Source organism: Lactuca virosa, chromosome 4 (genome assembly GCF_052849685.1).
Source record: "Lactuca virosa cultivar CGN04683 chromosome 4, Lactuca_virosa_CGN04683_v6, whole genome shotgun sequence".
NCBI lineage: Eukaryota > Viridiplantae > Streptophyta > Magnoliopsida > Asterales > Asteraceae > Lactuca > Lactuca virosa.
This window is the reverse complement of record NC_136429.1, coordinates 495,487,321-495,559,409: the sequence shown is the minus strand read 5'-3', so window position 1 is coordinate 495,559,409 and position 72,089 is coordinate 495,487,321. Positions and strand designations below refer to the sequence as shown.

Sequence of the window (72,089 nt, the reverse complement as noted above, 5' to 3'; positions counted from 1 at the left end):
TAGCAATTTCGACTAAAAAAGCATTAACTAGTCTATCAATATGCAAAGCTAGTTTTCTACCAAATTCATGCGAAATAAAGGAGTAATTGGCTCCAGAATCAAACAAAATTTGGGCAGGCAATTCGTTTACGAGAAAGGTACCTGAGGCGACATCGACTTCTTCTTTTGCAGCTTCAAGTGTCATCTGAAAGGCTCTCGCCTTCGGCTTTGGTGGAAGATTGGGTTTTGCTGCATCCTTCTTCTTCGGACAGTCTTTCGAAAGGTGCCCTTCTTCGTTACATGTAAAGCATACCCTCTTGTCGGACGGACACTCGTTGGCATAATGTCCAGTCTTTCCACATTTGCAGCAAGTCACCCCCTTACTACATTTCCCAGAGTGCTTTTTCTTTCACTTTTCACACCATTTCACTTCACCTCCTCCAAACTTCTTAAACTTTGAAAATTTTCTTTTCTTGTTGGAACCTGAAGTTCCTTCAATCTTTCTCTTTTCGCCAACTTCTGCCCTCTCCAGACCTTTCTCTCTGATCTGAATCTCAACATTCTTAGCATCCCAGATGGCTGCTTTCAAAGTGGTTGCTTGCTTGACCATCGGACCAAAATCCGCTGGTAATCCGAGGGCAAACTTTTTGACCTTAGAGAGTTCACTTAGAACCAGATGAGGAACAAGCTTCATCTTTTCCGTAAAACTAGCAGCGTATTCAGTAACGCTCATCTTTCCCTTCTTCAAATTCTGGAACTCATTATTAATTTCCAGAAGATCCTGCTCAGAGCAGTATTGCAATTTCAGTTGTACCACAAAGTCTTCCCAAGATATCTTGCTAGCTTCTCCCTTGGGCATGAAATTAGCTAGTAACTTCCACCAACTCAATACACCAGATTTTAACAGAGGAATTGCAAGTGCGGTCTTTTGTTTGTTGCTGCACTCACAGCTTTCAAACAACGTCTCCACTTCGGAGATCTAATTCATGACTTCCACTGGTGTCGGACTTCCAGATAGACACGGTGGTTTAGATGCCATGAAATCTTTGTATTTGCATATGCGTCCATCAACTCCTCCATCCTGGTTGTTCTGTCTAACTATCGGTGGGTTGGCTTGACCAAGAGTCCTACTGTAGTTCCCTCCTACTGATTGCCCTTCATTCAATTCGGGCTGTTCAACAGGTATCGTAGTTTCTTCCCTATTCCGTTGTAGTAATCGCCTGGTCTCCTCCATTTGGTGATCTAACATCATCTGCATCATTGCTTGTACCCCAGCCATCATCATTGGCTCAGGTGCAGCTCCTACAACAGGTACTTGCTCAACTACTTGAGGTTGAGGTTATTGATCCCTGTTTCCGTTTGGATTTGCAACTCCACTGCGAGTTCTTGCCATTATAATCTATATACCGAATAAGGCGAATTTAGGTCTTTATCCTTGATAGGTATTTAAATTCCATTATCACTCCGAAACGTTTACATATTAGTTCTAATCTCGTAATCATACAACTACTGGCCTATAATCCAAAAATCTCTCATCATCCTCCGACTATGCTCGGGGTCCACTACCTGTAACATAAAAAGCTGAGTGAGTCAGGCTTGGAAGCCTGGTGAGCATATAGGGTTTTCAACCCACAATAATAATAAACTTATTAAGTTCATCAATCAACAATAACCCTGATTACCCATTCCCGTTATCCTCACTTTACGTCCCTAAACACTTATCACAAGGGACCTAGCCTAAAGAATATCATCGGGATGGACACTACTGCTAAGGGGACTCCTCAGCCATACATGTCCTAAAGGCAACCATGAGGGGGATGGAGTACAACAAATGAACGCCCAAGTTCATTAACACCTACAGGTTGCGGGCCTGCCAGCGTTCCGCTGGACTATCTAGAAAAGTCTGTGGTCGTCATCCAAACTCCGCTAGATGACTCGATCACAATCACATCGAGGCCTCTCATCATTTTATTTCAGCACACATCGACTATCTACCCATGTTTCACCCAACATATTTGTAGATAAAAATATTTATACAGTTTAAAACTTGTATAAAACATCTATTCAACAGCCACCTCAAATAAACAACTAATATATTTACACATAGCACGTATTTTAAGGTAAATACTTCATATCTATGTGTAAAGTCAAAGTAACTACACACTCACATGATTTGATGATAATCAGGCAGCAATTCGTTTCCTAAAACGCTCGTTTCTAATAAAACCGGGAGTTTTATTCAGAAACCGGGCTTTGCGAGGGTCGGGCTTCGAAACCGAAAAGATAAATTTTTCGGGCTTCTCGGGCACTTCGGGGCGTATTTCGGGTGTTATAATCGATACCGTGGCTTTGGGGGAAGTGGAAATAGTGAAAATATGATTTTAGAGGTAAAAAGTGGCAAAAACCGAAAAGTATCCGAGAAGGCTCGTAAGCCTTCTATTTATAAGGATGTCCGAAGTCTGCTTAGAAGCATGAGTCAGCAGCGAGGGTACGTGGTAGCAGGGGAGTGAAGGTGCGCACGTGGCTCGCACGTGGATTGCCCATGCGAGGGGCTCGGTGTCGCCTCCTGATTGGACCGAGGTCTAGTCCGAGGCTTCGGTCGTGACACCTGGTGCGAGGCTCGGACACGTGAAGAAAGGACACGCGTCGGATTTTCAGTGGACCACTTCGGACGACTCAGTAGGTTTCGGACACGTGGCAGAATTTGAGCGAGGGTGAGGTGGCCGAAGTCCACCTATGTGAGATTTCTCGGTTTTGGCAATATTTCTCGATTTTCGCGCCAAAACTTCTAAAATCCATAACTTTCGCATACGAGCTCCGGTTTTGACGTTCTTTATATGCACGCGTAGGTAAAATTACGCTCTACAACTTTCGTTTAGACTTCGTCGGCTAATTTTGACTTTAATTTTTATATTATTATTTTTAACAGATCGGGACAGGAAATCCGTTAAAATATCATAACTTCTTCATCCGACGTCCGTTTTCGTCTATCTTTTTACCGTTGTGCTACTATTGACGAGACCTTCGATTCTCGTTTAGGTCGTGTCGGCTAAAAATCACTCGATCTAAAATTCGAGTTTTTAGCTGTCTACTGCTAAGCTGAAACTTCGAAAAATCATAACTTCCTCATACGAAGTCAGATTTGGGCGTTCTTTTTATACATACTCTTGGTTTAACGAACACTACGACTTTCATTTAGATCACTAAGGCTAAAAAGTAGTTTATCAAAAACTCACTTTTTACGACATTCGGCCCCGTGCCGGTTTTGTCGCGAAACTTCGACAGGTCATAACTTCTTCGTTATAACTCGGATTTTGGTATTCTTTATATATCTGTAATCCTTGTCACACCCACTACAAGTTTCTTAATAGATATCGGCTTTATCTAATATTTATTTTCGACGCTCATTTTTATTCTTAATTAATTAAACCCTAATAATTAAGCATAAAACACATAATTCACATAATATTCACATAATTCCTTTTCATTTCTTCAAAATGAGTTACAAAGGTTAACCTAGACTATCACATCAATATTAGTGCCTAGGCTAGAAACACAGGCATTACAATGTGGTGCACCAAACTTCCACGGGGTGAAGGATCCCATCATGGCCAGGATGTGGATTGCAGACATGGAGTCTGCTCAGTTGACGAGCTTTTGCCCTGAGGGGTCGAAGCTTCGGTATGCTGCAGGATGTTTGAGGGACCGAGCTCGAGATTGGTGGGAGGCGGTCAGTGACACAATGGGAGCCCCACCCATTGAGGCTATGACCTGGTCGGACTTTGTGATCAGGTTTAAGGCTGAGTTTGCGCCGGCTGTGGAGCTTCAGCAGCTGGCCAGGTAGTTTATGGATATGAGGCAGACGACTGATTCAGTGGCGGAGATTACCACCAAGTTCAGGGAGAGGGCCTTATTGGTACCTCAGTACGCGGGGGATGAGGAGATGCGGAAGACCCGCTACCACGACATGTTGAGGGTTGACATTCGGAAACATGTCAGCTACTCGGCATGCACGAAATTGGATGACATGATTGTGAGGGCGAGGGAGAGGGAGATTGATATAGAGCACATCCGGAAGAGGAAGTCAGATACTGAGCAGGTTACTGGGGTTTCAGGGAAGAAACCTAAGGGATTCTACTCTAGGTCGAAGGGCCAACAGGGTTGGAGCCACTGTGGGAAATACGGCAGGTCACCTGAGGGAGTTTGCCGAACTAGGGGATCGGGTCGCTATAAGTGTGGCAAGACTGGGCACTTTGGCAGGGATTGTACTGCCCCTACCCCCACCCTCCAGACATCAGACCTGATTTGCTTCGATTGCAATCAGAAGGGCCATAAAAAGGCCAATTGCCCGAGATTGACAGCAGTAGCGCCAGTGGTGGCGCCAGCTCCATCGACCCTGTGGATCAGAGATGGCCGACAGAGCAAGACGGATGCTCCAGTGGCGAGGAGCCGAGACTTCCAGCTGACCGACGAGGAGGCGCGTGTCGCACTGGATGTGGTGACGGGTATGTTTTCTTCTCCCTAACTCTTATTACATGTTGGTTTTGATATTTATGTTTTACGTTTATGTATTTTGCTTAGGATCGTTCCATGTGAACAGTATTCCAGTTCAGGTGTTGTTTGACTCGGGTGCTACCCGATCATTCGTCTCTCTTTATCTTAGCAAGAGGTTTTCTGAGTCTTCGGGGATGTTGGATTATCCTTTACAGATCGAGATTGCTGACGACCAACCTGTCCGGGCATCAGAGGTTTTCAGAGATTGCGTTTTGAGGTTATACGACGAGCGTTACCTAGTGGATTTGGTTCCCACTCCGCTGCGTGGGAACAAGGTTATCATCGGCATGGATTGGCTGAGCCCTAATGGGGCGGTGATCGACTGTGCACAGCAGTTGGTGCGTATCAGGACCCCAAGTGTGGGAGAGTTGGTGGTTCGGGGCGAGAGGCTGCAGCAAGGACCAGCCTTGTGCTTAGCAACGAGGGCTAGGTGCTACCTTCAGCAGGGTTGCGGAGGGTACGTCGCCTATGTTATGGATACCCGGGAAGCGGGTAAGGCGACTGTGAGTGATGTGCCAGTGGTGCGAGAGTACCCGGACGTATTTCCATAGGAGTTGCCTGGGATACCTCTAGAGAGGCAGGTGGAGTTCCAGATCGACCTAGTCCCCGGTGCGGCTCCGATAGCCAAGGTACCATATCGGTTGGCTCCTCCCGAGATGCAAGAGTAGTCTACACAGCTGCAAAAGTTGTTAGACAAGAGATTTATCAAGCTGAACAGTTCTCCTTGGGGAGCCCCGATCCTGTTTGTGAAGAAGAAGGGCAGGTCACATCGGATGTGTATAGACTACCGGGAGCTGAACAAGGTAACGGTGAAGAACCGTTACCCACTCCCAAGGATTGATGATCTCTTCGACTAGCTACAGGGGGCATCTTGGTTTTCCAAGATAGATTTGCGTTCAGGCTACCACCAGATGCGATTCAGAGATGAGGATGTTCAGATGACTACTTTCCGAACTCGCTATGGCCACTACGAGTTCGTGGTGATGCCCTTCGGGGTCACCAATCCTCCTGCCACATTCATGGATCTCATGAACCGTGTATGGAGACCGATGTTGGATCGGTCTGTAATAGTTTTTTATAGATGACATCTTGGTTTACTCCATGACGTAAGAGCAGCATGAGGAGCACTTGCGGGAGGTGTTGGATACCCTGAGGAGGGAGAGCTTGTATGCTAAGTTCTCTAAGTGTGAGTTTTGGTTGCGCGAGGTGTAGTTTCTGGGGCACCTTGTCAACCAGAACGGGATTTTGGTCGACCCAGCCAAAGTGGAGGCCATGATGAGATGGGAGGTTCCGAAGTCTCCATCTGAGATTCGGAGTTTCCTCGGGTTACCAGGCAATTACCGGAGATTCATTTAGAACTTCTCCAAGATATCAATACCATTGACCCGGCTGACGAAAAAGGCCATTGTATTTCATTGGGGGCTTGAGCAGCAGGTAGCGTTCGAGACGTTGAGGCAGAGGTTGTATGAGGCGCCGATCTTAGCCCTGCCATAGGGCGTGGAGGATTTTGCAGTATACTGTGATGCCTCCATTTCGGCTTTGGGCGCGGTCTCGATGCAGAGGGGGCACATCATCGCCTACGCCTCGAGGCAGCTGAAGCCTCACGAGGCGAACTACCCGACGCACGATCTAGAGTTGGGGGTGTTGAATTAGGTATCTAAGCCCATAACTATAATTGGTATGTACTTGACCCGATAGTAGCATGGTCCTTTTGGGTTGCCCTCACCATAGCAATTTGATAGGATAGATATTTGAGAAAGATGTTTTTTTTGGTTTATTAATATATTACATGAATAATATATTAATTGAGAAATCATATTCTTTAATTGGTATTGATCAAGAATTAATTTGGAATTAATTTGGTGATCAAAAGACACTGATTAAATTTACAAGGACTTATTAGGTAAATCAATAATATTTATAGTTTGAGCTAATGATCCATGTTGATTAGGGATGGACTAAATATATGTGAGAGTCCATGAAGATTTAGTCCAAAGGGTGTATCATATGGATTATTGGATTACTTAAAGGCTTAAGTAAATTAGGGTTTTATGTAAGAAACCCTAAGGATTCCACACTATAAATTGAACCCCTAGCCTTCCCAAAATTGGCCAATCATTTCCAAGGTGAAACCCTAGCCAATTTTGGTGCTTCCTAACCTCTCTCTCATAAACCTCCATTTGCTTTTGGTGTTTGTGACTTATTAGAGGTATCACATTTGAGGTACTAAGCCTTTGAAAGTCCAAGAACTATAAGCTACAACAAAGTGATATTCATCGAACTAGTTTTTATGTTTTAAATCTCCAATTGTATGCTAGCTAGGGTTTATGCTTTGGATAAAATGAAATTGCATGTATAACTTGAGAAAACTTAGATCCAAAGCATTTAGGATTGTATGTGCACCATAGGATTGTTATAGTGCTCAAAAGACATCAGTGGTATCAGAGCCTAGGGTGTTTTCTGTTATATTGATGCAATTGTATTGTTTTCAAAGATGAAAATTTTCAATTTTGGCCTTTGACTACAAGACTCGACGAGTCCCATGAGGGAACTCGACAAGTTGGTCCAACTCGACGAGTCCATGCCATGAACTCGACGAGTTGGATCATCTATTGGCAGATTTTTCGATTTTTTGGCCAAATTTGGATTAGGATCATCACCACAAACTGTTTTGACTGATAAAATTTGATTTTTCTGATAAGTTAATGATTATCCTCATCCAATTGAATGATGATCGTCAAATTTTAAGATAATTACTTGATTTTGTGAAAAAATAATTATTTGTAGAATTTGATTTGAATCATCTTGCTATATGAAATTAGAATAGGTCAATTTTGTGATATAGTTAATTATATGATTAATTTAATTGTTTTCAAATGATCCAATAGGTTTTGAAAAGTTTCAAATTTTTCCCTCAAGTTTTGGAATTTAAAAATTGATTAAAAGGTTTTACTTTTGAAATATTTAAATTCTAAACCCTAGAGTTTTAAAAGTGTAAAATTCAACCCTTATACTATTATAATATTAAAAACTTAATACTTATATATATGTATAAGATAGTCAGTCTTACCATTAGTAGGCCTCATTCACGAAGCTAGTCTATAAGGGGGTATAAGGAAATTACCAATAAAATGGCGATTGAATGAGTGTCCACTCACCCACCGCTCATTTGACTAGTGGAGGGTCGTTAGCCGAACGGGTAGGATAGGACATTAATTCTCATTAAAAAGTATAATGATAATTATAAAAGTAACTAAATGTTTTTCATAAATTCCCAATCTTAGTTACTTTAGGAAAAATGTGAAAATGGTGCTATTCTATGAAATTGTACTTTGCACCTTGCTAAGTCGTTAGTGGAGCGTGTGTGGTTTACCGGCACACTAATTTGGACTAACAAGGGTGGAAAAGGGTAGCTCGATGTTTGTCATAGATTAATGGAGCGTGTATGGTTAACCGGCACATTGATTAGGTGATAAATTGCATCGAGAATACCAAGCACATTTGAATGGTTATCCACACCTTGTTTTTGATCCTCGGTATCCCAGTCACAAACTTGAAGGGCATAATCGAGATTAAACATGCCATTGAAAAGTTCAATGAATCTCAAGGAACTAAGAATTTCATAAAACTTAATTCTTTTAAATTTTGGTTTTTGGTGGTGAAATTGGTAAATCGTCATTTACATCCCTTCAAATAATTTTGAATTAGATTACAGAATCCCTTTTCTAAGTTATGAATTATTGTGTTTGGGTTTGGGTCCTAGCCTTAATATTTCATTTGGGTGTTATATTAAGGAATCTCTATCTAATGAAACTTGTTTTTCTTTTCAGATGTCTACCTCAAACAATGCTTAAAACTCAAACTCTTCCGGCTCTTTCTCCCTCATAAACATATGTGAGAGGGTCATTTTTGATGGGTCGAATTTCAATGACTGGATTCGAAACATTCACATGGCCATTCGATATGAGGAAAATGAATATGTCCTTGACAAAGAGCTAAAGGAGATTGATGAAGAAACTGTTACTCCTGAGCAACTCGCTGAGTATAGGGCTCATGAGATGGACGCGATAAAGGTGTCATGCATCATGCTAGCCACTATGACTTCTGAGCTTCAGAAGTCCTACGAGGACTTCTGGCCTTTCAAGATGCACCAAGACTTGATGGAAAGGTACCATTAGAGTGCTCAACAAGAAATGTATGAAATCATTGCCTCCATGATAACAACTAAAATGAAGGATGGAGAGTCCATCACCGCCCACTTGCAAAAGATGCAAAGATATGTGGATCGCTTGTTAAAGTTGAATGTCAATTTTGACGAAGAGTTGGCTATCGACATTATCCTACACTCTTTACCTTCTTGTTATGATCAGTTCCGAATGAATTATCATGTGAATAAGGAGGAAGTCACTCTAAGCAAGCTTTAAGGCCTTCTAAGAACTGCTGAAAGTATTTTAAAAGGTAAGTCTTTTGTACCCACTACTACTGCTGCTGCCCCAGTCCTGGAAATCGGACATGGTAAAGGGAAGAAAAAGAAAGCTCCTTCAAAGAATCACAAGGGAAAATCTCGTGATAGATCCTCTTCTAGTAGGTCCAAAGGTGGTTCTTCTACTCCCTCATCCAATCCAAAGGAAGCAGAGTGCTTCCATTGTCATGAAAAAGGGCATTGGAAACGAAGTTGCCCTAAATACTTGCAGGACATTAACGATGGGAAGATAAAGCCCACCTTTGCAGGTATTTACACTATTCAATCTACCAACTCATCACATGCTAGTTCTTGGGTCCTTGATACAGGATGTGGTTTTCACATTTGTTCTGATTTGTAGGGTCTAAGAAGAAGTAGGGATATGGAGCACGGGAAGATGAACTTGATCATGGGGAATAGGAAAGTGTCGTCTGTCACCAACATTCGAGTTTATTCTTTATTACTTAGTAATGGGTTAGTTTTAGATTTGAACGATTGTTGCTACTCGTCAGAGATGGCAAGAAACATTATTTCTTTTCATGGTTTGTATAAACAAGGTTTTAGATTTTCATTTAACAATGAAATTGGTTCTATTAATGCTTTTTATAATGGTAAATTTTATTTTGAAGCATTGCCTTGTAATGGTATATATGAAATTGTGATGGTTGTAGACAACTTAGGAAATAATGTATTACATATTGATTCATCCAATGGTTTGGACAAGGCATGCTTGTGGCATTATCGTCTTGGACATATCAACAAGAAGTGCATAGCCTAACTCCAAAAGGATGGAGTGTTGGAGTCATTTGAATTAAAGTAGAATGACACGTGCGAATCTTGTTCGCTTGGAAAGATAACCAAGTCACCTTTCACTGTTACTTGTGAAAGAGGTGAGGGTTTGTTGGATCTCATACACACCGATGTGTGTGGGCCCTTCAGATCCGTCACAAGGGATGCTAACCACTTATAGGTAACCTTTACCGATGATTACAGCAGATATGGATATATCTAATTAATCAAGCACAAGTCGGAAACCTTTGAAAAGTTCAAAGAGTTTAAGCAAGAAGTGGAGAATCAATTGGGCAGGAAGATAAAGATGCTCTGATCTGATCGAGGTGGTGAGTATCTTAATATTGAGTTCCACGACTATCTTAAGGAATGTGGAATTGTTTCACAATTAATGCCACCTAGGACACTGCAACTAAATGGTGTGGCTGAGAGGCGCAATCAAACCTTGTTGGATATGGTTCGTTCCATGATAAGTCGAGCTTTGTTACCTATCTCATTCTGGGGGTATGCCTTACAGATTCCCGCCCATATCCTTAATCTAGTCCCAAATAATAAGGTTGCCAAAACACCTCACGAAATGTGGACAATTAAGGTTCCCCGGTTAGCGCATATCAAGGTTTGGGGTTGCAAGGCGTTCGTAAGACGAGAGACTCACGACAAGCTCGAACCTCATAGTGAGTGTTGTATTTTCATCGGCTACCCACACAAATCCTTTGGATATTTGTTCTATAGACGTAGTGAGAACGTGGTCTTCGTAGCACGAAGGGAGGTCTTTCGTGAAAGAGAACTCATTTGCCAAGAGGATAGTGGGAGGAAAATTGACCTTGATTAGCTTCAAGAGTTAAGCGATGAAGTAACCTCTAACACTAGTGCTCAACCTGAGGATGAGACTCCTGTTGAACCACTTGACCAGTCCTTACCTCTGAGACGTTCCAGTAGAGTTAGTGTTCCACATGTGTTGTATGGTTTTCATATAACAAGTGAAGGTGATACGTTTATCAGTGATAGCACACTGGTAAATTTGGCTGAACCTAACAACTACAAGGAAGCCATGGCGGGCCAAGAGTCTGCAAAGTGGAAAGAGGCGATGGACAGCGAGATTCAGTCTATGTATGACAATCAAGTTTGGAACTTGGTTGACAATGTACCAGGTCTTAAGACGGTCGGATGCAAGTAGATATTCAAGAAGAAGACCGACATGGATGGGAAAGTACACACATATAAGGCGCGATTGGTTGCAAAGGGCTTTACTCAAACTCCTGGAGTTGACTATGACGAGACCTTCTCACCAGTAACGAAGATAAAGTCTATAAGGGTCATGCTTGCTATAGTTGCGTTTCTTGATTATGAAATATGGCAGATGGATGTCAAAACCGCTTTCCTTAATGGGAAGTTGGCTGAAGATGTTTACATGTGTCACCCATAGAGTTTTGTAGATGCGAAGTACCCTAATAGAGTGTGTAAGCTTGAGAAATCCATTTATGGATTAAAGCATTCATCTCGCAGATGGAATCTTTGTTTCGATAAGAAAGTCAAAGAGTTTGGTTTTTCAAGAAGCGAGGATGAGCCCTGCGTATATGTCAAGGCTAGTGGGAATATAGTTAGCTTTCTGATATTGTATGTGGATGACATACTACTCATAGGAAATGACGTTCCAACCTTGCAGGAAGTTAAGTCATGGCTTGGGAAGTGTTTTGCTATGAAGAACCTCGGGGAAGCTACTTACATTCTGGGGATAAGGATATTGAGAACTAAGAGTAAAAGACTAATAGGACTTAGTCAAAGTACCTACTTGGACAAGGTGTTGAAACATTTCAACGTGGAGAATTCCTAGAAAGGAGAATTGCCTATCCAGAGCAATAACAAACTGAGTAAGACTCGGAGTCCGAGTACCGAGGCCGAAATGGCATAAATGAGTCGAGTACCATATGCTTCCGCCGTTAACTCGATCATGTAAGCTATGACATGTACTCGCCCTGATGTGGCTTTTGCTTTGAGCATGGTTAGTCGATATCAAGGGAATCGTAGTAGATCTCACTGGATAGCAGTAAAGAATATTCATAAGTACCTGCAAAGACTAAGGATTGGGTCCTTACACTCGGTGGGAGTGATGACTTGAGAATGACAGGGTATAGTGACACCAACTTTCAGACTGACAGAGATAATTTCCGCTCTCAGTCGGGTTGGGTATTTACCCTAAATGGAGTAGCAATAACATGGAAAAGTTCCAAACAAGAGACTGTAGCTGATTCAACGTGCGAATTAGAGTACATAGCAGCAAGTGAAGCATCGAAGGAGAAAATATGGCTAAAGAACTTCATCGGAGACCTTGGAGTTATACCAGCTGTAAAGGAGCCTATGGAGATTTTCTATGACAACGAGGGTGCGGTCGCCTTAACCAAGGAACCAAGGGATCATAGTAGATCCAGACACATCGACAGAAAATATCACTTCATAAGACTCCGAGTAGAAGAGGGACTCCTCGTAGTAAAGAGGGTATCATCAGAGGATAACCCAGCAGATCCCCTTACGAAGGGACTGAGTAGGGTTAAGCATTTGCAGCATGCTAAGAGCATTGGCCTAAGGTACGATGTTAGTTTTAGTGATTAGATAGGCAGTTAGAAACTTGTAATAAATAAATGCAATTGACATTTGATGATTAAATAATAAGGGTTTTATTTATAAGTAAACTTTACTGTCTTTTATCAATTGTTTATTATATGTTTCACTTTTTGCATGTTTTGACTTCCAGAATAATATGATTATTCGAACTATCCATAGTCAATCATACTTTGGAAGTAGGTTATGAAGTAAGATTGTCATGAACTGGCTTGTAGATTGTCTAAAGTGTTTATACATAGCAAAATTTTGCTACAACGTTCATGAGTGCTCATGAAATAAGATTTGAGTATTGGATTAAACCCACGCTCACATGAATCACTTTATGGAATTTACCGCGAGTGATTGTGAGATGATAATATCGTATAGTCTTCAAACCAAGATATATGAGTTGTTGATTATGATTTGGTTGTGCATTGATAGTACGAAAACGCATCAGTAACTTGATGTTATAAAATGTGTTGTTGTGTATAAATTAACAAGTAATTAGTACAATCATATATGTCGAAGTTTATCTGTTCCTTTTATCCTAAGAGGATTAAAAGCGATATCTTGGGCCCCTCGATGATTTTGTTTTGACTTATGTGTCGGGCCCGGTCAGGACTCAATTGAGGTGTTCAATTAAGTTATATGTCAAACAAATCAGAAATCGGGAAACAAACGGTTGGACAATGAGTATGACTTTATTCCATGTCTTTGTCCACACAATATCTTGAAGAACAGAGGATTATATTATCCCTTATCTAAAGGACGCGTCATTGACTAGGTCAGAGTTTGACAACGGCTTTTGAGAGCTACGATTGCTAATCGGATTTTGAAGTTGCATTGGTAGTTATAGTTATTAGACTTAGCCAAGTGGGAGACTGTTGGATTAGGTGTCTAAGCCCATAACTATAATTGGTATGTACTTAACCCGATAGTAGCATGGTCCTTTTGGGTTGCCTTCACCATAGCAATTTGATAGGATGGATATTTGAGAAAGAGGTTATTTGTGGTTTATTAATATATTATATGAATAATATATTAATTGAGAAATCATATTCTTTAATTGGTATTGATCAAGAATTAATTTGGAATTAATTTAGTGATCAAAAGAGACTTATTAAATTTACAGGGACTGATTAGGTAAATCAGTAATACTTATAGTTTGGGCTAATGATCAATGTTGATTAGGGATGGACTAAATCTGTGTGAGAGTCCATGATTATTTAGTCCAAAGGGCCTATCATATGGATTATTGGAATACTTAAAGGCTTAAGTAAATTAGGGTTTTATGTAAGAAACCCTAAGGATTCCACACTATAAATTGAACCCCTAGCCTTCCCAAAATCGGCCAATCATTTCCAAGGTGAAACCTTAGCCGATTTTGGAGCTACCTAACCTCTCTCTTATAAGCCCCCATTTTCTTTTGGTGTTTGTGACTTATTAGAGGTATCACATTTGAGGTACTAAGCATTTGAAAGTCCAAGAACTACAAGCTACAACAAAGAGGTATTCATCTAACTAGTTTTTATGTTGTAAATCTCCAATTGTATGTTAGCTAGGGTTTATACTTTGGATAAAATGAAATTGCATGTATAACTTGAGAAAATTTAGATCCAAAGCATTTAAGGTTGTATGTGCACCATAGGATTGTTATAGTGCTCAAAACCCATCAAGGGGCGGTTGTCTTCGCCCTCAAGATTTGGCGACATTACCTCTATGGGGTCCGTTGTACCATTTACACGGATCACAAGAGTTTGAGGTACCTCATGGATCAGCCAAATCTGAACATGAGGCAACGTCGGTGGCTAGATGTGGTGAAGGATGACGACTGTGAGATCCTCTACCATCTGGGGAAGGCCAATGTTGTGGCCGATGCGTTTAGCCGTAAGGCCGCCCCGATCAGAGATATTTTCTTGAGGATGACAGTAGTGACTCCGCTTCTGGAGCATATCCGGGAGGCCCAGCAGGAGGTTATGAAGGAGGAACATCGGAAGAGTGAGCGTATTGTGGGTCAGGTTTCCTCATTCGACTATGATAGTCATGGGTTGTTGAAACTACACCGTAGGTTTTGGGTCCCATATCATGGAGGTGTGCGCCAGGTTTTGATGGAGGAGGCACACAAATCCAGTTTTTCTATCCATCCCGGGGCGACGAAGATGTACAGAGATCTTCGTCCTGATTACTGGTGGCCCTGTATGAAGCGGTATGTAGCCAGGTACGTCAAGAAATGCCTGACTTGCAGGAAGTTCAAGGCTGAGCACCAGAGGCCTCACGGCAAGACACATCCATTGGATATCCCTATGTGGAAATGGGAAGATATCAGTATGGATTTCATCACGAAGCTTCCCAGGACCGGACGGGGAGTGGATTCGATCTGGGTCATCGTGGATCGGTTGACCAAGATTGCCCATTTCATACCGATCCAGGAGAGCATCTCGGCCGAGAAGCTGGCCGACATCTACATCAGAGAGGTAGTAGCTCGACACGGAGTGCTAGTTTTCATGATTTCTGACCGTGACGTGCGATTTACTTCCAGATTCTGGAAGAAATTTCATGATGAGTTGGGTACTCGTCTGCACTTTAGCATGGCCTTTCACCCATAGTCGAAAATTCAGAGTGAGCGGACCATCCATACTTTGGAGGATATATTGCGGGCATGCGTCCTAGACTTCGGTGGTAGCTGGGATACCTACCTTCCCTTGGCAGAGTTTTCCTACAATAATAGCTATCACGCGAGTATCGATTATCCTCCCTTCGAGATGTTGTACGGGAGGAAGTGCAGAACCCTGATATGTTGGGGTGAGGTTGGACAGAGGGTCATGGGGAGTACCGAAGTGGTACTTAAGACGACAGAGAGGATCCAGCAGGCCCGGAGCAGGTTTCAGACTGCTCAGATTCAGCAAAGAGCTACACCGACAGACGCCGATCGGACCTAGAGTTCCCGGTCTGCGATATGGTTCTCCTGTAGGTGTCACCTTGGAAAGGTGTCATCCGGTTCAGGAAGCGGGGCAAGTTGGACCCCAGGTACATTGGTCATTTTAGGGTTGTGGTCAGGGTGGGCAAGGTGGTGTATAGGTTGGATCTGCCAGCCGAGCTTAGTCAGATCCACAGCACCTTTCATGTCTCCCAACTGCGGAAATGCTTAGCGGATGTCTCTGCAGTGGTGCCTTTAGAGGATATTCAAGTGGACGACAGCCTGAACTACATCGAGCGACCGGTAGCCATCCTCGACAGGAAGACAAAGGATCTGAGGAACAAGAAGTTCGAGTTGGTGAAAGTGCAATGGCAGCACCTCAAGGGCTCAGAATGAACTTGGGAGCCGGAGGACAAGATGAAGGAGCAATACCCCGAGCTATTTCCAGATGCAGCAGACTTCGAGGACGATTTCTAAAATAAGTGGGGGAGATTTGGAACGCCAGGATCCTGGTATATATTTTAAAATTAAAACATTCATTTTTGCAAAGGGACTCGACGAGTCGGGGGCCCCAGACTCGTCGAGTAGGAACGAATGATAGGATGCGGGAATTGAAGCCTACCCGACGATTCAAGAGCCTCGAATCGACGAGTAGGGCTGCCAGGGTGAAACACTAATTTTCAGGGCTTGCACCCTATTTAAACATTGTAAATGGCCTCAACTTTAACCTCCATCACCTCCAAACCTTAGTCACGAAACCCTAGCCCATTTTGAGTGTTTTTGAGCCATTGTGTGTGTTCTTGGTGATTTTGAAGCTTGAGAAGGAAGAGGAAGCTTGGGGTTCTAGAGGAAGCAAGGAGATCCAGAGTTTGTGCTACATTTCTGACTCATTTGAGGTATAAAGTCTATACCTTGACTATCCATTTACTGGATATCTTCATGGGGCAATTTATGGCCTTTTGGAGCATATTACGGAACCATTCATGGGTGCAAGCATGTTTTGGGGTAATAACTTCATATCCAGAGTCTTTGAGGGACTCCATGGCATAAAGGTGCCAACTTTATGGCCATGGGAGTCCCCTGCATAATATGAACCACTTTTTAGGGCCTTTTGAGCTAGATGACCCATGCATGAACGTAAATTTTGTAACTTTACGTTGTATATCGACCCTAGGAGGCCAGATCTACATGTTGGATGCATTAAGCCCGATTAAAATCGACTGGATAGATTTAGACTTTGGGGGACTCGATGAGTCGTTCATACGACTTGGTGAGTTGGGTCGTGGTCCCTCGACCTTTTCTGTTACTTGGCAAACCCATTGAGTCTAGAAGATGACTCAGTGAGTTGGACGTGTTTACGGACTTGAAGATCGAGGAAATCGACGAGTTTGAGGATAAACTCGATGAGTTAAAAGCAAATGTCCCGACTGATATGAAGAGGAACTCGACGAGTTCAAGGATGAACTCGGCGAGTTGAGAGCAAAATGTCCCAACTGATATGAAGAAGAACTCTACGAGTTCAAAGATGAACTCGGTGAGTTGTGGGTAAAATGCCCTGACTTGTATTAAGGGGAACTCGACGAGTTCATGGAAGAACTCGACGAGTAGGATCGAGACTCCAGAGTTTATGGACCCAGGGAACTCGACGAGTTGATGGATCAACTTGGCGAGTTGAGTCAACCAGAATGTTGACTTGGACCAGAAGGTTGAATTTGACCAGAGTGTTGACCTTTGACTTAACCATTGACCAGAGTTGACCCTTAAAGGGGGATTATGAGTATGAAAGAGCAATTAAAGGATATTGTTATGTGTAGGAGTTTGAGAGGAGTTGATCCCAGAGCCGAGGGCAGTACAGCTACTTCACGACATCGAGGTGAGTTACCTCCCAGAAGAAGTGGGTCTAATGTCACAATGTCGGCCCACTAGTAGGAATTGTTAGTTAGATAATTGTCTTTGTGATAACTGTTTGGTATGCCACTATGTGTTATGCTATATGTGCTAGTATGTTATGTTACTATATGGTAGTGGTAGGGGTGAAATAGTACCCAGTTACTGGTTGAAAGATATCGAAGGGGAGACCAGCACCCAGCTATGCTAGGCAGTTCCGGTTGAAAGATATCGAATGGGAGGCAAGCACCCAGTTATGTTAGGCAGTTACCGGTTGAAAGATACCAAAGTGGAGTCGAGCTCCCAGCTATGCTAGACAGTTACCGATTGAAAGATACCGAAGGGGAGTCTAGCTCCCAGTTATTCCACACTGATACCGGTTGAAATATACTGAAGGATAGGCATTATGTGTTTGTATGGTATGTGGTATGATGGTGGAACTCACTAATCTTTGTGCTTACGGTTTTCAGTTTTGGTTTTAGGTACTTCCTCTTCGAAGGGAAAGAAGCTGGCACTGTAGCAGCGCATCACACACACGTTTCCGCATATGAGATTTCTAGGATTTGTACTTTGACATTGTTTTATCATGATATGATTTGACTATTGATACTCTGATTTTGATATGAATTGATACTATGGTTGTTTTCAGACAAGTTGTTTTATAATTATTATGTTTAAAATGAAAATTTTTGGTCATGACTTTTGGGATGTTACAGTATCCATTTTGAAAAATAGTATTGCGGAATTTGTTCCCAGAAAACACGATAAAGATGTAATCAAAGCATTTCCGAAGAAATGTATTTAATTTATATCAAAACGTTGGGATGTCATCGTCAATATAGAAACATAATCATAAGGAAATATTACAAGCCTTATAGTAATTAAACTAGTGGTCTAATACACCTTGAATCTCTCAGCAGAATGTATCTTTCATATAGCCACCAGTGATACAATAAACTGAGTGGGTCATGTTGGGAAACCTGGTGAGTACATAGGGTTTTCAACCCACAATAATATAATTATTATGTTTAATCATCTAACAATTAACCCAATTTCCCATCCCCGTTATCTTCCTTATTCTTAAGATTCCTCCCTAAGAATCATCTATTCTTCATTCATTCATTCCTAAGGATTGTTCTAAGGAATATGCACGAAGTCCATCGCGGCCAAGGTTTATCTAACAGGCACTAAGTACGTAGTTGTCGATGTTATCTATTAGGCACATCTGCCAATATTCATTTGTAAGGCACTAAATCCATAGTTGCCAGGGTTTTTTAGAGTACATCTGGTGAACACATAGTTCAAAGGTTATCTATTAGGCACAGATTCCAATATTATCCATTAGGCGCACTGCCAAGATTTTTAGAGTACATCTGGTGAACACCTAGTTCAAAGGTTATCTATTAGGCACAGCTGCCAATATTATCCATTAGGCACAGCTGCTAGGATTTTTAGAGTACATCTGGTGAACACGTAGTTCAAAAACACCTACAGGTTGCGAGCCTTCTAGCATTCCGCCGGAATGTCTAGAATAGTCTGTGGTTGTCATCTATACTCTGCTAGATGACTGGATCAACTTTAAAGTCAAGGCTTCTCATACTCTTTCACCTCTCATCATCTATATCATCTTCCATCTCTCATCATTCATATCATCTTTCATCTACCCATCTTTACCCAATATATTTATAGGTATAAAAATACATATATACAGTTTAAATCAAGTAAAACATGTATAAATCGTTCATCTAGCATAGATATCAGGAACACTTATACTAAGCACATATAGCATGTATTAATATTAAATACTTCATATATATGTGTAAGATGAAAGTAATTATGCACTCACTTGTTAAAGTGATGACTCGAAATTCGGACAGCGCTTCGCTCTTAGCAATTGTCTTTTCCTTCAACGTAACCTATTATTATTATCACTAAGGGCATGTTTGGGTTAGCTTTTGTGACATCCCCATTTTCACGGCCAGAAAAGACCGATTTTGTTTATGCTTTATAAAAATCAGAGTACCTCTCTTAATAAAAATGTTGCGGAATTTGTTCCCAGTAAAACATGATAAATACGTTATCAAAGCATTTCCGAAGAAAAGTATTTTTATTCATTTTAAAACATTTGGGATGTCATCGTCAATACAGAAACATAAGCATAAACAGAACTTACATTCATTATCACTTGTGATTTATATCTCCTTAATCTCTCAGTGTAATGTGACTTCATATCAACACATGTGATATAAATAAACTGAGTGGGTCAAGTTGGGAAACCTGGTGAGTACATAGGGTTTTTAACCCACAATAAATAAGTTTATTAACTTTATCAAACCAAACAAACCCAATTACCCGTTCCCGTTATCCTCACTTTACATCCCTAAAACATCTAACACAAGGGACCTAGTCTAAGGACTTTCATCGGGGTGACAACACATGCTTCGGGGGTTCCTCAGCAATTCATGTCAAATAAGGCAACCATGTGGGGGATGGAGTACTGCTGGTGAGCACACAGTTCAAATAAACACCTACAGGTTGCGAGCCTGCTAGCATTCCACTTGACTGTCTAGAATAGTTCGTGGTCATCATCTATACTCCGCTAGATGACTGGATCATCAATAACATCTATATCGAGGCCTCTCATTATTTTATTTTGTCACAGAGCAACTATTCATCTACCCATGTTTTACCAAACAGATTTTGTAGATATAAAATACATATACAGTTTAAATCATTTAAAACATGTATAAAATCGTTCATCCAGCATAGATAGCAAGTATACAGATAATATGCACACAAAGCACGTAATTTATATAAAATACTTCATATCTATGTGTAAGCTGAAAGGGAACATGCACTCACTTGAAAAGGTGGTGATTCCGAACTCAGACAGCGCTTCGCTTCTTAAAATTAATTTCCTTCGACGAAACCTAGTATTATTACCACTAGAGTTTAGTATATTATTCGCCGAGACTAATTAATAGTCTAGCTATTATTACTATTATATAAGAGTTAAACAATACTTATATAACCCATAATAATAGCCCAAGTACTTATTATAAGTTCCTAATAATGTTACTATAATTAAATAAAAACTATATTAAAAATAGCATAGGCGTAGCTCACTTACAGCGGGTTTTATAGAAAACCGGGCTTTGCTTGGAGAAGCATTCCCGAGCCGAAAAGCTCTTTTTCTCGGAGCCGTCGAGCACTCCGGGGCTTCCGCCTCGTGCTAGGGAGGTTCCCTAGGCTTTTCGTGGGGTTTCGGGGCTAGAGAGAGGTTCTAGAGAGAGAGTAAAGAGAAGAAAGAATGGGAAATGTGTGAAGAAATTGAGGGTGGGAGAGGTTCTATTTATAGGATGAAAAATGACTGAACTTGGTGCCACATGTCACCATCTAGTGGCAAGACTTGTGGAGAAAGCAATGGCCAAGATTGTGCCACATCACCCATTTTCGCACAGCACACTTCCGACTTCTAAAATCCGTAACTTTCACATACGACCTCTGTTTTTGACGTTATTTATATCCACGCATAGGTAAAAATAAGATCTGCAACTTTCATTTTAACTCCGTCGGCTAATTCTTGACCGATTCTAAATTTAACAGTACGAGGAGACTATACTGTTAAATGTTCGCGTAAAATTCATAACTTCTACATACGGACTCTGTTTTCGTCTGTCTTTTTACCGTTGAGTTCCTATTAATGAGATCTTCAATTCTCATTTAGGTCGCGTAGGCCAAAAACCGCTCAATCTAAAATTCGAGTTTCGGGTTGTGCACTGTTAAGCCAAGTCTTAGAAAATTCATAACTTCCTCATACGAAGTCAGATTTGGGCGTTCGTTTTTTGTATGTTCTCGTTTTAAATTATACTACAACTTTTGTTTAGATTTCTAAGGCTAAAAAGTCCTCCATTGTAAATTCACTATTTACGTCTCCCGGTGTCGTGCTGGTTTTGCCGTAAAACTTCGACGGACCATAACTTCTTCGTTATAACTCAGATTTCAACGTTCTTTATGTTGGATAAGGTGTCTAAGTCCATAACTTATTTGGTATATACTTGACCCGACCCGGCATGGTCCATTTGGGTTGCACTTCACCCAAACTGTTTATGGATAATTTTATGAGAATTGTATACTTACGATTTATTAATATATTATAAGTTATAATATATTAATATAAAGTCATGTTATTTAATTAGTTTTAATCTTGAATTAATTATGAATTGATTTAGTGATTAAAAAGAAGACTAATTAAATCATGGGCTATTGTATTTATATGGTGTGGGCTAATGCTCATTTGTTAATGGGCTAAGCTTATATGGAAGTCCATGGATGATCCATGGAGCTTTTAACCCATGGATCCTTGGAAGAGGAAAAGACATGGGTTATTAGGGTTTCACCCTAACCATGTACACTATATAAACAAGCTTATGTTGCATGAAAAAGACACTAATGTGTGTGTAAGTGTGGTGGCCAAAATCAAGAGTTAGTATACTCTCTCATACATTTTCCAAGTTTGTGGTGATTTGTGATTTCCATTTGAGGCATTCACATTATTGGTGCTTGGCTCTCAAACTCCAAGGAATCAACAATCAACAAAAGGTATGTAACTCATCTAGTTCTTTTATGTTTAAAAGTACCCCATGCCATGCTAGATAGGTTATAAATCTTGGAAAATAATATTTTGCATGTATCTTAGACAAACATAGATCCAAGGTTTAATAGGGTTGCATGTACACTTAGGAAGTGTTAGAATGCTCAAAACCCAACAGTGGTATCAGAGCCAGGTTTGTTTGTTTGATACTTGATGCAAAATAGTGAAAAAAGTCGAATTTTTTGCTGTCTGCCTGATGAACTCGCCGAGTCCATGGGGGGACTCGCCGAGTTCATGTGTAAACTCATCCTACTCGCCGAGTAGGTTCGTGCACTCGGCGAGTAGGAGCCTCAGAATGCAGATTTTCGACTTTTGCTGCTGGAAATGGACTAGAAACATTACCCTAAACTGTTTTGGTGTTTTAAAACTTGTTTTAGTTGGTGTAATGGTTGTTCTAATCCATTTACAATAGCTTATATCAAAATTTCATGCTTTGTATGTGTTCATATAATTCTTGAAACTTTGATGATCATGTTCATGTTCTTATGAATTTAGAAGATGATAGGAATTATTTGCTGAATTGTTTAGGATTAATTCTTGATCATTTATGTGTTTTAATGGAGTCCATAATTTGTCGTCAAGTTATGGATATCCAAAGGTCACTTCTTTTAAACACACACTTAAAACACATAAGTTACATAAAATGAAGAGTCTTCATTTTTATGAACCTTTAATTCATAAGTTATGAAATGAAAAGTTTTGGAGAGTTACAAAACTTGCCCTCAAGTTTTGGAATTTGTAAAGTTTCACACACTTTAATAAACTTTAATTCCAACCCTTAGAGTTTTAATAGTTAAAATTCAACACTTATACTATTTATAACATTAATGGTTAATTATTATATATATGTATAAGAATAAGTCGTTCTACCGTTAGTAGGCCTCATTCACGAAGCCAGTCTATAAGGTGGGTATAAGGTTGTTGCCTATAAAATGGAAACTTAATGGGTGTCCACTCTCACCCACCGCTTGCTTGACTGGTGGAGGGTCGTTAGCCGAACGGGTAGGACAAGGACTTATAAATTCTCATTAAAAGTATGATGAATATTATAAAGTAACTAAACCTTTTATAAATTCCCAATCTTAGTTACTTTAGGAAAATATGAGTATGGTGCTAACCCATGAAATTCACACTTTGTACCTTACCAAGTCGTTGGTGGAGCGTGTGTGGTTAACCGGCACACTAACTTGGACTAGTAAGGATCACGAAGGGTGACTTAATGTTTATCATAGATCGGTGGAGCGTGTGTGGTTAACCGGCACATCGATTAGGTGATAATATTAAGGGTACCAAGTGAGTTTGCATGGTTATTCACACCTTGTTTTGTGATCCTCGGCATCCCAGTCACAAAACCTGAAGGGCACAATCGAGATTGAAACATGCCATTGAAAAGTTCAATGAATCTCAAAAGATCTAGGAGTTTCAAATCCAATTAAAACCTAATAAATTATTTCGTTTTTCATGGTGGAAATTGGTGAATCGTCATTCACCTACCTTCAAATATTTTATAGCTTGGATTACGGCATCCCTCTTCCAAGTTATAAAATATTGTGTTGGGTCCTAGCCTTAATATTTCATATTGGGTGTTATATTAAGGACTTGAATCAACTAACTTGATTTTCTCCCATTGTAGATGTCTGGTTCAGACAACTATGATCTTCCCAAATCGCTTGAAACAAGCTTTCCTCCTGAAGATGATGTCCCTCAACATCATGCTTCACTCCTCCCACCTCCTCCATTTATTCTCCCTGACCCACAAGCCCAAAGACTTGAAAGGTTCAAGATCACTCAAGCTCTACTAGAAATGAAACATAAAGATGGAAGACCTGTGTGCTCTCATGTCTTAGGAATGAAGTTACATATAGACAGGTTGAGAATGTTGGGTGCTGTTATTTCAAGGAAGTTTGCTGTTGACTGGGTTCTTCAGTCGCTTCTTGAGTCGTATGGTGAGTTTATTAAAGAATACCATATGACAGATCCTGACATAACCCTAATAGATCTTTCTTATTTGCTTGTTGCTGCTGAATCAGCAATGATTTGGCGCAATGGTCAAGCAAATATTGATGGAAGGTCTAATTCTCAAACTTCCATGGACATGGACAATGGTAACATTGGAAGTCCAGAAAAGCTTTCTCGTCCCAATAGAAGGGGATCGGCCTTGGTCAACCCGGTTGACCAAAAGGTAAAGGGAAAGGCTAAGTCTGTGATTGTCTCATGTACCATTCCCAAAGAGTCTATATGTTTTTATTGTCATGAGAAGGGACATTGGAAGCGAAGCTGCCCTGAATACCTGAAACATTTGAAAGCAAGTAGAGACAAAATGTTTGACTCGGCTTCAGGTAAGTCCACTATCTAACTTTGTTAAAGTTCCTAATTGTTGATTCTTATTACATGATGTGACTAGGTTGCATCTTGATGTTTAGTAGGATCGAGCAAAAGGAAGGTTAAAATAAGAGTGTGCTGAATCTGATCACGAAGATGGATTTCTATCGCATGGTTCGAGGATCGGATTTTTGAGCTACTACTTAAAAGTTATGATAGATTGCTAGAAAATATGTAATATCATAGTTTTCATTTGAAGATGCATTGTAAGGAATATTTTTCCGCATTTTAATAAAGAAATAAAAGTTTTGTTTAGTTTATATTATATCTCCTTACAATGGCATTTATGGAAAATTGATGTTTGTATGTTTCTAGCAATATTGGAAATATGAGTTTGATTCTCTCATATGTGGTAGTGTCTGAATTTACCAAATGAGGAAAGGTTCTCATCACCCAAGCTTTAGTTAGACAGAAACTTGGAATCATACAAGTTGTATTGTATGATGAATGAGAATTTTTATCTTTGTAAAATTGAGACTAATTCATTGATCACATGTATATGTGAGTCAATTGAAGGACTAAGGAATTAGGTACACTGGGTGTGTGCTGGTCAAGGTCCACCACAAAGATCAATTCGTCATGATTTACTAGAGATTAGTAAATATGGTTATACTTATAAGGTTAAGTATAATTCTGTAACATTGGAAAAGTTTCAATGTATGGCAGAACGGATGAGATGAATCAAATTTGGCAGAAAGATAAAAGTTTCTCAAATCTGAAAAGATGGGAGAGTACTTTAGTATCATGTTTTTATGATCATCTTAATGATTATGAAACCATATCACAAATTCATACTCTAAGGACATCTTAGTGCATTGTTATGACTAAGATGAGGGGTCATGAATTGTTGGAATGGTTAAAATCAAAAAGATGGATCATACATGTTTTTATGATCATCTTAATGATTATGAAACCATATCACAAATTCATACTCTAAGGACATCTTAGTGCATTGTTATGACTAAGATGAGGGGTCATGAATTGTTGGAATGGTTAAAATCAAGAAGATGGATCATACTTCGTTCCAAAACAACTCTTAGAGTCATAATCCAAGATTGTAACATTGAGTGACATAAAGTAAGGTTTAAAACACTTATCAAATGTAGTGTAAAATGTTTTCTACTCTTGTACATTTGAAATTGGTAAGTTGTGATGTCTTGGATAAGACAAAGACCAACTAAGACCAATTGTGTGAAGTGTTTATCTTGATAAGAATCTGCACTATCCCTTGAATATTTGTTTTGTCAAGGAATGGTTCTTGACTAGGGAAACTTATTGTCAAGAGGACAGTGGGAGTCTTTAAGATCCTGAAAGGATTTCAAGATATCAAGAGTAAAACCTGAGTTTTATCACTAGCACACGACTTAAGGTTTGCAACCTATTAAGTTGACATAATTCTTGTTTCTGTGTCTGTTCCTGTTAAGTTGACTATGCATATGAGTTCTATTAGTTCTAAACTGTGTGCATAACAGCTTGGAAGCATTGGTGGGCCTTGTGCTACCAGATGACAAGAAATTAAGATTGAACAAGTTCAATCCATGTAAGGCTGAATTTGTTACTAACCTTGTCTTGTGATTATGGTTTTGACAAATTCACATGGATAGGAACTCATACACCATAAAATCTAAGTGTCATAAGGTTTCTCTCTGATTCATGAAAATGATGGTGAGGAAATGCTTTCACTAAGAAGATTTTAAGTAGATAGCAATTGTGATGTTTTCATTCTCAAAGTCGTTAGTGGAGCGTGTGTGGTTAACCGGCACACTAACTTGGACTTGTGAGAAATGGCAAAGGTCTAAACAATTAAGACTATGATTACGGCATCCCTTTTCATAGTTCTGGAAATTGTTTAGACACACGTGTGAGCTATCTAAGAAAGGGTGTACGAATCTAAATTTCAGAAGTCTAGCTGATTTCTGGAAATATGTCAGAGCTAGTGGGAGCATAAGTGTTATGCTGATAATCATCATGTTAGTGGGAGCATGATTATTATGTTTAGTGTTGCAAGTTAGCAATGTTAATTATAGAAAAACAAAAGTTTCAATTCGTAAAGTTGTAGGGGTTGGAAAAGTTGTTTTGCTATGATTAAGGGAGAGGAAATTATACTTCATTTCAATTCTAAAAGCTTAGATTGAGTTTTTAATCATCTTTAGTCAAGGATATATATATGAATTTTATGTTGGAATGGTTCAACATAAGGAAATTCTATATATATTGCGTTCTCAAATTCGATTATGATTACGGCATCCCTCTTCATAGTCGATTTTTGAAAACATGGCAAATAAAAAATATTGTAGCAAAAGACTGATCTAGTATCAGGTCTTTATGTGAGACATCATGAATCGTGTCCCATATGCTTCGGATATAGGATCGGTCACATGTGCTATAATATTTATCCGTTCTAAATTTTTCAAAATGCTTAGAGCATTTAGAGGGAAAAAGGAATAGAACCGGATATGACTAAAATGATTAAGCAATTGTCGAGGACTATCTAAGGCTCTCCAAAGATTGGTTGCTCAGGGACAGTTGGAAGTATAGTGTTAAATTTTGGGAGGACCATATGGATATATTCTGAAAAGAGGTAGCTCTTGTTCAGATATGATAATCAAAATAGGAATATGGAAATTTTCCATATTGGGAGTTGGATATTAAGAATCTATGAGAAAGTTAGAAACTTTTATGCAAGAAGGATGTTCAAAGCAATGTACTTTGAATATGAGAGTTCGTTTCCATAGAGTTGATCTCCTTTGGAATCCTCTGTAATGACTGATGACAAGGTTTTGGTGACCTTGTGCATAATCATTACGAGAGGATCAGTGCATATAAGTTTAAAATCTAACAGTTTTTTTGGTAAATGGTAGGAATTAGGAATTCTTACATGTACAATAAGGATTTGGGATTGTGAAATGAGCATCATTGGAATCATGTTCAATTGATCTATTTCACAAAGTAAAGATCATAGACAAACATAGTGTGCATACTTGGAGTATGGCATAACTATTGTTTAGAAAAACAAAGTGTACGTGCTAGGAGCATGGGACGACTGTTGTTTTTGTTCAAGTATTAAGTTGATTATTTGAAACATTATACAATGAATAATGTGTAATATATATGGTGATAAATAAAAGGTGGTTTTATTTATATTCAAAAGGGTTCTGAGACCATATTGGATTCGATTATTATTGTGTTTCACTTTGCATGTTTTGACTTCCATAATAACTAGGTTATTCTTTCCGAATGATTAAGTTATTCAAACCATCCATAGTCGGTCATATGTTGGAAGTAGATATGAATCAAGACTGTCATGAGTTGGTTGTAGAGGTCTAAGATGTTGGACATGGCTACAACACTCATGAGTGCTCATAAGTTATGAGTATTGGATTCAACCCACGCTCACTTGTATCACTTCATGGAATTTATCTCGAGTGATCGTGAGACGGTAATATCATATAAGTCTTCAAACCTAGAGATATGAGTTGTTACCTATGAGTTGGTTGTGCATTGATTGCACGTAAACGCATCAGTAACTTGATGTTATAAAACGTGCCTTTGTGTATAATTCAACAAGTTGTAGAAACAAGTATATGAGTCGAAGTTTATCTGTTCCTTCTAGTCCTTGGAGGATTAGAAGCGATATCTGGGCCCCTCGATGATTTTGTTTTGACCTAGGTACCGGGCCCGGTCAGAACCTAATTGATGTGTTCAATTTAGTTCTTTGTCAAACAAATCAAAAATCGGGAAACAAACTGCTGGACAATAAGTACGACGTTGTTCCATGTATTTGTCCGGCTGATATCATGAGAACAGAGGATTATATGATCACTTATCTAAAATGGCGCTTCATAGTTCAACAGAGTTTTCGAGAGCTACGATTGCTGGTTGGTTCCTGAAGTAACATACGCAAATACAGTTATTAGACTTATCCAAGTGGGAGACTGTTGGATAAGGTGTCTAAGTCCATAACTTATTTGGTATATACTTGACCCGACCCGGCATGGTCCATTTGGGTTGCACTTCACCCAAACTGTTTATGGATAATTTTATGAGAATTGTATACTTACGATTTATTAATATATTATAAGTTATAATATATTAATATAAAGTCATGTTATTTAATTAGTTTTAATCTTGAATTAATTATGAATTGATTTAGTGATTAAAAAGAAGACTAATTAAATCATGGGCTATTGTATTTATATGGTGTGGGCTAATGCTCATTTGTTAATGGGCTAAGCTTATATGGAAGTACATGGATGATCCATGGAGCTTTTAACCCATGGATCCTTGGAAGAGGAAAAGACATGGGTTATTAGGGTTTCACCCTAACCATGTACACTATATAAACAAGCTTATGTTGCATGAAAAAGACACTAATGTGTGTGTAAGTGTGGTGGCCAAAATCAAGAGTTAGTATACTCTCTCATACATTTTCCAAGTTTGTGGTGATTTGTGATTTCCATTTGAGGCATTCACATTATTGGTGCTTGGCTCTCAAACTCCAAGGAATCAACAATCAACAAAAGGTATGTAACTCATCTAGTTCTTTTATGTTTAAAAGTACCCCATGCCATGCTAGATAGGTTATAAACCTTGGAAAATAATATTTTGCATGTATCTTAGACAAACATAGATCCAAGGTTTAATAGGGTTGCATGTACACTTAGGAAGTGTTAGAATGCTCAAAACCCAACACTTTATATGTACGAAACCCTTGAGACGTATTCTACAACTTGGTTAAGATTATTTATTCTAAATAATCTTTTGTCAAAAGGTCTTTTCGACCCCTATTATCTCTAAATTGACTAGCCCGGATCTACGGGCGTTACAATTATCTCCCCCTTAGGATGATTAAGTCCCAGAATCATCAATTAAATAGGGCTCACATGATGACTCCATACGTTATCTCTTCATCCTAAGTAATAATTGTAACTTTGATGTTTCTTCGAACAAATATCTAACTCTAAGACTTCCTGATTGCAGGCGGTGCTCGATCTTGCACTTGCTCCCTATCTCACATTAGACTCTAAATTATGACCTTCAAGTCACAATCTCGATCCTTACTGGAGACTGCTTCTTCTTCTTAACAAACTTAAGATAAGTTATTTTATTACTAAAGTGGACCGATGTGTCATAATCTAATGACTTATCATCGTATGTTCCCACGCTTAGACTCATGTCTCTTAGAGTCTTCCAGAACAGACTATACATTTCTTCATGTTCTAATCACATCTTAAAAGGTAGCATTTCTAGCTACAAGAAACTATCGTGATACCTCCACCGATCGCTTTGATTATCTTTTATTTCAATCTTCCGACTTAAGTCAGATGCTACATCAAACTTGGTTCTCTAAACCACGTAACATACTTATCGTAGTCGGACTCAATTCGATATGACCACTAGGGTCGGAATAACAATAATCCTCTTAGTCAGTACCGAAACGATGGTAACGACATATTTGAATAAAACGGTGTCAATTACTAGCTTCTTGGTAACCTTGTGACTTTCCCTGATCCAAGCATGAGTCTTGTGCTTCCGGTAGTATAGGCCTCTACTACCTTTCACACCTACTCATATTCGTCCCAAGTATTGTCTTGCAGTTCACCCAAGTCACCATACAAGAAAATAACATAACAACTTGACACATTAGATAACAAAACGAAGGCTTTATATTATTCCTTGAAACGGTTACATAGGTGTTTAAGTTCAACCTATACTATGCCTCTAACAGGCTACACCACGTGGTACTATTTACACGACTACTTCATAGATCCTCATTCCTGATCCCTTTCATTTCCATCTTCTTCGTCAAGGATCATATGGAACGCTCTTGCCTTCGGTTTCGGTGGAATGTTTGGTCTTGCCGCCTCTTTCTTCTTCGGGCAATCCTTAGCAACGTGCCCTTCTTCACGGCATTCATAACACACCCTTTTGCTGGCAGTGCACTCGTTGGCGTAATGTTCGGTCTTCCCACACTTGTAGTAAGTCACTTCCTCGCTACATTTCCCGAAGTGCTTCTTCTTGCACTTCTCGCACCATTTCACTTTGTTTCCTCCTCCGCTAAACTCCTTTGAACCAGACTTGATCTTCTTATTGGGCCTCGTAGACCCCTCAAACTTCCTCTTTTCGCCAACCTCAATCTTGTTGGAAGCTCTTCCCTTAATCATATCCTCCACAGACTTGGCAGCCCAGATAGCTGCCTCCAGAGTAGGTGCCTGGCGCACTAGCACCGCGTACTCCCATGGAAGTCCCTTTGCATACTTGTCGATTTTCGTCAGTTCATCCGGAACAAGTCGCAAGGCGAACTCCATCTTCTCTGTGAAGTTGTTGGTGTATTCATCAATTGACATGCTTCCTTTCTTCAAGGTCAGGAACTGGTTCTCTAGCTCGAGCAGGTTTTGGGCCGAGCAGTACTTGCGTTTGAACTGCACCAAAAACTCTGCCCATGTCAGTTGCAGGGGCTCATTGGGGATCAGAGTCTTCCCCAGGGTATTCCACCAGCGCACAGCACCTCCTCGGAATTGACGTACTGCAAAGGTGGTCTGTAACTTGCCTCTGCAACCAGAAGTCATGAAAGCTAACTCCATCTCCGAGATCCAATCCATGACTCCGATCGGATCTTCCTTTCTAGTGAAATTCGATGGCTTGCAAGTCAGAAAATCCTTGTACTTGCATCCATTCCTCTCGACTCTGTCATATTGGTTGTTTTGTCGAACTATTGGTGGGTTGGCTTGACCAACGGTCCTACTATAGTTCCCTCCTTCTGACTGCCCATCGTTCAATTCGGGCTGTTCAACTGGCATTGTAGGTTCGTCCCTATTTTCATGCAACATTTGCCTTAACTCTTCCCGTTGTTCAGCCAACATAGCTCGTATCATGGCTTGTACTCCGGCCATTGTAATTGGCTCATGAGCATCTGCTACAACAGGTATTTGTTCAATCACTGGTGGTTGATTCCTGTTCCCATCTGCATTCACGGCTCCACTACGGGTTCTTTCCATTTCGATCTATATACCAAATCAGACGTTCGGTGTGAAATGACGAGAATTAAGATAGGAAAGATTTTATTTACGATCGACGTGTAATTCTCCCTATTTGTCCGAAAAGTTATATGCCAGTTCTAATACCGTAATTAAAAGTTTAGAAATCTGAACACATAAAGTTTCTAGATCCGGTCGGCAACAGACCATAGATCCGATCATACAATGCATATCATAAATCATTTACCACATAAAAGCATGTTAGGCATTTTCCCTAAATTAGTTAGTGCTTGTGTCTATTCAGGTGCTTTACCTAAATTTTATTAGACACACTCCTCACAATCCTTGCTTAGCATTCTAAATTTAAGTCTAGAAATAAATCTATATTCCTAGTTCGCTTAAACTAATGCTCTGATACCAACTGTGACATCCCCATTTTCACGGCCAGAAAAGACCGATTATGTTTATGCTTTATAAAACTCATAGTACCTCTTTTAATAAAAATATTGCGGAATTTGTTCCCAATAAAACATGATAAATACGTTATCAAAGAATTTCCGAAGAAAAGTATTTTTATTCATTTTAAAACATTTGGGATGTCATCGTCAATACAGAAACATAAGCATAAACAGAACTTACATTCATTATCACTTGTGATTTATATCTCCTTAATCTCTCAGTGTAATGTGACTTCATATCAACACGTGTGATATAAATAAACTGAGTGGGTCAGGTTGGGAAACCTGATGAGTACATAGGGTTTTTAACCCACAATAAATAAGTTTATTAACTTTATCAAACCAAACAAACCCGATTACCCGTTCCCGTTATCCTCACTTTACGTCCCAAAAACATCTAACACAAGGGACCTAGTCTAAGGACTTTCATCGGGGTGAAAACACATGCTTCGGGGGTTCCTCAGCAATTCATGTCAAATAAGGCAACCATGTGGGGGATGGAGTACTGCTGGTGAGCACACAGTTCAAATAAGCACCTACAGGTTGCGAGCCTGCTAGCATTCCACTGGACTGTCTAGAATAGTCTGTGGTCGTCATCTATACTCCGCTAGATGACTGGATCATCAATAACATATATATCGAGGCCTCTCATTATTTTATTTTGTCACAGAGCAACTATTCATCTACCCATGTTTTACCCAACAGATTTTGTAGATATAAAATACATATACAGTTTAAATCATTTAAAACATGTATAAAATCGTTCATCCAGCATAGATAGCAAGTATACAGATAATAAGCACACACAGCACGTAATTTATATAAAATACTTCATATCTATGTGTAAGCTGAAAGGGACCATGCACTCACTTGAAAAGGTGGTGATTCCGAACTCAGACAACGCTTCGCTTCTTAAAAATAATTTCCTTCGACGAAACCTAGTATTATTACCACTAGAGTTTAGTATATTATTCGCCGAGACTAATTAATAGTCTAGCTATTATTACTATTATATAACCGTTAAACAATACTTATATAACCCATAATACTAGCCCAAGTACTTATTATAAGTTCCTAATAACGTTATTATAATTAAATAAAAGCTATATTAAAAATAGCGTAGGCGTAGCTCACTTACAGCGGGTTTTATAGAAAACCGGGTTTTGCTTGGAGCAGCGTTCCCGAGCCGAAAAGCTCTTCTTCTCGGAGCCTTCAAGCACTCCGGGGTTTCCGCCTCGTGCTAGGGAGGTTCCCTAGGCTTTTCGGGGGGTTTCGGGGCTAGAGAGAGGTTCTAGAGAGAGAGTAAAGAGAGGAAAGAATGGGAAAGGTGTTAAGAAAATGAGGGTGGGAGAGGTTCTATTTATAGGGTGAAAATGGCTGAACTTGGTGCCACATGTCACCATCTAGTGGCAAGACTTGGGGAGAAAGCAATGGCCAAGATTGTGCCACATCACCCATTTTCGCACAGCACACTTCCGACTTCTAAAATCCGTAACTTTTACATACGACCTCCGTTTTTGACGTTCTTTATATCCACACGTAGGTAAAAATAAGATCTACAACTTTCATTTTGACTCTGTCGGCTAATTCTCGACCGATCTTAAATTTAACAGTACGAGGAGATTATACTGTTAAATGTCCGCGTAAAATTCATAACTTCTACATACGGACTCTGTTTTCGTCTGTCTTTTTACCGTTGAGTTCCTATTAATGAGATCTTCAATTCTCATTTAGGTCGCGTAGACCAAAAACCGCTCGATCTAAAATTCGAGTTTCGGGCTGTGCACTGTTAAGCCAAATCTTAGAAAATTCATAACTTCCTCATACGAAGTCAGATTTGGGCGTTCATTTTTTGTATGTTCTCGGTTTACCGTATACTACAACTTTTGTTTAGATTTCTAAGGCTAAAAAGTCCTCCATTGTAAATTCACTATTTACGTCTCCCGGTGTCGTGCCGGTTTTGCCGTAAAACTTCGACGGACCACAACTTCTTCGTTATAACTCGAATTTCAACGTTCTTTATATGTACGGAACCCTTGAGACGTATTCTACAACTTGGTTAAGATTATTTATTCTAAATAATCTTTTGTCAAAAACTCGTTTTCGACCCCTATTATCTCTAAATTGACTAACCCGGATCTACGGGTGTTACAACTTTTTTAGTACAAAAGTGATTTTTAAGAAAAGTGGTTATTAGCTTATGGCTTTTAGAAAAAGCTGATTTTAGAAAGTGTTTGGACAAGAAAAACTGTTTTTAGGAGTAAAATGGCTTAAAACGCTAAAAATCTAGGATTTTCTAGCTTTTTGAAAGCTTTAATTTTTCCTATCCAAAAAGCTATTTTAAAAAAGCGCTTTTTAAATACTCAAAAACTTTTTTAGCTTATTAGCTTTTTGAAAAGCTAAAAAGCTAATAAGCTATTTTAAAATGTTATCCCAAACACCCATAAGTTTTAGTCTAATAGTTATTGCGACTAATTATTAGCTTAGATTCATCATTACATTAAAGTCTACTTCAAGATCTATCAAGTAAGGAACAACCAGGTATAATCATATCGGAGGTAGGGTCCGTTTGGTATACGAAGTATACTGTTTGGCAATACCACTTTAAACACCTCACTAAATCACAGCCTAGACATCATCCATGTAAGTAGGTTAATCAATATAACGACTTGGAAATACTAATAAATCTTGTTTATAGGTTCATAATAATGATAAGGAACTTAAACATAAGTTATACTAGGGATGAGCATATGGACCGGGGAACCGGCACCGGAACTGGAACCCGATGGAACCGGTCGGGCCGGGACCGGGACGTTATTTTTGTGCATTTTTGGAACCGGTAGGAACCAGAACCGATATAACCGGAACCGGTAGAACCGGCAAAAACCGGTAGAACCGACAAAAACCGGAACCGTATGATGCTATTTTTCGAGGACCGGTTCTAACATTTGAAGACACGACAAGAACCGGTAGGAACCGGGAACCAGTAGAACCGCCGGGCCGGTTCGGTTCTTGATTTTGGCCGAAGCCGGTTCCCGGGCCGGGTCCGGTTCGGGCCGGTTCCGGCCGGTTCGGTCCTTTTGCCACGTGTCACTTTGGGGTTTAATAAGAAAACTAATTGTCTTCTAAAATCCGTAACTTTCGCATACGAGCTCCGTTTTTGACGTTTTTTATATTCATGTGTAGGTAGTGACGTGATCTACAACTTTATTTTAGACTCTGTCGGCTAATTTTGAATTTATTTTTAAAGTTATTTTTTAACAGGCTTAGATAATTAAAATTCGTTAAAAATTTCAGAACTTTGTTATCCGACGTCCGTTTTTTACTGTCTTTATATCGTTGAGCTCCTATTAATGAGATATTCAATTCTAATTTAGGTTGTGTCGGTTAAATATTGATCGATATAAAATTCGATTTCCGGGTTGTATACTGCTGTGCAAAATCTTAGAAAAATCATAACTTCCTCAAACGAAGTCAGATTTGGACGTTCTCTATATGTATGCTCTCGGTTTAACATATACTTCGACTTTCGTTTAGATCTCTAAGGCTAAAATATATTTTGTCAAAATTTTACTTTTTACGATACGCGGCGTCGTGTCGGTTTTGTCGCAAAACTTTCACGGGTCATAACTTCTTCGTTATAAGTCGGATTTCAGCGTTCTTTACATGTACGGAATCCTTGTGACATATACTATAAGTTTGGTTGATATTATTTATGCTAAATAATATTCTATCAAAAAATCATTTTTAACGCTTATTATCTCTAAATTGACTATCCCGAATCAACAAGCGTTACACAAATCAATCGAATACCGCTCACCAAACAAATCCAAAATACAACCTTGATGAACCCTTGATACTCGCACACGATGATCATCAGCAACCTCAACCTCTAATGGACAATCCAGCTTCCTTGGAGCATCAGCAAACCTCTTGTTGAGCGCAAGAGATACAAAGGATTGGGTGGCCCCTAAACCAAACAATACTAAAAAAGAGATACCGTTCACAAGGAATGATCCTAAACAAAACACATGGATAGAAGCAGAAAAATTAGCATAAATAAAGAGATAAGGAGAAGATACATACTCGTCACCACATCAGCTGCTACACGAGCCTCCTCGGCTGTCAGCTGAAATGCCCTGGTCCTCACAACAGGCGCCTCCGCCTTGCCCTGGCGGCCACCTATGATCCTCAAGATCATTGGAGCGGGTGCTGCAACTGGTCTTGTCGCTGCTAAACTTGATCCCTAGGTGGTGGCTGTGTAATCCCGACTAAAGTGCCCAGTCTTGCCGCACTTGTAGCAACCTGAACCACCTCCCCTGCAAGCTCCATCGTGCGACTTTCTACACTTGCCACAGCGGCCCCGGCGCTGCTGGCCTCTCGATCTCGAATCAAAAACCTTGGGCCTCTTGACCTAACCCTCAGAACTTAAACCTGATCCGGCTTCCTCTTCTTCTCCATCTCTAAATCAATCTCCCTCTCTATGGTCCTCACCACCATGTCTTCCAGTATCTTGCAACTGGATCTGCTCACAAACTGGCTGATGTCGCCCCTCAACATCTTGTGGTATCTCACCTTCTTCATCTCCTCGTCCGCCACATACTGTGGAACCAGTAACGCCCTCTCACGGAACATAGCAATTCTCTCTGCCACTATCTCAGTAGTTTGGTGAAGTTCCTGGAACTCCCTCGCCAACTGTTGGACCTCAATCACATGTGCAAACTCAGCCCGAAACCTCTTCACGAAATCCTTCCAATTCATCGACTCAACCGCCTCGCCTCCCAAGGCGTGTCCAACCTCCTCCCACCAATCTTGAGCTCTGTCTTTCACAAGACAGGAAGCAAGTCTGGCCTTTTCCCCTTCGGGGCAACAACTAGTACGGAAGGCGTTCGTGACATCCACTAACCAACGAATGCTCGCAATCAGGTCCTTCTTCCCGAAGAACTTCGGAGCCCCACACGCCCGGAACTCACAGAAAGTCAAAATGCGAGCTCCCATCATTGCCACCATCTCATAACAAAAAGTTCCCATGCGCTCATACATAATCTCCATGTTACCCTCTTTGATCGTACCAAAGATCACAATCAAAAATATTGCGGGTAATATCTGATGAAATGAACTCCCGCATCTGATTATCCATATGTCCGGCCCCAAAGCCCGAACCTGAACCATCACCAGCACCAGAACCACTACCAGATCCTCCTTGAGTGACCACCATACTGAAAATAGACCAGTCAAATCATCATAATATATATATATATATATATATATATATATATATATACATCGAGGAATCCCATACTCTAAAAGCTTCACGGTCTCATCGTGGCTTTCCTTGACTCGAATACAGATCCCCTGCTTCCAGTAGTACGGGCCCATACCATCCTCCATATCTATCTGTACTTTCCTCAAGGATCGCTCTGAGTCCTCTAAGTAAATCCTTTATCCATCCAAATAATCCTCAATAAGACAAGGTTCTTGGCACCGAATCACCTCCTAGGTTTTCCTAGAGCAACCACCACACCACTCTCTGCCATCCGTTATAGAAGGAACTCCCCCTAACACTCTCTAACTAGCTCACGAATACACTTACATATCACTGACACCAGATAATTCCTCGAATGAAAGGTCTCATACTACAACGGTTAGACTCAAACAAGAGTTGCGTAATAGAGTTAAAACCTGGCCTTCTAAAATTATATAGTCTTATTAATATGTAACTTAACGTATTCGCTTACTAGTTAGTTGATGTTAATGGGAACTCCTAAAAAGCACAAAACAAGCAGCATTCGAGCATCAAGTAATCGGAATCAAGCATAACCTAAACAGGCCATCCTATCATTGATTGATTAGTACTAGCATGCAAGTCTATAAGCTCAAATAGTAGGCACATAAAAACATCTCTCCTAGCATTCTATCATGAAATCCTGAGCAGATCATTATCCCTAATCTGGCATGTGATTCACAGATTCACAAATCAAAGCATAACACAAAACTTGTATGGGTATTTTGGGAAAACTTACTTGATATCGGTCGATTGCATGCACCATACACCTTTCTTTTATTAGAAAAACTCTTTTTATAAAACATTTCTTTTTATGAAAAATATGCCAAACCCTCAGTTTGAGTTCAGATATACCCGAGAGTATGTCTGAATCCCTCAAACCAAGGCTCTGATACCAACGTGTAACGTCCCAAAATTTAAGACCAAAAATTTCGTTTCCATAATAATAAAATCATCAATCAAACATGTTTATAAAACCATAAAGGGAAAATCAGAGTATGTCAATCAAACATCCCAAATACATCAGAGTCAAGTAAGGCGGAAATCATGGTGTGTGTATGATGCGATCATCCCTAGCTCTTCCCTTTTGATCTGGAAGTACCTGAAACATAAACTGGAAACTATAAGCACGAAGCTTAGTGATTTCCCCAAAATACCACATACCATACATAGTTGCCAGCTCAAGGCTGTGTCGGGTCTATTTCACCCCCGAGTCTATTTCACCCCTGAGTCTATTTCAACTCATGTGTCGGTTATTTCACCCTCGAGTCCATTTCAACTTATATGTTAGCACAAGGCTGTACCGGGTCTATTTCACCCCCACATATATATATAGAAAACATGCAGACATGAATATAACACATACATCAGGTGTCACAAAGACTACAAGCACATAACATATCCTAGTGTCCTACAGTATAGTGAGCAAACTCACCTCAGTCTGCTATCAGTCAAACAAATACTCGGGCTCCTGAACCGGAGAATCCCCGCGCTAACCAATTAAATAAAACTCCAATTAATAATTGGGTCATAAACCATAACAAGGAATCTAGTTCATTTACCCAACACCCAGGGTAAAAGACCATTTTACCCTCTCCTTACTAGGCCCAATAACCGAGGCCCAAACTCGATGACACTAAAAGCCCAAAAGTGGCCCAGTCGCTAAAGGACACCCAAAGTCCAATACGGGACCAAATCCAAGGGGGTCCAAAGCCTCACAATGGCCCAAATTCAGAAAGGCTAGTGGCCCAACAAAGCCCAAAACCCTAATAGTCCTAATATAGCCCAAACCACAAAATTCAACGAAAGTCAACAGCTATTGAGTATGCCCAACGTACTCAGACTTATGCCTGGATTACGCCACCTTTGGCCAGTACGCGCTCTGTACGAGCTGGGAATGCCTAGCGTACTCCACAGCAGCCCAAACTCACCATTAAGTGCTTAATTGGTTAAGCCACTAACTCCACTTCTCAGATCTTATCCTAAATAATGTCTTAACACGTAAAGTTGGCAACTTTACTCCTTTGCGTGTCTTAATGGGACCCAATACTTTTTTTGACCATTTAAACCCATAATATGAGACCTAACTCATGCATGGTCCAATAATACACAACAAGATAGTATTTTTATGCACAAGGAACATTAGAAATGCTAAGATCTACCATCCCTAGCTTCTGGAGTAGCTCATACTCCCAAGCATGACTTAAGGGACCATAAAATGCACAAAAACAAGCCCTAACTAGATTTATCATAATGAACCATCAAGTTAAGAGCTTTATACCTCCAGAAGCATTCTAAGGGGCTGTTTGGCAGGATCTGAATTTTTAAGATGTCTGAATTTCTAAGAGGGTCTGAATTTTTAACATGATGTTTGGTTAGAACCTCTGAATTCCTATGCTGAATTATAAAAATGACCATTTTACCCTTCTGTCTTATTTTTCGTTGAATTCAATGTTTTAATTTATAAAACAACCGAACCAAAATCCTTAAATAATTATAAAAAAAAATATAAACACCATACAAAATATTATGTTCTAATAGGAAGAGGTGAAAGTATGATCCTATAATAAAGAAATATATAAAAGTACATTGCTATTTCATGTCTTCACCCTTACAAAAACAAGCTTACAATAGGCTATGAAAACAAACTGAAATGTATGTTTATATGGATCACATTAAAAAAAAGCCTTTTTATGTAAATTTCCAAAAGAAGACCAAAATACCCTTTAAAAATTTTCTTGCACCCAACCTTTAAACCATCAACGAACTCCTTTCTTCCGGCCATTCAAAGTCTCGATGCTTCATGTAATCTAGAATAACGTAGTCCCACTTGATAATAACAAGGAAAATACCATTATGCCCTTTATTCTTATTTTTGCAACAGGTAATTCAATATCTTTTTATCTTCAATTCAGAAACATTAATACCCATCAAACTGCAACCAAGGGTATGATTACAGAATATACAATCTAAACATTAATACCCATCAAATACAACTTTGTGATTTGATTAAAAAACCATTATGTAATACATATATTGATAGAACCTTACATGACTTTTCACAAACAGTTTGTGTGCTTAAGAGCTTCAGTGACAAATCTGATTTCAACATTAAAGCATAACATAATTTCAACAAATCATATCACAAAATCACAAAATCAGAAAAAAAAAATCTTATTTGAACACATAATAATCGAGCATAAAACACAGAAAACGGATTTGAACATAAAAAAATCACAAAATTAGAAAAAAAAATAATCTAATTTGAACATAAAAGAGATAAATTATCGATTTGAAATCAAATTTGAAGAGAAATCGATTTCAGATGAAGAAGAGAAAGCTGATTTCGTTTATTTCAAACCAAATCATTCATAAAAATAGAACAAATATCGAGTTTAGGGGAAAAAGGAAGAAATAAACCTGTTGTCGGAGACGGAGGACGAAGTCTCGTTCCACACGACGGCGGCGGCGACGACGTTTCAAGCAGCGGTCGTCGGGGAACAGCGTCGTCGGCGAATCGGGGGTGAATGGAAGAAGATCGCACAGATGGAGGAGAAGTGAAGGCGTTGTTTTGGTGAAGGATCGATGTCTAGGGCATAATAGGAACGCGTCTTTTTTTTTTAAAATTCAGATGTTATTTAATATCTGAAAAATTAAGAGGTATTTACAAATTTAAGAGGTAAAAAATAAGAGGCAAACAAACAATCTTAATCTGAATTTTTAAGACATTGCCTCTTAATTTTGCAATTAAGAGGTAAACAAACAACCCGTAAGTTGGTGATGATTCTGGATCCACAAGCTCCAACTATACCAATCCAACTTCCAAGAGTTCTTCTTCCTTCAAGATCACCAAAAACACCCTCAAAGGTCACTTCCAAGCTCAAAACACTCAAATGGAAATTAGGGTCTCGTTCTCAAGGTTTGGAGAGGTGGAGGCTGGTCATAAGAAGGTCCAAGCGTAACTTAAGGTGTTAAAATTGTGCTCAAACCCTAAAAATTAGGGTTTGTCCCCGATAGCCGTGCGTACTCCACATACGCCCTGCATGCATGGATGCCCCCACGACTAAGTTTTCGACCCAGTACGCCCAGCATACTCCTAGCGTACGCCCAGCATACTGCCCAGGGATCCAATTGCAAATGGTTTTTAAGTTGAGGAAAAAATGAGAAATACCTGAAATGCGAATGTTCCACGTATTTACCCTTTTCAATTTCTTTTATATTTTTCTTTAATTAAAACCATTTAAAAAAAAGAAAAATTAAGTAATCCAACCTCTCTCTATCTCTCTCTCTTTCACACACACACACATATCCATAAGGATCATTCGTTTCACATATAAAGACCCAAATCTCCATGGTTCTCTTCCTTCTATCCCTTTGGTTCGCCATCCCAGTTTCACTATCACCACCACCACTACACTCCTCCATATCCACCAACCTTACCTTCATCTTTTCAGGTAACCCTGATTTCTACAACTTGCTCAAAAAGAGGGGATTTTTTATTCCAACTAATCTTTAAGAATCTTGAGCTTGCTCCAGTTAAGTCTCCAACCCTCCAACCCTTGAATTTGCGTTCTGAGCTTCTTCTGGTTAATCGGCTCGGAATGTGCACTTTTCGGCAACCGACGATCGCTTGGTTTTGGGCTATGGTCAGTTATTGGACGGTGGTGTAGCAGATTGGAGTCGGAAAAAATACGTTGAAACTCAAGAACCGAAGATTTGTAAATTAAAAAAAAATTAAAAAAAAACAAATCGACATTTATAGGGTTTCCAGATTCGAAGATACGTCTCTATTCACATGTGTGTTCATGTTTGTTCATCTTCATCTGGGTTTCTTGATTACGGTTTGTAACGAGCTTACACACATGTCTAGGTTCTTGAAATCTAGGGTTGTTCGATGGTGGGTTTCTTAATCGATTTATGGAATGGTTTTTTGAATTTTGGTTTTGATTTTTGATTTTTGTAATGGTGGATTTCTTTAAAATCAAGAACATGAACTCAAAGATGAACATATATTTATGCAAAATCACCTTGGATATTCGATTCTTGAGTTGAACAAACATAAAAATCGTTTCCTCAAGAACACACACATTTGATTTCTGTTTTTTTTTTTGTTATGAATTCTTGAAATGTATATCTTTTTTAAATTGGTTTCGATTTCTGATTTTTGGAGGGTGGGTTTCCTAAAAATCAAGAACATGAACTCATACATGAAGATATATTTCTGCAAAATTTCCTCAAATCTTTGATTCTTAGGTTGAAGAGCACGCACACTAAATCGTTGAGAGAGAAGAGAGATTTGTGAGCCATTCATGAATTTAATAATAATAATAAAATATAAGAAGGAAATAATGAAAAATAAATAAATATGTAAATGGTAAAAATGTCATTTTAATTTTAAAAAAAAAATTCACCAAATTTACAACAAAACTAGCTAAAAATGATTTTTTTGTTAAAAGTCATATCTCCATTTTAACAAAATATTGAAACCATATTTAAGAACTTTATGCTAGATTTCTAGAAAGCAAGAACTGAAGTTCTTCCTGAAGTATATTATATATTATTTAAAAAAATGCTTGTCAACGTACTCATTAAGCACTGTCGCGTGGCATAAAAAGAACTTAAAAACAAAGGATTGAGTTAACTTATCGTTTTCAAACGATCCTTTTAATAAACTTAAAGACTAGTGGACGTGGGCAGCTAACTAAGAGGTGTTAGCACACCCAAAATAGGTCACCTCATATGTAATGTCGGAATGGTGTTATAATACCAAATAAAGGAAATTGACAACTTTTTATAACATCTTTAACTTTCTATGTTATTATTTCTTTTTCTATTTTTTTCAGGTTTTTTTTCTTTTTTCAATTTATTTATTTTTAATTGTTTTTTTTTCATTATATTTTTTTAATAACATTGAATTAATCAAAAAAAATGAAACATACAATCAATTAACTCCTAGATTAACCATAACATTAAAAACTTAAAAAAAAAAAAAAAAAAAACATTACACACCAAAAAAAACAACGTTGAACACACACAAAAAAAAACAAAACAATTGTCCTAGAAACTAAAAACCAATCAACTAGTTATCCAAATATTGTCTTTTGATTTTTTCATTCATCTTCCGGAGCACTAGCGCTACTTGTGCTCTCATATTTGTTTCGCTGGTTTGGAGAATTGCTAAATCCTTCGCAATTTGATATTTCTCTGCTTGCCTACAAAGAAACTGCAAGTGCTCATGTTGCACATCAACATTTTGTTGGGCGATCAGATTGTGTTAGTCGAACTCTGCTTTCATTTCCGCCAACTCTTGTGCCCTTCTATCAATTTCTTCTGCGATATTCCAATATGGTTGTTTCTTCATAAGCGTGTGGAATTTACCGAGCACGACTTCCCAAAACCCAATTCTTCGCATATCATTTCCTACGGTTGGATTCTTTGAAGTCTCGCACTACGTCACCGCCAAAGCATACTCCTCCTCATGGGTGTTTTGCCGTTACCATGTCGTCGAGGGTTGGCCACGTCAGAAAAACAGTTGTGGACGGCCCACACCGTTTAGTCTAAGTAATATGACACCGACTGAAAATTCGATAACCGTTTTTGGTTTTCTTATTTTATTTTCGTGACTTATTGATAACTATAATTAAACTTAGGTGGCCTTCGTGTCCTTTTCTCTGTGCTTAAAGAACATAATTATTTGTTGGAAAACGAAACTGATCTAATTTGTATAAAGAAATTCTATATATTTTTTATGGACCAATTAACTCAAACCTATAAAATCACATTTTTTTATGGCGTGTATTATTTTAATTTTAAGACAATACCCATTTAGTCAACGGCAACATTTTGGTGTACTTTTGATTCATTTATTATATTAATTTATTTAGATAATTTTTTATATTTAATGAGTCAAATAGTTGTAATTAAACAAATGACTAAAATAAATCGTCAAATAGTCTCGAAACCTCAAGAGTCTTTACATGAATACAATTTTCTAAATTGTATGATTCAAAATATTATACTATATTTATGAGTATAGCTATTAAAAATTATATTATACTTCTTATTACTTATAAAAATATTAATGTATTAACTTATTTTTCGATATCTTTTATGGTATAATATTTCACAAACCAAAAACTAGTTTATAAAATAGATTTTTAAAAAACTACTCAGAATAATATTTCCATGAGTTTAATGAAAACTTTTTAAGGTTTTCTTAAATATATCATTTATTAATTATAAAAATACTCAATTTTATATATGTATTTTTATATATTTTATATATTTTAGCTAGTTAAGCTTGTGGTTAACTATTCTGTTAAATATAGTCTAAAAGACAAAAGTTAATTAGGGGGCAGGTGACACCCAACTTGTCACGTTGTAACTCATTCTAAAAAGGATACGTGGTTACTTGCATTGATGTGGTTACTTGTTATCAAACTGAAATGAGCCAACAAAATTTCAACTTCTATATGTAATAATACAATTTATACAAATAGGGTGATTTCCCATTAACAAAATTGAGATGATTTATTAAGCATCGTGTGGAAATTAAGGGGTTCTCTCGATAATATCATTATGTCTATATTATTTTTATGGGTCCCATCTTCTGCTCAAATATGTTTCTCTGCTAACCTTCAAACAACGTGTGCCTTGTGAATCTTGAAGACATACTTTATGCAGTTATGCTTCGCATGTCTATTTCCTAATTTTGCTATTAGTTGACCACTTGATCCTAACAAGAATATATATCGAATCTTTGATCCTCACAACTACAAAACACAGACTAACACCCACACACATACATACATACATACTAAAATGTACCTCAATCCTCTCCTTTTTCTATTCATCCTTCGACTCATTTTTATTGTCGAAGGGAGCTTACCAGCTCCCTACTACCCGATCGACTACATTGCAGTAAATTGTGGGTCGATCGGGAACTCGTCCGCACTCGACGGACGAGACTGGACTGACGATTCCAGTCTCTCGAGGAACCAGGCTCGTAACTCAATAAGGACAAGAGCCGTCCACACCTCTCTTTCCGGCGACCCGGTCCCGTATTTGACTGCACGGGCCTCCCACTCACGGTTCCTCTACACATTTAAACTCCACCCCGGGCCAAAATTCATTCGGTTACATTTCAATCCTGCATCCTACATCGGGTTTGAAACATCTACCGATTTGTTCACGGTCCAAGCTGGACCGTACAAACTCCTACACAATTTTAGTGCTTTGAAGACTGCTCGAGCTCTCGGCGTGATCTCGTTCTCGAAAGAGTTTTGCGTAAGCGTAGATGAAAATCGTGAATTAACTATAACAATCTCTCCGAGTTACGGAAAAGTTTACGGTTTCGTGAACGGGATTGAAATTGTCTCGATGCCTTCCGGTCTGTATTACACACCAGAAGGCAAACCAGGACCGGAAGTCATCGGACCTCACCGGTATAACTTCTACATCGACAACACCACCGCACTCGAGGCGGTTCACCGGTTGAACACAGGCGGAACCGCCATTTCTCCGGTCGAAGACACGGGAATGCTCCGACGATGGTCAAAAGACTCCGATTACTTATCGGAGAAGAACAAAGTTTCACCGGTTTACCATGCTACTACAATGATCAAGTACACAAACTCACCGTCATTTTCCGCACCTCTTAAGGTCTATCAAACATCATGGTCAACCAAAGGCAAGAAATCAACAACTTTTACGTGGAAATTACCGGTCGATTTCGGATTCCGGTATTTAATTCGGATTCATTTTTTTCAATACGAACCCGCGAAGAGAAGTAATGGAGAATTTGATGTCATTGTCAACAACCAAATAGCCGAGAAAAATGTTGATGTCAGCAAATGGAGTGGCGGGTATGGGATCGCGGTTTATAAAGATTACGTGACAGCAATGAGAGGGGATAAAACGAATGGTATGTCTGATCTTTCAATCGTTATCTTTTCAAAAAACGGATTAACTGAAAGTAAGTTAAACGGGTTAGAAATCTTCAAGTTAAGTAACCCGGACGATAGTCTCGCGGGTTCAAACCCTTCGTTTCAACCAAATTCATCGCCAAATTGGTTGCCAAAATTACCGATTTTTGGCACCCTAAACGTAATAGCGACAAAATTCATCGCTATAGTTACAGCATTAAACATAATTGTGTACATCCAACGATGGTTTTGGGAGGAAAAGCTCGGGAAAAAGACCGTTTCAACCCCATCGACATTCGGGGAGACGTCGCGTTGTTTCTCGTTATTAGAAATCAACGAAGCGACCCGTGATTTCGATGAGACATTAGTGATTGGGATCGGCGGTTTTGCAAAAGTTTATAAAGGCGTGATCGATGGCGGGAAAACGGTCGCTGTTAAACGAATGAGTTCGAGATCGAAAGAAAACACGCTCGAGTTTTGGATGGAAATTCAAATGATTTGTCAGCTTCGACACAATCATCTTGTTTCACTCATTGGATATTGCCACAATGGAACAGAGATGATCCTTGTTTACGAATATATGTCACACGGGACACTAGCCGAACATCTTTTTAACCTTGGTGAAGACCAAAGTAACCGATTCGAGTCACTTCCGTGGGACCAACGGCTCAAGATTTGTGTGGGTGCGGCCCGCGGGCTCGACTACCTACATAACGGGACACATCACGGTGTGATTCACCGTGATGTAAAAACATCGAATATTTTACTCGATGAGGATTTCGTCGGGAAAATATCGGATTTCGGGTTATCGAAAGTCGAAAACACGAGCCAAATTTTACGAAAATCTTACGTTAGCACAAATATAAAGGGAACGGTCGGATACCTCGACCCGGACTACTTTTTGTCCCGTAAGTTATCGAGAAAATCCGATGTGTACGCGTTTGGTGTGGTGTTATTTGAAGTTCTATGTGGACGGCCCGCGGTGGACCCCGGGCTCGAAGAAGACCAACGCAGTCTCGCGATATGGGCCCGCCAAAGCATCCGTGAGGGCAAAATGGACCAAATTATCGACCCGAATCTACGAGGCGAAATCTCGCCTCGTTGTTTGAAAATATTTACGGATTTAGCGGAAAAATGCACGGAAAATCAACCGAAAAGAAGACCGAGCATGGCTAGTGTAATCTCGGGACTCGAATTTGCAATTGAGCAACAAGAAAGAGGAGATTGGTTCATGCCCGAAGAACAATATGTTATATCTCCAAAAGGAACATCAAAAAAGAGTTTAAAGCCGAAAAGATTGAAGAGTTGGAGATGGGATTTGCTTTGGAACGGGTCAAAAACCACAAAATTGGATTCGTTTGTCTCGGTGAGTAGCTCGAAGACAACCGATGACGGTTTTCGCCGGTTTCTTCTTTCTGAAATTTACTCGGCCACAAACGATTTTGATGAAAATCTCATTATTGGTTCGGGTGATTTTAGCATCGTGTATAAGGGTTACATCGATTATGGAAGTCGAGTGGTTGCCATGAAGCGATTCAAGAAGTTCTTGATTGAAAACTGGTTGAAAAAAACCGAAATCGTGCATGAATTTGGCAAAGAAATCGAGACATTAGCTCAATTGCGTGACACCCATTTGGTTTCATTGATTGGGTATTGCTACCATAAGTCAGAGATGATTCTTGTTTATGAGTATATGGTAAACGGTAGCTTACGTAGTCATCTTTATGGCGCCCAAATCAGCGATCCACTCACTTGGAAACAAAGACTTCGGATTTGTATCGATGCAGCACAAGGGTTAGCATTTCTTCATACAGTTAATGGGCAAACTGTTCTTCATCGCGATGTCAACCCAGGAAACATTTTGTTGGATGAAAAATGGGTGGGAAAGGTTTCTGATTATGGTTTTACAAAGGTGGGTCCACTTTATGCTGTTTCAGATAATCTCACTGGGGTTATAGGCAATTGCTTAGGGTACTTAGATCCTGAATTAATGTTTGCTAATAGCACAAAACCGAATGAAAAATCTGATGTTTATTCATTTGGGTTAGTGTTGTTAGAAGTGTTATGTGGTCGAAAGCTAGAAGATCACACGCTTCAAAGAGATCAAGTGTTCTTAAGAAGCTGGGTGAAGAGTAATATAGCGAAAGGGACGATTCATAAGACGATTGACCCGAGTTTAAAGGGGAAAATAGCACCTGAAAGCTTGAAAGAGTTCATCAAGATTACTGAGCGTTGTTTGGTTGACCAGAGCAATGAACGACCATTGATGAGTGAAGTTGTTAAAGCCCTTAGATTTGCAGTTCAACAACAAGATGTTGCAAAATTTAGTAATGGCAATTCGGTTTCCAAAAACATGTAAACCATTTTTTTATACTTGATCAACTTAATTTGTAATTGTCAATGTATATAACTATATATAAGATTGTTTTTTAGAGTAATAAACCCTCGAATGAAATTAAATAAACGTTCTATCTTTATATTTTAATAAATAGTTTTTATGTTATTTATCAATTGTAAAATGAAAAATATTGGTAGGTAAAGGAAGAAACGTAAATAAGTAAAATGAGTGTGGCTTAACTCATTAAGCCATTATATCCTATTAAGTATAAAAGTAAATAAATAAATAAAAGGTGTTCGTCCTGGATCTTTTGAAACTTTATTTAAATTTTAGACTATGTTTGGCGAACTAGCTGAAAAACTAGCTATTAGCTGAACAGCTAGCTGTTAAATAAAAAACTAGCTGATAACTGAAAAGCTAGCCGATAAAAAATAGTGTTTGGTAAAACTAACTGAAAATATAAAATTACATAAAAAAGACATTTAAAAGAATGTATTTCTATAATTAATTAAGGTATATATTTGGAAAATTTTGAAAAAACTCCTAAAAAGCTAGTCTAGATAGCTTTTTAAAAAACTAACTTATAAACTGTTTTTTGGTTTGCGAAACACAACAGCATAAAAAAACTCAAAAAATAAGTTAGCTTATCAGCTAGTTGTGGCGCGCTAAACACAGTCTTAAAAAGAAAAAAGTCTTTTGGCTCAACTTAATAAATAAAAACACAGTTTTAACTACTAACTTTCAGGTATTTTTGTCAAATAAGCCAAACACATAAAGCTTAAAATGACTAAAATAAACAATATCTAACTTCAAACTATGGCCAATCGACTCTATATTATACAAAACCCCTTGGATACAAATGTTGTTCTAAACAATACATACAATCTTTGGAAACAAGAGATTATCGACTCCTCGGTTAACATTTTCTCCGAGCTCTCAATTGCATCCAAAAATATATCAATCGCTTGTGGATTTTACTTTTTAGTTTTTACTATTGCAATGGGTTAAAAAGGTCAATTTTCACTAACCCTCCAATAGTCAAAAATTACACTTCTCCATTTTGGGTAACTTGCAATTGCCGCCTTACAAGTGCAGTGTAAATCCCATTCATGTTAAGAAGCTCTTCGTGGGTCCCACTTTCTGCAATCTGCCCATCGGAAATCACCGCCACCGTGTCGGCGCTTTTCACCGTCGACAGCCGGTGAGCTATCACTAACACCGTCCTTCCTTGCATTAACGAGTCCATCGCATCCTTTTCATACAAAAAACACGAACCCCCAAAAATCAACCATTAGCAAAACTCTAGGATTCATACAACTGCGTGAAATTGTGTCTGTATGTGTGTCACCTGAACGAGATATTCACTTTCCGCATCTAACGCGCTTGTGGCTTCATCCAATAGCAAAACTCTAGGGTTCATCAAGAGCGCTCTAGCGATTGCAATTCGTTGTTTTTGACCTCCCGACAACCGTAATCCACGTTCTCCAACCACCGTTTGGTATTTCTCCGGAAACGACGACACAAAATCATGGGCATTCGCCATTTTCTGTTTTCATAAGCTCGAGAACGTATAATTTTCTGAAGAAACAATTGAACTGAAAGAAAAGAGAAGAACCCTTACAGCAACGTTTTCGATTTCAGAACTGGTGGCTTTTCCATCGAATCCGTAAGCAATGTTATCTTCTATAGAACAGTTGAATAGAACAGGCTCCTGGCTCACTATACTCACCTTAAATACAGCAAGAAAAAGATGGGATTTTTTTTTCACAGATGTGGAGAATGTAAGGTTTTATAACGTAAATTGAAGTAATCGATTACCTTTTTGTGTAGAAATTCGTGTGATATTTCGGGTAATGGAACCCCGTTTAGCAAAACCTTTCCGTTTGATGGATCGTAAAACCTTTCGATCAAATTCGCGATGGTGGTCTATGGAGAAACGAGTTTGTGATCAAGACTTGATGGCTTAAAATTCTTAAACAAAGATAATTACAATAATGATCCCTATGGTATACCAATAAATGCAGGTTCAGTCCACCTTCTTTTTTTGTTCCAAAGTTGTTGGTTTTTGTTCCGAGAATGGTCCTTCACCCATCAAAATGACCATTTTGCCCTTAAAGGTAAAAAAGTCATTATACATGAGCCAAAAACCATTCTCATTTCTCGAAACAAAAACCAAAGTTAGGGACAACTTTAGGACAAAAAAAAAAACTTGGACCAAACCTGCAATTTTTGATATACCACAAGGACCATTCTTGTAATTTATTCTAGTACAAATATAACAATTTTCACAATACCTTTCCACCACCACTGGGACCCACCAAGGCTACTTTCGAACCCGGTCTCAATTTTAGTGTTATCCCCTGTACACAAAAAAGTCATGAGAACCCCGTTTGTTACACATAATAAAACAACATGTATTGAACTGTGATTATGATGTCAATGAATATCAAAAAAGGTGCAACAAAATGGTCAAATTATCTGAATTTATATTTATTTACCTTAAGTACCATATGATTGGGTCGAGAAGGATAAGCAAACCAAACATCATCTAGTTCAACATCTCCATCTGGATCACTACAATTAAAAAAAAAAAAAACGTAATCAAACAAAAAGTAACAACCACATGTCCACGTGGCATAAACACACACAATACACACCCAATGGGGCATTGGGTCCCGGGTGTGGCCAAGCTGGACACACGATCTAGAAGCTGAAAAACTCTCCTGCTTGCTCCAGCAGCTTTCATGGCAGTTGTATATAATCCTGATAATGAAGATATCGAAGACCCAACTGCAATTTTGATATTTTGGTTATTTTGAATCAAAATAAAGAAAAAGATTATTGGGACAAATAAAAGAAATAATACCTGTGAGGCTGTAGAGAATGAATGATGTAAGCGAGCCAGCTGTCATCGCGCGTGTAATAGTCAAGTAAGCTCCATATATCACCACTGTGATCACTGACAATGTTGATGCTCCACTCATACCACCAGAAAATATACCCGTGACTTTCTGTCATATAAACAAGTAAATATGAGACACTGTTTGATTGTTGTTGATTGAGTCAGATCCATCTAGATCCATCAAACAGTCTGAATCTGACCGAATCAGGCTCATCCTCTTACATAAGGTTGTTTCTTTTCTAGACCGAATAAAACTGTCTAAACGAGACTAAATGACCATTTTACCCTTAAAGAACGATGTAATATAGAAAGTCAAGAAAATGAGACTTTTCCTATTGAGTCAAACAATGGCTTACTGCTTGTCGGAGGCCAAGGTTTAAAGTCTCGTCAACTTTTTCAGAGTAGGTTGAAATCGCGTAAGATTCTTGTGCAAAAGATCTCACTGTTCGAATGGCTCCAAAAGATTCCTGTAGGTGAAATTTATGTTGACAATTTATACAAAAAGTCAACCAAAAATTTATAAAATTTAAAAGAATTAAATAACCTCGGCAATTGAGGCAGCAACTGCAGCTGCTGCTTGTGTTGCATGTGAGAGTTCTCGAAGGTACCTTCCAAAGTAGCGCACAGCTACCGATATTATTGGCACAACAACCAAAGCCAACACTTCACAAAAAAAATATATATATCATCCATAAAAGTTACATTATTTTAGGCAGTGTTTGTTTCGATGATGAAAATCAAAAGGGCATTCATGTCTTTTGCACAGACGAAAAATCGAGAGCAAATCTCTGTCCTACTTTTTTGTTTGAAAAATAAAAGTTCATTTTTTATCTCATCTGGTCCAATGAATGTCAAACACAGTACAAAGTTGTATTGTTCTGTCATGCGTACAAGATGAGGACTCACATTATAATGTGAATAATGGATTAAATTACACTTTTGGTCCCTTGGTATAGCTGATTTTTGAAATTTTGGTACTCTATTTGAGGTTTCTGTCAAGATTTTGGTTCCTTTTCCAGGTAAAATTATTATTTTTGGTCCTTAAGTAAAGCTAGTTTTTGCAATTTTGGTCCCAAAAATATCGTCATTTTATCGGAACATGACCAAAAGAGCGTTGCAAAAACCTCAAATAAGGACCAAAAACTGCAAGAGAAAACTATCTGGGACCAAAATTGCAAAAATCAATTATAATCAGGGACCAAAAATGTAATTTACTCAAAATGATATTACAAGAACGAAAATTTACATGTTAGCTTCCATGAAGAAGAGAACATGAAGCCAAGACCAATAAATGCTGTAGTCAAATTTCGTAGTGCCTCAGAGAGATTAGTAGTTGCAGCATTTTTTATAATTTGTGTGTCTTCAGATAGTCGACTGAGTAATTCTCCTGTTCTAGTAACATCATAGAAAGCTATTTCCTGCACAAACAGTTTCATATTTTACTAATTATAGCAACCTACTTTGAATTTTACTCATAATAACAACCTACTTTAAATAGATAATCATAAACAAAATGAAAGTCCATTGCTATTAAACATCAAGAAACTCACTTGTTGCATAAGGTGGCTGAACAAATCCTTTCTCAAACGAGCAACAACCCGTTCACTAGCGGAAGAAAACAACCATGCCCGGAGCGCTGTTGAGAATGAACTAAGACCAAAAAGTTACATATAATTACATAAATGCCATTGCAAGAGCAATTTAAGTTTTATGTGATTTAAATGGGAAAAGAAACACACCCGACAACAACCACCAACACAACGGCTAGTATAGTGTCCTTAACAGCATTCAGAGCTTCAGTTTGCTCTTCGGGTGTCTTTATATCTCTTGATACAATGTCGATAATCCTCCCACCAAAAGATGGCTGATAACATCATATAACACACTTTACAATTCGTTAAAATAAATTTAACGTTTTTTTTTAATCTTTTCTTTTAGATTAATTCTATCGACTTGGAAAGTGGCGTACTATAAGCAGGCTCGAGGTTGAAGCTATTAGTAGAGCAATTGTTGCAATAATGAGCCTCCCTGCATCAGGTTTTGCCTACAATGTAAGTAAAAGACAATGATTGTTAAATCTAACAATATGGCATGACACAAGTTGTACTGCATTGGGCTGGGACTGACATGACATGACAGAACAGGTTGTATCGGACTAACTTGACATGAGAAAACAAGTTGTACTGCATTGGCATGGCTTAGGTGACCTGACAGAACAAGTTGTACTGTATTGGAACAAGACTCACATGACATGACAGAATAGATTGTATTGAATTGGACTGGACTTGGGACAAGTATGACATGACATGACAAGTTGTACTGATTGGACTGAATGACATGAAAGAAAGGTTGTAATGAATTTGGACTCGTACCGACGTGACATGACAAAATAAATTGTACTCCATTTGTCTCGGACTGATGTCAATGGACAAAAATTGTGTTTTTTTGTCCCTTTCAAAAATCTATGCAAAAGACGATAACGCCCTCCTTGTAAAGTGATAGAAAATAGTCGTAGAAAGTTTGCCTAGTGCTCTAGTCCACTGTAACAAACACAATATAGCCTAATTGTTGTTTAAGGAAATTGTGTACTTACCAAAAGTAGAACTCTGGAAAATCCAACATTTGCTGCCTAAATTCATGATAAAAGTTATGTTTCTTAATTGCATAAGGAAAATATATAGAATCGAAAACAAAAAACGATGGTCACCTGTATTGCGTCTCCGTACTCGAGGTCCGTTGCTGGACCATTTGATGACCCGACTTCATTCTCATTTCTCTTGACCTAAAATCAAGAATACTAATTAATTGATTGTGTTCCATAATGAAATTCGAAGTTAACGCAACTGAAAAAAACAAGTACTGATCTACTATGATCTCGTTTTGATAAATTTAGGGATAGAGAAAGAAATACAACGGAAACAGACGTAATTGGTGTAAAAAAACAAAAAGGGAATCTTACATTTTTTCTGATTAGAGGAACTCTGTCACCTCCGGAAGAGATGATCGATCGGCTTGTCCAATCCAAATGCTTGTTCTTCCCCATTTCACAAGATTTCAATAAACCCTAAAGAAACATGGAGTTTGCAGGGTTGTTGGAAAGAATTTATAAGAAAAAAGAAAAAAGAATCGATTCGCTTGATCAAGAACAGAACACATCAATGAACGCAACGCGGCATGTTTTTGGGAATGTTGACTTTTGTTCAGTCGTCAAGAAATGACATAAAAAATTTGTTTGGTACGTAACCACATCAGATTCTCTTTTTCAGTTTTTCCTTGGAATCTTGTAAATAATACTTTCCAAAACATTGCATGGTATTTGGCGGCCATTAAAGTTTGGCACGGAGCTTTTAGAAGCGTTTGGGAGTTTCTAACTTTTAATTTTTGACAAAACGCTCTAGTTTAAACAAAAAACTTCGTTTGGCGGTACGAGTGTTTAGCTTTTAATTTAAACAAAACGTTCCAATTCTAAAAGCTACTTCATGTAGCGTTTAACAAAACGCTACTGAGCTTTTGAAATCAATTTCCATAATTACCATTAAAAATATATTTATATATTTATTTATTTTTAATCAATTGTCCTTTTATGTAATTTTATATATTTCAAAAGCTTCTAGCTACTTTTGCCAAACATTCATATAACAAATAAAAACTACAGCTTCCCGCTACCCGCTACACGCTACCAACTAACCGCTACCCGCTTCCAGCTAACAGCTACTTTTGCCAAACACGCCCTATGTGTTTCCATGTGGTTTTCTTTTGAAAGGCATTGGGAAGTAGGGGTCGTTAACAAACTCGCCAAGGTTGCCAAATACTGCTCCCGATCCCTAGCTTGCGCTAAGGGGGCTGGCCAAAGAGCAGTGGCGAGTCTAGAATATAAATTCATGTGGTTCATTATTTAATTGATACCGATTAAAAATCAAAAAAAATAAAAAAAAACTACTAGTTGTGTTTCGGGTTGGGTCGTTTAAGCAAGAAACGATTACTAGTTGCGGTGTTGCCAGCTTGTTTTTGTGACTTGCTTGTGTTATGGGAATAATCAAAATACGGTTTTTTTTTTAATATCTTTTTTTTTCTAACCTAATGTTGAATGTAGTGGCTATTTTTGGGATGATATTTTATGTGAATTTAGTTTTGGGCTAATGAAATATAAAATATGGGCTTTCAATTCTTGATTTCTTTTTATTTTTTAAACCAAACAAATTAAGGTATGTCACTAAAAAAAATAAGATAGGTCACAATTGATTTTAATGTATAACTTGTAATAACTTTTTTAAAAGAAGGTAGGTCAAGTGACCTACCTTTGGATTAATTGGACTCGCCCCTGCCAAAGAGACTCGTGATGGGAGGCCTGACAATCGTAACGTGTTCGGGTTTGCAGATCGCGGGTTAGCGGGTTGAAGGGTCAAAATACACCAACCCGAACATGACCCATTTAACTATACAGGTCGTGGGTTGGCGGGTCACGGGTTGGTGGGTTCGGAACATAAGCCCATACGACCCGTCAACCTAAGTGTTTAGTTTTGATGTTATTATATGTATCCCCCTCAGTTATATAAATTGTTAAATCATGAGGTATACACCATCACCCACTCACATAAGGTTACATGAAGCAATTAGTGTTTTGCAATTTTACTTGGTTTTCAAAATTATCTAAAGTTATTATTATACCTCTGATTAAATGTTTTATTAACTTTCATATATAATTTTTGTTTGAAAATAATATTTTATTAATTAGAAAATACCCTACCTGACTCTAACCTTATATCACTTATAACACATCGGTGCTATTATATTTACCTTTTTCACTCACATAAAAAATTAAACACTCAATCATGCACACATAGGAGTACAACTAGTAAATAGGGGTACATATATAATTAACATAATTGGGTAACTCATTGTCTTTTTCTAACATATTCCTCCTTTTAAAAAAGTCACCGCCTTCAACACCAGAGAGAGAGAGAGAGAGAGAGAGAGAGAGAGATCCAAAGGAGTTGTCGAAACAACCACCGTCCCTATCCCACAATCACAATCCTACATACCCCCTTAAAGATAACCACCACCGATGTTTCATAATTCATTTCGGTTTTAAATTTTGGTTCCTTACAAGACAACCACCCGACGGTTGAATCTTGTTCTCATTGCAATCTTTGGATCCACCACTATCCATTAAGATGATCGTTAGCCTTTTTTTATCTAGATTAAACCATCGTCGAAGCTCGTAAAATATTTTCAGACGAATCACCACTAATGCAAACCCTAGTTGTCGTCGTTGTAGCTTTGGAGATTTATAGGGGTGTGCTTGTTGATTACCGGATCCGAAAATTTGTAGGTGTATGTTGATTTCCAGGTTTGTCAGTGTATGCGCCGATTTCCAGATCTAATGTGTATACGTCAATTTTCAGGTGTGTATGTGTGTGTCGATTTCCATGAGTGTGTATTATGTCTATTTCCATAGATGCATATGTGTTTGTGTCGATTTTCAGATCTTTAGGTGTGTGAGTCGATTTCCATATATGGTGAAGGCGCCAAAGGGTGGTGGTGGTGGTAGTGGACGGTAGTGATAGAGAGTGGTTTGTTTTCTTGAGTGTCTTTATGTGTTTGTTTTCATGAAGATGTGTGTGTATGTGTGTGTGTGGTGTCCATGAAGATGTTTTTGTATGTGTGTGTTCATAAAGAACAAACCTAGATGGATGGTGAAGGTTGGTAACGAGGGAGGGTTTTCTTTTGATTTTGTTCTTTTTAATCGGAAAATAAATAAACAATATACAAAAAAATGTGAAATGAATAAAAAGGTGTAGAAAAGTCATTTTACATGTAATAAGGTCCAATCACACAAAAAAAAATAAAACAACGAGAACCAAACGCATAGTGTGTATCATAATTGTTCACACTATGCCCGTTTTGATAAACTATACGACAATGGTGTAATTTTGTCTAAATAATATGATATTATCAACCCAATCAATAAAATGGGGTGATATATTCAATTATATTTAATCCATCCATTTGCAAAGAAACGTTGAGTTTTGTACATCATTATGATTATCTCACTTCGGTTAAATAAGGATATAAAAGTCAAATATTTTTTTTTCTTACCATATGAATAAAAAAATAAGTAGAGATATCACCTCTCATTAATAAAAGCTATAAATTAGTCGAATTCATTATTGACTGCTTATACTTTTAATGCGTTTGTGAAATTTTAGAGTATTAGAGAATCTGTTTTCTTATTGTGGTCACATATGATTGTGTTTTAGGTTATGATAATTATAGGACTGGTCTTGGGGTGTTTAGATTGCTTATTTAAATTGTTTATTGTCTTATTATTGTTGACATAGTTAATAAGATATTTTCAATTGGATTAATTTCGAAAAATACCTAAAACCTTTATGTTTTTCATATTTAAACCAAAACTTTCTTTTTACCAATTTAAATCAAACATTTTCAATTTTTTTTAACTAGTATTTAATTCACTCTACACGTTGTACCGGAGAACTCGTTTTCAATTAATAAAAATGAAAACTATAAAAAATAAATGTAAGGGACCAAAATGTAACTTTGAAGCGTGAGGGTAACTCCTTTGCAATTCATATATTGAATATGATTTACAAATGTCAACAGTTCATATCATATCAAGTGTACCACAAAAATAGTAAAATAAAGTTTCGACCCAAACTATAATGTATGGAAGAGTCGGGAAAAAAAATAAAGCTTGAAAGCATATCTTAAGGAAATTATAAAAACGGAAACTATAAAAAAATATGTAAGGGGAGAAAATGTAACTTTAATGTGTGGGGTAACTTCTTTAGAATTTGTATATAGAATGTGATTTATAAATGTCAACAATCCACATATATCACAATGATAATTATATCATATCAAGTGCACCACAAAAGTATCAAAATAAAATCTTGATCCAAAACATTATGTATTGAGAAAACGGTCGAAAATAAGACTTGAAAGTATATTTTAAGAAAATTAATAAAAATGAAAACTATAAAAAGAAATTATGTAAGGGACCAAAAACATCACTTTAAAATATAGAAATGGACCCAAATCACAACTTATAAAATACCAGTTATTGAACTTTTAAAATTATAAATGATGAAAATTGTTAAATCAAAATTACTTGAGGGGGACAAATGTAAAGTAGTAATTTAATTGTATTTAGGCATTTTTACTCTAGAAATAACAAGGGAAAATGAATAGTAATTGTCTCTTACAAATAGTTTTTAGCAATATATATATATATATATATATATATATATATATATATATATATATATATATATATATATAAATTCAGTTGGAAATCTCGGTTTCAAGGGCAATTACAAGATTTTGGGAATTAGAATCTCTTGCATATAAGACTCTACCAGGATGAGTAATCATACTATTTATCTAATAAATGTTATCTAGATATGTGATTATTGTTAAGTTATGTGATAAATACAATATAATGGTTATTGTGGAATAATATATTATGAGTTAAAAGCTTATAGGGTTGTATATAGTCGAGATTTGTATTAAACGGGTATCACTAAGTTTTATAACAAGTTATTGCTATGTGGAAATGAGTTGATTTAGCCGAATTATAGTTAAGTTATGCTAGTTTAGTTGTATTTGTTATGAGCTATGAAGTGTTGGTGTAGTTGTTTATGACTATTAGTTATAGTGAATGGATGTAGTGGTTTTAATGATTGGAATGTACGTAGATGGTTTTAGTTGATGACTATCGTATTAAATAAGTTAGTTATCTAAGTTGTGTGAATAGTTATGCTGAACGCAATTGTATAGGTCGTTGAACAGTTACAGTTGAATGTAACTATTACACTTGTCTAAAGTATGGAACCAAGATTAAGTATAGCCAAGTGGTTATAACAGAGTATCATCATAACAATGTTTATAGTTATTAGTATACAGTGATAACCTTGGTGGTCGTAAAATCATCATTAGTGAATTGGAGGTTAATGACAGCGTTGTTGGTCGTAACACTACATTTTTACACTGTTATTTGAGTACGGTGGTAGCCTTGGTGGTTGTAATACCCTCATTAGAGACATACAAGTCAATGGTAGTCTTTATGGACGTAATACCATACTTGTATGTTGTTATTAGAGAGCGGTGGTAGCCTTGGTAGTTGTAATACCATCTTTTGAGAAATACAAGTCAATGGTATCCTTAGTGGCCTTAATATGATACTTGTACACGAATATGTCGTAGTAGTAGCCTGTATGGTTGTAATACCACTGAAGAAATATTATTTAGACAGAGTGGTAGCCGATGGGGTTGTAATATCATGGGGAAAAGTTATTAGAGTATAATTATAACTTAAATCGTTGTAAATCTACTAAGGAGAGCTAATGGTTAAAATAATAGTTTGAGCAGTTGTAAACATATACATTTAGGAATTTATGAAAAAAAAATACTCAATATGGGTATATACTAGGTTTATCGATAGGTGTCATGGAGTTTGTATTGATTTGTTGGTTTATATATATATATATATATATATATATATATATATATATATATATATATATATATATATATATAAAGTTGCTTATTTATTACATTAACGAGTAACATGTAGCAGGTAGCTTGTAGCGTTTTGTTAAACGCTACATGAAGTAGCATTTGGATTTGGAGCGTTTTGTTTAAACTAAACGCTAGAAGCTTGTAGTGCCGAACAGAGCTTTCTGTTCAAAATGGAGCTTTTTGTCAAACGCTAGAAACTAGAAGCTCTCAAACGCTCCCAAACGCTTCGTGCCGAACACGTCCTAAAGTTTTTATTACTTATGCGTGTTCGGCAAAACTAGCTGGTAGCGGGTAGCTTGTAGCAGGTAGCAGGTAGCTTGTAGCTTGTAGCGTTTTGTTAAACGCTACACGAAGTAGCATTTTGATTTGGAGCGTTTTGATTAAACTAAACGCTAGAAGCTTGTAGTGTCAAGCGAGGCTTTCTGTTTTAAACGGAGCGTTTTGTCAAACGCTAGAAGGTAGAAGCTCTCAAACGCTCCAAAACGCTCCGTGCCGAACACACCCTTTCATATTCAGAAATATTCGGTAGAGAAGTATGAAGTTTGGTAGCAACCAAATCAGATCATCATATTATTTATTTGTGTATACCAAAAGGGCTCTTAGCCCAGCGGTATCAGGTGTTGCCCTCACTCCATGAGGTCGAAGGTTTAAGTCCCGTTTGAGACATAGATGATTTAGAAGTAGTATAAGAGTAGATTAAATTTACTATTCAAAAAAAATATATTATTGTATGATTATTTTTGATAACTTATTATTGTATGATTATTTTTGATAACTTATTGTATCAGCTTGTTAATACAAATGTGAAATGTACACTAGATTGATTATAAGTTTAAAAACAAATTTTTTGGATATACTTTGTATTAATAAATCGGTATTACAGTTTTAGTGTTTGATTCATGATCTAGATCATCAAGAGGTTGTTATCCAACTAATGAATGATTATTTGTAACCCTAATATCATGATTTGGATTGTACGTTAGCAAACTTACTTTGTATGACTTCTTTACCATTTCATTTGTTTTCGTTTTACTAAAAACTAATTTTATTTATTTAATCTGCTAGTACTAAATTAATGACTTAGATGAACTAACTTTTGTCGTGATTGAATTAAAATTGTTCTATGTAAGCAAACTTATGATCTAGGTTCAATATTCAGATTTAAATTTGTGACACAACAAGAATTATGAAAAAACAAAGATCAAAAAGCAAAAAGGGAACCTTACATTTTTCTTCACGAAGGAAACTCCTCCGGTGAACATAATTGACCGGCTTGTCCAATCCAAATATTTCTTCTTCCCCATTTCACAACCTTCGCAAAAAACCTTAACAAACATAAGAGTTGTCAACAATTGATTATTCGTTCACCTCTAAAACCAAATTGCAGGAAATATGTTTTAAGAACAGAAAGAATTAATTTGCCTTTGATCAAGAACACGTTGAGGAACCGAAAGTTTGATTGTGTTGGGAATGTTTACTCTATGTTTAGGCAATCTTTACTTAAACTAGACAAACGGATGATTGAAGGCTTTATATTGAAATGACATTGGACCGTATTGTACCTTTCCACTTTAAAGATACCTACAAAGTTTGGTTAGTGTGGTAATATATAATTCTATACAAATAGTATCGCCATAAGTATAAGTATGTGTTTGTCATACTAACGCAAAAGATAGTTTATAGCTGATAAACTAGGTAATAAAAAATATATTTGTAAAAAAACTAGTTAATAAGCTAGCTACAAAATATAAAATGACATAAAAACAAATGAATAAATTTGATATATTTTGAAATCTCATATTTCTCTTCATATCATATTTGTTCTTTAAACTTTTAAAATGACATCTTTTATCCACAATTTTTATAAATCAATAATGCAACTATTTATAAGATAAACTATAAAACAATATTTAATAAATTCTTATATCAGTTGATCTTTTAATAAGGTGAGCAAAAGCCGAACCGATCTAAAAACCGCAACAATCGAAACCGAGAATCTGAAACCGATACAAAACTGATGGTGTGGTTTTTAAAATGGGAAAGCCGGTCCAAATTGGTAGTCTCTAAACTGATGGTGTGGTTTTTAATTTGTCTTTCTGGTCTCTAAAAAAATCCAAGTACTCGTCAACAAGGCCAACGTGTATCTGGCCAACATGATACACTTCAATGGAACCCCTATCATGAATATTCTTGAATCACAATTTCAGGCTCTTGCGGTTTTAAAACAAAACCACACTAGAAAACCGTATCGCTTCATTGTGCGGGTAAAAACCGAAACTGCGACAATTGAAACAAAAGCGGTTGGAAAAAACCACAAAACCACACATCATCGTTTTGTGATTACAAAAACCGATGCATTTGGTTTGCGGTTCGGTTTAGGCCTACGGCCGTAGTTTTTAATAGATGATGTTTATTAAAATCATGATCGATTATAATGTATTTTATAATGATTCTTGGTAAATAAATAGATAAATGTGTAAACCTACGTATTTTTCTTAAATATTTTATATATTGTTAAATATTTTTATTCACACACCGTTTATTTTTAACTAGAAAGGTTACCCCCGCTACGCGGGGGCCAGAAGCTTTCAATGTTGTTTCCGAATTGATAAATATGACAGACATAGAAAGTGCAAGGATGAAAAGTCCGGGCTTTGCCCCGGACAAAAAATGTAAAAATTTTGACTGCAAGGACCAGAAGTGTGAAAATGGCTAAATAATTAAAGGGGTAGGAATTAACAACTTTTTAGAAAAGGGATCAAAGTTGTCAAACCGTTAAAGTTTTGTGGCCAAACTTTAAATATTAAAAGGTTCCAAAAAAGTGTAAAAATATTGATTGCAATAACCAAAAGTGTCAAAATAGGTAAAGAATAATGACCAAAGTTGCCAAAAAACATCCAAATTTAGTATTCCTAACTTCCAACAATAATACAGGGACCAATTCTGCCAAAAAAATGGGAAGTTGAATGGAACACAAACAAAAGGACATGAATAAATTAATTACAAAAGTATAAGGACCGGATATGTAAATCAAGGGACCAAATTTGGACAAAGTATCCCAAGTTTACTATTCCTTTCTTCCACAACTTTAATATATATATAATAATAAGTAAATACAACATGTTTTTAATTTAGTTATACACTTCAATAATTTAAGTTAATAAAAACACATTTTGAATGAATAAAACACATAAATGCATTTTTTTTACCAAAAATGATTTAAAGACTTATAGTTATTTTGGTAGTTAAAATAATTTCATAATAATTAAATAAGAAAAATAATAATTATATTCTTTATGTAAACATCGATTTATATTTGTTAATGAAAAGTATAATAAAACGAATGATCTAGTGATTATGTTGCTTATGTTTAATGTAATAATAGCCAGAAATAAACCATTTCTTTTTTTGCAGGTCTTTGGCGTTGAGTGTTGGCTTGAAGCAATGATGCATTGTGTAGTTGGCTTTTGGTTTATCCATAATATAAGAAGAATATCATTGTCGGGTCAATTCGGGTGTTTAAGTAAAGACGAGTCTCTAATTCATGTCATTTCTCCAAAATTTAATCGGAAGATATGGTGTTGGATTTAAGGTATTTCTTTCATGTTTTAGGAATACTTAATATGCTTCATTTTTATGAAAATAAAAATACAAATCTGGCTAGTACATAAATGTTTGATTTGACATGCGGAATAATAAAAATAACACAACAGACAAGATGAATATATTGTAAAAATATGTATTGGATCATAAGATGTATTTGATCTAAATGAGAAACAAAAAAGCATGATCTAGATCTAAGTCTAAATAAATAATTCAACTCGCAACTCTCAATGATTACACATCTATTAAACACACTCTAAAATAAATATGACAATCTTTATATTAGGGTTCTAATGGAATCTCATGTAAATCATAAGAAAATATTCTCTTATGCACCAAAGAAACTTAAAGTCTTCTCTTGTCCTATTTCATGTAGAACTTTGAATCCAAAATTCTCCCCGTCAAAGTTCGAAATAGATGACGAGACTCTACAATTTGAATCAACTATTGGTGAATAAGAACTCCGAAAGTGACATCTTAGTGAGAAAACGACGAAGAAATCCACGAACTCAAATATTTAGTAGGTAAAAAGCATCAATGGACTCTAGGGTAAAACTCAATGCAAAAAAAAAAAAAAAAAGGAAATTATCAACCCAAGCTATCGAGAGTAATCCCAAAACTAAGTTTTTCTATACTATACTATAAAAGATGCATTTTTCCTTTCCCGCATGCATTTGAAACTCCCATGACTTTTCAATTTATTTTTAATAATGATTATAAATTGGTTAATATTATTAAATAAGTGAAAAACCTAAACTATAATACTAAATTAGCTAAATTTAATATTAAAATACCATCTTTTACTTCTGCTTAGAAAATTATGTCTTAAACTTTTAACATGTTATACTTAACTTATTAGTTTGTATATGTTTTTGTATGTAAACCATTGTGTAACAACCCAAAATCATGGTAAAAATTTGCATTCTTAAATTAAGAGAAATCATTGTTTTCAAACAAAATCCATATCAAATCCAAGTATCAACTACAAATATCCCAAGATTAAAATCTTCTAGAAACATGTTGTCGAAGGATGTGTATGATCACGCTTTTGCTTTTTCCCCGATCATCTGAAGTACCTGAAACCATAACAATCAAACTGTAAGCACGAAGCTTAGTGAGTTCCCCTGAAATACCACCACACAAACATATAACATATACAATCATGCATTTTGGGTCCAATCGGTCACTGGACTGGAATACCCTCCGGTCCACAGCTATCGGGCTGTATTAACCCCGGCCCAATCAGTCATCAAACTGGAATGCCTCGGCCCAATCAGTCATCAGACTGGAATACCAATATGCAACGGGTCCAATCAGCCATCAGACTAGAATACCCTCGGGTCCACAATCATCGAGCTGGATTACCACCAGTCTGTTGGCTCATGCACATAGCAGTAAAGCCTCAACCCAAAACTGTACTATGTCTACATATGCAATCGATAAACATATGACCAGTTAACAGACAAACAGGCAGATCTACAAATCACTACCGCATAGTAACATCCTATATACCAGGACACAGATCTAACAGATCACTACAACATAGCAACATCCTCTATATCAAGATACATAACCTAACGGGTCGACATTGGTGCCTTCGACCTACAAGTATAGTGAGGGAAACTCACCTGAATCGGAGAACTTTGAAACACTGTGACATGACCCTTTTTTTGCATTGCTTGCACCTGTGAACCCACAAACACCAAAACCAGATAAAATCTCAATCAACAGACCAAAATCCTCAACTTTGACCCAAGGTCAAACTTGTTCAAAAGTCAACAAAAGTCAAAGTCCAGGCAGCTGAGTACGCCCAGCATACTCCACGTACGCCCAACATATGTGATTTAGGGTCAGCACGTGCAGAGTACTCTCAGATACACCAGGCATACATACGCCCAAGATAATTCCTTCCTTTAATGCTTAATCCCTAAAGACATTTTGTCTAGAACTCAGATCTAGACTCAAAACATTGACGTAAGTCATAAAGTTTCCACCTTTATGACTTTCCATGGCTTGAAAACGTCCAAAAGCTAAAACCCTAACTTATTCATCCATTAAGACATCTTAACTCTTGCATGGAATGTATGGAAGGACAAAGATCACATTTTTATGGTTCCTAATATCTCCATAATGGATAAACTTTCCAACTTTATCCATTTGAATGGTCTAAGCGACCAAGATCTAGCCTTTTAAGTTTCAAAGGGACCAAAGGCGCGTCTTTCTTACTTAATCCATTAAGTCCAAGTTTCCACCCTTTAGATATGAATCAAAATGATATTTAGATGGATAAAGTTTCCAACTTTATCCATAACAAGGTCACAAACTTTCAAGAACTAAACTTTATGCACTAAAGTGACCAAAAGCTCATAACATCCAAAACTAGCTAGATCTAACAAATGCATCATCAAGATTCAAGCTTTATACCTCTAGAAGAAAGATCAAGGTGAACAAGGTATGGATCTACAAGTTCCAATGCAACCAACACTTCTCATATAAGCTAGTTGTTCTCCAAGATGCACCAAAAACACTCCAAATAACTTAAAAAAACTCAAGGATCTCACAAATGGGGCTAGGATTTTGATATTAGGGTTAGAGAGGATGAAGGCTGAAAAAAAAAATAAGGGTTTGGGAAAGTTAAGGAGCTTAAATAGGGCTCAAAACCTTGAAATTAGGGTTTGGGTTCTGATTGTGTACGCCCAACGTACTCCTGGTACGCCCAGCGTACCAGGTTGATCCACTATGATCATCCATTGCCTAGTACACCCAGCGTACACGTTGTGTGACCAGCGTACTCGTCTTAGCCCAAAACCTTCGTAACTTCAAAAGGTCATAACTTCTTCGTTCTAACTCCGATTTCGACGATTTTTATATCCACAAAAAGGTATTGAAGAGCCCTACAATATTATCTAAATATCTTCAACTAAAAACATCCCGAACAAAAATCAATATTTCATGTAAGAAGTCGGAAACATCACTTTTCACGTTTTACCCTTTGACTTCAACACAAACCAAGGACTTGGATCGCCTAACCAATATTATCAACATCAAATAGGGTATAAACCCTATTCCCTTGAAGCCCAAGGCCTTTACTTGATATATTTATTGTCCAGAATCCCGAAATAAGAAACTTGTCAAAACAGGATGTTACAACTCTCCCCCATTCAAACTGGATTTCGTCCTCGAAATCCGCCTTGATTGCGATTTCTGAAACAACACCAACATGTTCCACTAACTCCATCTAACCATTTCGAAATCAAGGCATCTTATAAAGAAAACTCGAGAGATCACTCAAAAACCCACAACTGCCAATATACAACCCAATAACCTGAAAATGCTTAACCACAACAATTTTTTTCTCTCTAACTGTATGACCCAACTTCCACACAAACCGATAACTCTCAGAACTACAACCAAAAACCATCCTTGTCACTATACTCCCCGAAACAGGGAACCCATCAGTCTATTCTTCAAAATCCTTACCTTAAGACTGATGATCGTCCTTTTGTCGAACCTACCCCTAGTCCCTGACTTGGAACACCACCAAAACATGCTGAAATAATACTCAAAACATACCGATCACAAATTCTGCCCAAAAGCCTTAAATGTACTCTTGACTTCCTGACAAGTCATCACCAACCCGCTGCCCTCACGAGCATAAAGATATCAATCCAAGAATTCGCACGTTGCGTCGAAATCCCTCATCATCTCAGGTGTCCATCCACTGGAAAAACACTCGAGATAACTACAATGAACTCCATGCCTTGAGATTGCAGCACCGATACCCAACATTGGTAACCAAACTCCCAATAAAGGCCCGCAAGCAAACAGGGTCCACCATAGCAAACATTCATTAAGCGACTGTCGGTTCACAAATAATATATCAACCTACACAACGTTTTCTGACCACAAGATCCAAACCAACTGGTCACCGAGTCTCCCGAATCCCAAAAACAACGCACTGACATCCAACCATGCCAATATGACTAACGATCTGAGACCTAAGAGTCTTGACCTAACGATTACCGGGTCTCGCCCACAAGAATCATACATCCACTAGTTCACGATACATCGTGACACCTTATAACCACTAAAACGATAAGTGTAGTTCGTTCCATTACTAGCCTGAAGAGTCATGAATAGTGCCACCGGGTCTAAAGATACTCAACCATCAACCCACTGGTGTTGTAACCAAACCATCCATATCTTAAACTGGCTCAACCAGGTACAAACCATCCCTCACTCTTGGAATGTATAACACATGCAAAAAGATCTTCCAGATAAGGACCAAGCAAACCCTAAGATATTCTGAATCTCAGATGAAGGCCTCAGAAATTTCCAATCATAACCATTTCTAACATTAAGAACCCCGTACAGATGCACAAGAAATAATTTTGACAGTCCATGCATAGCACCAATTTTTCTATCCTGGAACATATGGATCACCACTTACCTCGTCCACAATTCCCCAACCATCAATCTGGTACCTGATGTGCCTCTATCCAAAGAAACAGACCCTTGATCACATATCAAGTCAACCAATCCACAAAATCCTCTTGTGCATTCCCACACTACCATAATGACGTCAAAAACCACAGTCACATAGCCCCATGATGGGTCTACATCCCAACTCCAAAAATCACATGTCTGCTCTGTCTATCCTCTAAACACGGAAGGCTGGAAGAACAAGCCCCTGCTGAAGATAGTGTTATTCTAATCCATCTGCCAATCACTTGGCCTCTAGCTACAATCCTTGAGCCGATCATAACAATCACTTCTTTCTTGAGTCCCGTGACTCAAACGCCACTACCATCGAGCAAGGCCCTCAGGACCTCAAATCAACTAACTCACATTGGTCTGCACCATTCAAACCCAATCCTATATGACCACTAAAACTAACTAATCACCAGACTCATCCTCAGCCTGAACAACCATAACCAGAAGATCGACAGATACGGAAACCCGGCCATGAGTCATGGTTATCCAACCATGCTATCTACCCTCAACTAGCTCCTTAGAATCCTCATGCCTTCCCTTGATTCGAGTATGGATATTGTGCTTCCAGTAGTACGGGCCCAATACTACCTTCAACACATATCCATACTTTCCTCAAGAGTCAATCTCGTGTCCTCTAAGTCACCTACTCATAATAATACTCCCAATACCCGCTGAACAGTGTAGCAAACGCACTAAAGCAATTCCTAGGCTCTCCTAGGATCCCCATTTCACCCTGCCATTAGCTTTGCTAAAAAAACCCCTATTAATGTCAACCAACTACTTTATGAATACAATTACATGCAACAAAACTTAAATAATCTTTTGACTAAAAGACCTAACATTGCAACAGTTAGACTCAAACAAGAGTTGTGCAATAGGGTTGAATCCATCATTCTAAAATTATTTAACCTTTCCTGCATGTAACTTAACATATTCGTTTAATAGTTAACTCACATCAGTATGAGTATCACAAAGAACAAATCAAGCAACATTCGAGGAGTGAAACCGATTGGCACTAAGACACCATGAAAAATCAGGCCGATCCTTACACGCAAATTTCGGACCACTATGCACAAGCACAAAGGATACATATATATCCTGCATCTACTCTCTCAAGAGTGGCTAATCATTCATCGTGCTGGCCTGCTATAAACAAAACTCACTCATGAAACTTCCACCAACCCTGCAGGCACTCGTTCATGCTAATCATACATAACGCTAGATCCCATAGACAGTCGAATACCTGATTCTACCCTAAGCCCTTTATCAAACAAGAACAGGAAATAAGGCTAAATCAAACATTCTCAGGCAATAAAATCTTAGTTATATATAACTATAATGCACAAACAAAGCAACTATAGTAATGATGGCAATTTCATCTAGCATACAAGAAATTCTCCTAGGCTATCATGCATCATACATAAGGCAATTCTAGCATGCAATTCCTGAAGATCCTTAGCCTACTACTAGCATGCATTTCTATCATAATCATCATAACCAAATAACAGTGTGGGTATCTTGGGGTACACTGTCTTGCTCCGGCTGATCGTACACATATTATCCTTGTTTGGTTACCTTTGAAAACAATTTGGAAAACAATTCTGAAAACAATTTTGAAACAATTTTGAAAACTTTTACAGATCCTTATCTTGAGACTGGATTCACACGAATGCTCATCCAATTCACTCAAACCAGGACTCTGATACCAACTTGTAACAAACTAAAATCATAGTAAAAATTTTCATTTTTAAATTAAAAGAAATCATTGTTTTCAAACAAACCCATATCAAAACCAAGTATAAACTATAAATATCCCAAGATCATTATATCACAAAATCTTCCAGAAACATTTTGTCGAAGGATGTGTATGATCATGCCTTTGATTTTCCTCGATCATCTGAAGTACCTGAAACCATAACAATCAAACTGTAAGCACGAAGCTTAGTGAGTTCCCCCAAAATACCACCACACAAACATATAACATATACAATCATGCATGCTGGGTCCAATCAGTCATCAGACTGGAATACCCTCAGGTGCACATCCATCAGGCTGTATTACCCCCGACCCAATCAGTCATAAAACTAGAATGCCTTAGCCCAATCAGTCATGGACTGGAATACCAATATGCAACAGGTCCAATTAGTCATCAGACTGGAATACCATAGGGTCCACAGCCATCAGGCTGGATTACCCCGGTCTGTTGGCTCACATACATAGCAGTAAAGCCTCAACCCAAAAACCGTACTATGTCGACATATGTTACCGATAAACATATAACCAGTCAACAGACAAACAGCCAGATCTATAGATCACTGCCACATAGCAAAATCCTATATACCAGGACCCAGATCTAACAGATCACTACAACATAACAACATCCTCTATACCAGGATACATAGTCTACTGGGTCAGCATTGGTGCCTACGACCCAAAATTACAATGAGGAAAACTCACCTGAATCGGAGAACTCTAAAACACTATGATATGATCCCTTTTTATGAGCTGCTTGCACTCGTGAACCCACTAACACCAGAACTAGATAAAATCTCAATCAACAGACAAAAATCCTCAAGTTTGACCCAAGGTCAAACTTGGTCAAAAGTCAACAGTCGACAGAAGTTAACAAAAGTTAAAGTCCAGGCAGCAGAGTACGCCCAGTGTACTCCACGTACGCATATTGTACGTGATTCAGGGCCAGTACGTGCAACGTACTCTCAGATACGCCAAACATACATACATCCAAGATAATTCCTTCCTTTAATGCTTAATCCTTTAAGACCTTTTGTCCAGATCTCAGATCTAGACTCAAAACATCGACTTAAGTCATAAAGTTTCCACCTTTATTAGATTCCATGGCTAGAAAAGGTCCACAAGCTAAAACCCTAACTTATTTATCCATTAAGACATCTTAACTCTTGCATGGAAGGGACGGAAGGACCAAGATCACATTTTTATGGCTTTTAATAGCTCCATAATTGTAACATCTTGTTTCAATAAGTTTCTTATTTAAGGATTATGGACAATAAATAGATCAAGTAAAGGCCTTGGGCATCAAGGGAACAAGGTTTAGAACCTATTGGATGTTCATAATATTGGTTATGCAATCCAAGCCCTTGGTTTGTGTTGGAGTCAAAGGGTAAAACGGAAAAAATGATGTTTCAGACTTCTTGCATGAAATATGGATTTTTATTCGGAAAATTCTTAGTCCAAATATCTTGATATTATTGTGGGGATCTTCAATACCTTTCCGTGGATATAAAGATCATCGAAAACAGAGTTTGAATGAAGTAGTTACGATTGTTTGAAGTTAGGAAGGTTTTGGGCTTAGTCTAGTATGTTGGGCGTACAGGATGTACGCTAGGCGTACAAGGCCTCCCTGGTACATTGGGCATATCTGAAGTACGATGGGCGTATGCAATTAGAACCCAAACCTTATTTTTATGGTTTGAGCCCTATTTAAGCTCCTTAACTTCCCCAAACTCATTCCATTCTCAGCCTCTACCTCTCCAACACCCTTCCTTGAAAACCTAACCCTAGTTTGAGCCTTATGAGAAAAATGAGGTGTTCTTGGCTGTTTTGGAGTGTTCTTGGTGCATCTTGAAGAAGAAGGATCTCAGTGGAGAAGTGTTGGTTGCATTGGAGCTTGTAGATCCAAACTTTGTTCACCTTGATCTTTCTTCTAGAGGTATAAAGCTTGAATCTTGATGATGCATTTGTTAGATCTAGCATTGGTGCCTACGACCCAAAATTACAATGAGGAAAACTCACCTGAATCGGAGAACTCTAAAACACTATGATACGATCCCTTTTTATGAGCTGCTTGCACTCGTGAACCCACTAACACCAGAACCAGATAAAATCTCAATCAACAGACAAAAATCCTCAAGTTTGACCCAAGGTCAAACTTGGTCAAAAGTCATCAGTCGACAGAAGTTAACAAAAGTCAAAGTCCAGGCAGCAGAGTACGCCCAGTGTACTCCACGTACGCATATTGTACGTGATTCAGGGCCAGTACGTGCAACGTACTCTCAGATACGCCAAACATACATACATCCAAGATAATTCCTTCCTTTAATGCTTAATCCTTTAAGACCTTTTGTCCAGAGCTCAGATCTAGACTCAAAACATCGATTTAAGTCATAAAGTTTCCGCCTTTATTAGTTTCCATGGCTAGAAAAGGTCCAAAAGCTAAAACCCTAACTTATTTATCCATTAAGACATCTTAACTCTTGCATGGAAGGGGCGGAAGGACCAAGATCACATTTTTATGGTTTTTAATAGCTCCATAATTGTAACATCTTGTTTCAGTAAGTTTCTTATTTAAGGATTATGGACAATAA

At 37.9% G+C, this 72,089-nt stretch overlaps 2 protein-coding genes across 2 annotated transcripts; one reads left to right on the top strand and one right to left on the bottom strand.

The window, feature by feature from the left end:
• The first annotated feature begins 44,734 nt into the window (after positions 1-44,734).
• Positions 44,735-48,297, top strand: LOC145109321 (receptor-like protein kinase FERONIA). The gene has a single exon (XM_079046471.1). It carries the CDS (start codon positions 44,766-44,768, stop codon positions 48,225-48,227), a length of 3,462 nt encoding a protein of 1,153 aa, XP_078902597.1. The 5' UTR covers positions 44,735-44,765; the 3' UTR covers positions 48,228-48,297.
• Positions 48,298-49,010: 713 nt separating this feature from the next.
• Positions 49,011-61,183, bottom strand: LOC145109322 (ABC transporter B family member 27-like). Its single transcript, XM_079046472.1, has 19 exons — positions 61,072-61,183; positions 60,876-60,974; positions 54,068-54,172; positions 53,816-53,890; positions 53,702-53,737; positions 53,078-53,152; positions 52,848-52,972; positions 52,659-52,758; positions 52,355-52,526; positions 51,653-51,771; positions 51,465-51,575; positions 51,073-51,217; positions 50,864-50,996; positions 50,705-50,780; positions 50,501-50,566; positions 50,025-50,132; positions 49,828-49,935; positions 49,555-49,752; positions 49,011-49,458 (listed from the first exon to the last, which is right to left on the bottom strand). Exons 2-19 carry the CDS (start codon positions 60,951-60,953, stop codon positions 49,252-49,254), a joined length of 2,037 nt encoding a protein of 678 aa, XP_078902598.1. The 5' UTR covers positions 60,954-60,974; positions 61,072-61,183; the 3' UTR covers positions 49,011-49,251.
• Between the last annotated feature and the right edge of the window lie 10,906 nt (positions 61,184-72,089).

Coding starts and splice junctions, on each gene's coding strand:
- LOC145109321 (XM_079046471.1), top strand. CDS start 44,766: ATGTACCTCAATCCTCTCCTTTTTCTATTCATCCTTCGACTCATTTTT.
- LOC145109322 (XM_079046472.1), bottom strand. CDS start 60,953: ATGGGGAAGAAGAAATATTTGGATTGGACAAGCCGGTCAATTATGTTC. Junction 53,738..53,815: donor AGTACGGAGACGCAATACAG/GTGACCATCGTT, acceptor TCATGAATTTAG/GCAGCAAATGTTGGATTTTC. Junction 50,997..51,072: donor CATTCTCTACAGCCTCACAG/GTATTATTTCTT, acceptor TCAAAATTGCAG/TTGGGTCTTCGATATCTTCA.